General features: G+C 46.2%; 1 long non-coding RNA gene across 2 annotated transcripts; it reads left to right on the top strand.

Moving 5' to 3' along the window:
* The first annotated feature begins 28815 nt into the window (after nucleotides 1–28815).
* On the top strand, nucleotides 28816–69962 carry LOC144144577 (uncharacterized). 2 transcript variants are annotated; one of them, XR_013317277.1, is made up of 7 exons: nucleotides 28816–29002; nucleotides 30732–30799; nucleotides 38855–38902; nucleotides 45687–45734; nucleotides 49419–49457; nucleotides 63301–63342; nucleotides 69856–69962. It is a non-coding gene; the product is annotated as an uncharacterized LOC144144577 (long non-coding RNA). The 2 variants fall into 2 exon arrangements; XR_013317278.1 differs by lacking the exon at nucleotides 38855–38902.
* The last annotated feature ends 2127 nt before the right edge of the window (nucleotides 69963–72089 follow it).

The raw sequence follows: 72089 nt of genomic DNA, 5'->3' as shown, positions 1-72089 counted from the left end.
TTGTTCCTCTTGCGTCGCGCTCCACGCAAGGTAAAGACGCCAAAGGTTTGCTTAAATCATTTTAAATTTCCCGCGTTCCACTGCTCCAAACCGGGTGTCTCGATGCCAGCTCTGCCGTGCGGCGAAGACGGCGTGAATCGAGGCACCCTACTTCAACGTTTATAGAGCGGCGTTTCCCTAGTCCACGTGCGTTCCAAGCAGAACCTGGAACCTATCTAGTGGAACCTTTTGTAACTGTTGCCACTTGATTTCATCAAATGCCACCAGAAGCTATATGGTGCGGGCGACAGCAGGCTACGGCGGAGTGATATTTTTTTTCTTCAGTTGATGAAGTATTTGTTCTCGCCAAAATCAAACATGTACGATTTTTTATAAAGAAACGCTGCAAATATCACTTCTGTATTCATTTGTTTTCCTGTATATGCATAATTTTTTGTTGTTCTTCAACAATATTGACAAGTATGAACATTACACCGGACTTTGACGGGCACATTTAGTTGTGACTATATAAGACTATTGCGCAGGCATTGTTTTACTTTGGCCGGGTGGTTGAATCGAGTCAGAGACAGACAGACGGACAGACAGACAGACAGACAGACAGACAGACAGACCAAAATTTCTGGGTTTAAGTAGCCCAAGAAAGACTACAGTCTTTAATATCTCGCGAAACAGCTAGCAAGACTCCGCCACTTCAGCGCTCTGTTCTGTCGCATCGATACACTATTAAATGTGACGCATTTACAAAAATTTCAGTGTCACGCACGTGTGCAGGAATCCGAGTTTCAGTTAATGCGATCATGGGGACAGAACATGAGTCTATTGCGCTTGATAGCGAATTGTGTTTGTTTAAAATGCTTCTTATGTTAGTGAAAAGTACAGAAACACGGGGCGTTGTCGATCGGACACTGCCACTTGCGTTTACCTATAGCGACGTTCGTGGCAAAGTGTCGTCAGTAAGTCCCGAGCTTCCGCTAATTGAAGGAAGTTGTTGACGCTATGGCTAGCTGCATTATAAATGTAGATCTTGCGGTTGAGATGCAGTTTAGTGTAGCGCAATAGAAAATCGGGGGATCTGGGGTAGTTCTTGCCAAATTCGATTAGCTTTTTACGAGCGATATGAGTGCTGTATGAATAGTGATCGGAGATAGACATGTCACTTTCTTTGAAGTATTTTCGCTTCGAAAGAATAAGCTTTTTTGTTTTGAAGCTTGCAAGTTTGACTATTATAGGGCGACCCTTGTTTGGGGAGTAAGTACCGAGATGGTGGGCCCGTTCGATGGCGTTACTTGGGAGGGACATATCTGCACCGGCTAGCAAGGTATTTAACTTGGATTCAGTTTCTTTCCAGTGTTCTTTGGCCTCAAGGATACCGTTAAATATTAAGTTGCTACAGCGAGAGCGACCTTCCAGTTCGTCTACACGCAACTGTAAAACGTTATTTTCCGTGGCTAGTTCTTCAATAGATTTCTCGGTGGTAGATAGTCGATTACTGAAGGTATCGAGATCCTCTAACTCAGTGGTTCTCAAATGGGGGTCCGCGGACCCTAGGGGGTCCGCGAAGCCATTTCTAGGATGCGCAAAACCCTCACCCGCTCTTTTTTTTTACATTTTTTTTAGTTTAGTCCGGCCGTGACTCATTTGGAGATATGCAACTCTGTTTAAGCGCGACTGTGCCACGTATTGATGAACTGTCCAAAATGAAGTGATGTGGCACGTTTGTTTGATGTTTTTGGTAGCAATAAAAGGCACCTGTTTCACGCTCCAGTTGTGTTAATTTACCTACGTACCCCCCCCCCTTCCTCCCCTCCGCTGCAAGGGGTCCCCCATCACTTTCACCAGTCCACAAGGGGTCCCCGACACATCCATGGCTGAGAACCACTGCTCTAACTTGTTGCCAATTTGACCCAACCGGCTTTGAATAGTTGTCATTGCTGTTTCGATTCCTTTTTGGCCGGTCCTAATAGTTTTGACTTCTGTTACTAATTCTGCTTGACACTTGAAACTTTGGGATGAGCCTAAATGAATATCTTTCAGCCATTAAAACACAATTTTCGTCGGTTCAGCAGGGTTTTCTGACAAAGACTCAACTTCTACAATGCTTCAGAGTGAGTAGTAGTCCCGGGGTTCTCTTCTATGTCACCTGAACACAGCAGCAGTGAGGCCATAGAAAAACACTCAGCAACCGTCTCGCACAGCAACCGTGGGCACGGGAACAGCAATAAGGAATGATTCATCATTCTTTCTAGCATGCAATGAATACTTGTTACAAACCTTCGTGTTGAAAGCAACACGGGTAAATGCGACGCCATTGGCGCTGCTGCTCCCGTGCCCACTGAAGCCTGCCGTGGAAGGCGGCTCGTTTATGTTGGCCGGGAAAGACGCTGTCGCTGAAAATCGGGCTGGAAACCGAAGGTCGAGTTCTATCCACGTGTCGGGCTCGATGAAAGTAGCGTTGTCAGGCTTTCCTAGGAACTGCACGCAGGCGCAGTGGCTGTTTCCAACCAGGGTTTCCGGTAGTGCGTACGCAAGCGGAGCAGCAGGATACAATGGGCAGCCATGATAGGAGCAATGCAAGCAAAGCCTGCATATTGAAAACAACACGGGTGAATGCGACGCCGTTGGGGCTGCTACCGTGCCCACTCACTTCTTATATACATATATAGGGCCAAAGGAAGTCCTGCGCTTGAAACACCAGTAAAATGTATTTGTTATATTATGAGAAAATGTCGGACACTTACACGCTTACTTACGTATCGACAAAGAAGTTGTCTTCTTCAAAGTAAGATTCCCATCACACTGCACTCGAGTCTTAGATAGCGCCTTTCAAGTTTTTTTCTCACGCGCAAGACTTGAATGGTGGAGCTGTTGTAGCTGAGCATTGTCGAGCACACAGTCACTATTCAGTATCATTGTTTATTTGCATGGCAGACACATAGTTAAGTTTCAGTGTCATATTTTATTTGCATAGTAGCGGTGCTAGTAGTCGCCATCATATGCATCGACCAGGTCGTCGTGTTCTTTGCGGCGAGTGGTGGATGCAAATTCATCCTCAGCATTGTAGACTTCCACCAAGCTCTTCGTCATTGACTCGAGGAAGCGGTGGCGTCGTCTCGGGAAGGATTGACGCACTCGTAGCCACGTCTCCTATACCCCGGTATGGCTTCTAGAGAATGCGGTAGTCGCGGTGACCTCTCACATGCGGGGTGTCTTTTCAACTTTAGATTTAGCGTGGAGTTCGTTTTTGCATGCGCGGCAGTGCTAAACGACAGCACTAGAGTATTTTTTTTTATTTTCCTTGTTAAAGTGACTGCATGAGCCAGGGACTCGGAGGTCGCCGCGAGGCATGCGCTAACGAGCGCTCGGCATTTTCTTTATTTTTTTCCAACGGCTAACTTACGGCTAGTAACAACATTTTTGCTGTTAAAAAGCAGCGGAGCTGTTGTTCGGACGTCTCTGCGTTCCCTGATATTTCAAGCATTTCCCCAGAGCTCTTTTACCAACACAATTAACTCGCCCTCACTAGACAGAGTTCCCTGCTAGCACGCTGGTGGCTTTAAATCCTAGAAACCGCCTGCCCAGATCTTCAGGTTTCACCACCCTCTGTAGTATCGCCAATCTGACCATCGCGTCAGTCAGGGGCTTTACAGCCGGTTGGGACCGAGGACAAAGAGTTCGTTCATAGAATCATGGTAGGGGCGTGGCCCAGCATCATACTGCAGGGTGAAAAAAACTTGTTATGGTCCATAACTGCTTTTCGTGTCCCAAGAAGATTTCCCAGTCTAGTGGCTCCTTCCATAGTGCTGCCTCTTACGCATCCGGAACGATGTCTCCATTCCAAAAAAGGTATCCCTCAAAATGTGCGGAGAAAAATACGTGGGTACAAATACCAGTTCGATTCTCCGGGCAATAAGCAGCAAGGAACGTACCATACCTTACAAAGGTATCATGCTTGATGTGTATATAACAAGTGCATATACGCTAGAGTGGCTTGCAGTGCTTGCAAGTAGTTTTGCCGAAATGAAGGTTCGGATTTCTTACGTATCCTAATTATTAAAGACAGAACCAGTTTTTCGTCGAATTCTGCTCAATTCGGGGAATTAGAAACAACGCAAAGCAAAAGTAAATCTGTTTGTAAGGAATTCCCATTTCTTCTTGAAATAAAATAAATTAATAGGTCTGCAGTTGGTGCGAGCGCATGAACCCACAGAAATAATAAGAAATCCCCGTAAAAAAGAAGTCCAGCAAGCATTTTGAAGTAGTGATGGGTCTTTTGCTAGGCCGGAGGTATATCAGTCCTGTTTACGCAAATTTAAGTCGCCTTCCGGCGCGAGTGTTTCCCCGTCGCTCGCGTTAATTTTTGAGCCGATACGCTATAAATCGAACGTCCAGGAATCTCTCTCTCTCTCTCCCTCTATATATATATATATATATATATATATATATATATATATATATATATATATATATATATATATATATATATATATATATATATATATATATATATATAAAAGAAATAAAGTTTGGCAGTCAAGAAAACCTCGGAAAGCAAAGCGGAGGATATGGTAGGTCATTGAAAGAGATAAAGAATTTGGAAAGAAAGAAAGTGGAGAAAAAATGCCCGCCAGGTGGGATCCGAACCCACGACCTCCAGAATACCGGTCTGGTGCGATAACCACTACGCTACCAGCGGGGCTATTTTCCCCCTCCACTTTCTGGGGTATTTATGTCAATGTATTTTTTTCCTGTGCTTGGGGGTGCTGGAAAAGTAGCCCTGCCGATAGCGTAATGGTTATCGCACCAGACCGGTATTCTGGAGGTCGTGGGTTCGGATCCCACCTGGCGGGCATTTCTTCTCCACTTTCTTTCTTTCCAAATTCTTTATCTGTTTCAATGACCTACGATATCCTCCCCTTTGCTTTCCGAGGTTTTCTTGACTGCCAAACTTTATTTCTGTCTTACTTTCAACCAGCCCCTCATTTCCTATTCTGATTCGCTACATGCATTGCGAGGGCCTCTGTTCTGCAGTATTGGTGCCAAAGGGAGCTTAAGACAGTTCAACGCTGGTCGAGCACTCTCGACATGTCGTAGACACTCGAGTCACGGCCCGGGGGTTAAAAAGAAGGTCCCCTTCACCCCGAGAAGTCGGAGTGGCGCTGGCTACCACCCCCAGGCACAGGAAAATTGGAAAAATAGCCCTGCCGGTAGCGTAGTGGTTATCGCGCCAGACCGGTATTCTGGAGGTCGTGGGTTCGGATCCCACCTGGCGGGCATTTTTTCTGCACTTTCTTTCTTTCCAAATTCTTTATCTGATTCAATGACCTACTATATCCTCCCCTTTGCTTTCCGAGGTTTTCTTGACTGCCAAACTGTATTGCTGTCTTATTTTCAAATTTTCAACGAGCCCCTCATTTCCTATTCTGATTCGCTATATATATATATATAAATCTATATATATATATATATATATATATATATATATATATATATATATATATATATATATATATATATATATATATATATATGTATATATATACATATATAGTATAAGTAAAGAGTCGGATACACAGCGAGAACAATAACAATGTTTACTTACGTAGCGGCAACGGGACTTGCCTTCATCAGAGTAAAGTTACATGATTTTGCTGTCGCAAACATTTTGAACACATTTCTGATATAGGTTTGCATAAAACTGTGAGAAAGAGCGGAAAATGTTTCGGAAATGGGGAGTGTGCATACAGTCAGGCGACGCCTATGTTACAACATCAACAAACAAACAAGAAAAATAAAAAGGGGGGGGGGAGCGAGAGAGAGAAAAAGGGGTCGTATTAACAATGCAGCGTTCAAGGTTGCACCATGACGGGTCAACGTATGCCGCGCGGGCTGCAAGTTCAGACAATGGGGGAAACTGGACAACTGCGGTTTGAAAAGAAAGGGAAGAGTATACACTGAGGTATTCAGTGACTGCTGAGACTGGTTCGGGGGGAAGCGAAGATGGGTGTGCCCCCCGCTGGTCAAGAGAATAGATAGGGGGCACAAAAGAGCATTTCACAGAAGCTAGCAATTTAACAGGAAATAGGTAGGGTCACAAAAGGTTAAACATGAATAGATCACAAAGAGATCACAAACATGAATAGATCACAAACATTTTGAACACATTTCTTATATAGGTTTGCATAAAACCGTGAGAAAGAGCGGAAAATGTTTCGGAAATGCCAACCCCTACTGGCAAACCTGCAGCGGCCACAACACCCCGAGGGAACGCTCGCGGCTACACTAAGAAGCTCCCTGACCGGCGCCGCACCAACAGCATGCCACGCCCAACCTCCGCATCTTCAGCGACCACCGAGCCCACGAAAACCAACAGCAGCGCGTCCGCCGGACCTTCCGGGGTCCAAAATCCAGCCCTCCGTGCCACATGCCCTTACAACCTTCGAAAGAATCGGCCTAGCAGCAACTGACTACAACACAAAAAAACAGGTAACGCGGCCTCCTTCCCCGTTTCAAGACAGTTTTTAAAACTAAGAAAAATCACCGAAAAGCGCATACGTTCCGAATTGCACGTTTCCGCTCTTGCACAGTACTTGACTTCCGCGGTCGCTCCCAGGGGTCTTAGGATTAGAATAAAACCTGCTACTACCGAACTCTCCCCGTCCAACATGAATAAGTGGAAACAGGTACTCGATAAAGCATCCTTACAATTAACTGAAATAATCCTCAATCACTACGAAACTACGGCCCATTCTCTCCGAAAGAAAGAGGAACTACTTAGTCAAATTGCACGTTTCCGCTCTTGCACAGTACTTGACTTCCGCGGTCGCTCCCAGGGGTCTTAGGATTAGAATAAAACCTGCTACTACCGAACTCTCCCCGTCCAACATGAATAAGTGGAAACAGGTACTCGATAAAGCATCCTTACAATTAACTGAAATAATCCTCAATCACTACGAAACTACGGCCCATTCTCTCCGAAAGAAAGAGGAACTACTTAGTCAGGAACTAAGCAAAAGAGAGTTGAACCTTTTAAGCAACTACGAATCTAAGACGGCCTCCGCCATATCCCGAACAAAAGACCGAAAGTTTAACCGAGATAAGATTTCTAACACTGGCCACATGCGTAAGAACCTAACAAGCTCCGGCACTAGTAACTGCCACAACTCTGACAATACGGCCGATAATGTCACTACGACTGTAATAAATGCTTCGACTACTGCACCCCAAACAATTCAGTTAAATCCCTGTACTAATATTTTTCCCTCGCCTGCCGTCACAAAAGAAAACCTTACCGGGAATGTAATGAACCTTTCAAGTATAACCCTTTCCCCAGCTCAGATGAACGTCTTGTCAAAGGGCCTAAACTTTTGCCCGGCTACTGGTGGTTTTGATGAATTTCAACTTTTTAAGGACTTAGATAACTTCGCCAGAAACATGAGACTACGAGAATACTTCTACGATCACCCCGCGACGGAAGAAGCCCGCAGAACCCTACCTAGCTATAAGCACTGGACCCCTCCCACACAGCGTGATAGTTGCCTCGACATGTACATCAAAGCTGTCCAACGCGATGTGGGAAAAGCTTACCAAACACAAATTTCGTTCCACCACAACATGACTACCAACGAAAAGAAAGCCTTAGAGGAACTCGCAAGCTGTCCCGACATAATTATTAAACCTGCCGACAAGGGAGGCGCAATCGTAATCCTTGACAAAACCGACTATGTTAACGAGGCCAATAAGCAACTATCAGTATCGACGTTCTATAAAGCACTACCTAATGATCCCACTCAAGATTATAAGCAAATTGTCAAAGATAAACTTGCTGAGCTTGTTAAAAATAAAACAATAAATGAAACCACGGCTCGTTCCCTGATCCCCTTAAGCCCAGTAGCCGGTAAATTCTATCTTCTCCCAAAGATTCACAAGGTGAACAACCCAGGGCGCCCCATTGTTTCTGGCATTGGCACTGTTACCGAAAACCTCTCGCGCTATGTGGATAATCTCATTTGTGACATTCCGCCCAGCTTTCCCTCCTTCATTAAGGATACCAATGACTTTCTCTCAGACATCTCAAAAATTGAAATTCCTGATAACTGCCTTCTAGTCACCCTTGATGTTGCGTCACTGTATACTAACATCCCCCATGAAGATGGCCGTATGAGCAGTCATCGTGCGACAAACCTATCGATTCTTCTGCTCTCCAAACATTCCTTAGGCTTATTCTTGAACTTAACAATTTTGAGTTCGACAGAGTTCATTACGTGCAAGTCAGCGGAACGTCAATGGGAACTCGAATCGGACCTAACTACGCTAATATCTTTATGGCTCACCTCGAATCAAACTTTCTTGACACCCAAAATTTAAAGCCAATGTACTATAAAAGGTACATTGATGACATATTCATGATCTGGCAACACGGTGAGGCGGAGCTCCTCACCTTCATTGAGGCATTTAACCTAGCCCATCCTAGTATTTCCCTTGCTCATTCCTATTCGGAACACAGTGTAAACTTTCTGGACGTCACCGTTACTACCTTCCAAGGTCGGCTTCAAACTAAACTGTATAGAAAACCGACAGACACGCGGCAGTATTTGCACTTCCGAAGCAGCCATGTCAGACACTGCAAGACAGCAATACCTTACAGCCAAGCCCACCGATTTAGGAGAATTTGCTCAAACCAAGCCGACTTTGACTCAAACTGTCGAGAACTCAAGACCGCCCTCGTGAATAAAAAATACCCGGAAAAAGTTATCGACGAAGCTATTGTGCGAGCCAACCAATTAGACCGTAACGAAATCTGTAAGAAAAAAGCCCCCAACGGGAACCCGAAAACTAACTTAGTTTTAACCCACTCATCCTCCGCTCCAAGAGTGTCAACCGTGCTCAAAAAACATCATAATATCCTAATGCAAAGTGACCGCTTAAAAAGCATATTCCCCGAACCACCACGCGTTGTCTACCGGCGTAATAAGAATTTAGGTGACTTTCTTACTAACTCTCGTATCAACCGACCGGCAACTACTGGCTGCATGCCCTGCAAAAAACCCCGATGTAAAGTATGCCCACACATGACCACTACACAGCGCGCCACCAGCACGGCTTCAGACTACTACGTAAATATAAAAGGTAACTTTAACTGTGACTCCGCTAATGTCGTATATCTTCTAGAGTGCACTGTTTGTAGGCAACAATATATCGGCCAAACTGAAACGCCCTTCCGAATACGGTTCAATAATCACCGCTCTCATGCAAAAAGCTGCCCTTATTTGCCCCTGTCAAGACATGTGAACAGTCCCGGGCATGCATTTGAACATCTTAAAGCAACGATTTTAGAATCCGCCTTCAAAACGCACCACGACCGCGAGGTTCGGGAATCTTATCTCATTTATAAGTTTGGGTCAGCCACGCTTGGAATTGATGAAAGTTACGGAAAACTAACGTGCTTATCCCTCGATTAAAATTAGCGGCTTCATAATTTTTATAACTATGTTCATTATTCCTACCCTCGAGTTTGCCATCAGAATTCGCAGAAACTCTCCTAATACAGCAGCTTTATTAGCCTAATGCGGCTCAACAATGCCATTTCTCCTGGCGAGGGAGGCCTCGTTCCCACCATCACTTAAGAATGTTTAAACTCTTTGTGATCTATTCATGTTTAACCTTTTGTGACCCTACCTATTTCCTGTTCAATTGCAAGCTTCTGTGAAATGCTCTTTTGTGCCCCCTATCTATTCTCTTGACCCGCGGGGGGCACACCCATCTTCGCTTCCCCCCGAACCAGTCTCAGCAGTCACTGAATACCTCAGTGTAAACTCTTCCCTTTCTTTTCAAACCGCGGTTGTCCAGTTTCCCCCATTGTCTGAACTTGCAGCCCGCGCGGCATACGTTGACCCGTCATGGTGCAACCTTGAACGCTGCATTGTTAACACGACCCCTTTTTCTCTCTCTCGCTCCCCCCCCCCCTTTTATTTTTCTTGTTTGTTTGTTGATGTTGTAACATAGGCGTAGCCTGACTGTATGCACGCTCCCCATTTCCGAAACATTTTCCGCTCTTTCTCACAGTTTTATGCAAACCTATATAAGAAATGTGTTCAAAATGTTTGTGATCTATTCATGTTTGTGATCTCTTTGTGATCTATTCATGTTTAACCTTTTGTGACCCTACCTATTTCCTGTTAAATTGCTAGCTTCTGTGAAATGCTCTTTTGTGCCCCCTATCTATTCTCTTGACCAGCGGGGGGCACACCCATCTTCGCTTCCCCCCGAACCAGTCTCAGCAGTCACTGAATACCTCAGTGTATACTCTTCCCTTTCTTTTCAAACCGCAGTTGTTCAGTTTCCCCCATTGTCTGAACTTGCAGCCCGCGCGGCATACGTTGACCCGTCATGGTGCAACCTTGAACGCTGCATTGTTAATACGACCCCTTTTTCTCTCTCTCGCTCCCCCCCCCCTTTTTATTTTTCTTGTTTGTTTGTTGATGTTGTAACATAGGCGTAGCCTGACTGTATGCACACTCCCCATTTCCGAAACATTTTCCGCTCTTTCTCACAGTTTTATGCAAACCTATATAAGAAATGTGTTCAAAATGTTTGCGACAGCAAAATCATGTAACTTTACTCTGATGAAGGCAAGTCCCGTTGCCGCTACGTAAGTAAACATTGTTTGTTATTGTTCTTGCTGTGTATCCGACTCTTTACTTATACTATTTCTGCGCGCTTTGTGAGTTTATCTTTTTCTAGATTTATATACATATATATATATATATATATATATATATATATATATATATATATATATATATATATATATATATATATATATATATATATATATATATACATATAGTAAGGAAATGAGGGGCTCGTTGAGGAAATATAGAAACAAAGATCAGCAGTCTACAACGCCAAAGGAGGCACAGGGGTGTGGTTAGGCTCTTTTCTTTTTCACTCGGGTAATGAAATAAACATTTTTTTAAATATACAGAAGAAAGAAAGAAAGAAAAACACGCGCCCAGAGTGGGGACCGAACCCACGCCTTTCGATTACATGTCGAATGCCTTACCAATTCGACAATCTGGGCGACTGTGTTCTCCTTCACTTTCTGGGCTATTTATATTTACTAGAAGTGTATCTGACGCTTGAGGGTGGTAGCCAGCGCCACTCTGACTACACGGGGAGAAGGGGACCTTCTTTTCAACCCCCGGGGCGTGACTCAAACGTCTACAGCCTGTCATGAGTGGGTAACTGGCGGGAAGCCCTCTTATGCTACCTAGGCATCAAGGCTGCCAGAACCGAGACCCTCGCTAGGCTTTCGCAGAATAATATAGTAAGGAAATGAGGGGCTCGTTGAGGAAATATAGAAAGAAAGGTCAGCAGTCTACAACGCCAAAGGCCATGTAATCGAAAGGCGTGGGTTCGGTCTCCACTCTGGGCGCGTGTTTTTCTTTCTTTCTTTCTTCTGTATATTTAAAAAAATGTTTACTTCATTACCCGAGTGAAAAAGAAAAGAGCCTAACCACACCCCTATGCCTCCTTTGGCGTTGTAGACTGCTGACCTTTCTTTCTATATTTCCTCAACGAGCCACTCATTTCCTTACTATATTATTCTGCGAAAGCCTAGCGAGAGTCTCGGTTCTGGCAGCCTTGATGCCTAGGTAGCATAAGAGGGCTTCCCGCCAGTTACCCACTCATGACATGCTGTAGACGTTTGAGTCACGCCCCGGGGGTTGAAAAGAAGGTCCCCTTCACCCCGTGTAGTCAGAGTGGCGCTGGCTACCACCCTCAAGCGTCAGATACACTTCTAGTAAATATAAATAGCCCAGAAAGTGAAGGAGAACACAGTCGCCCAGATAACCGAATTGGTAAGGCATTCGACATGTAATCGAAAGGCGTGGGTTCGGTCCCCACTCTGGGCGCGTTTTTCTTTCTTTCTTTCTTCTGTATATTTAAAAAAATGTTTACTTCATTCCCCAAGTGAAAAAGAAAAGAGCCTAACCACACCCCTATGCCTCCTTTGGCGTTGTAGACTGCTGACCTTTCTTTCTATATATATATATATATATATATATATATATATATATATATATATATGTATATATATATAGATATATATATATATATATATATATATATAATATATAAATAAATAAATAAATATATATATATATATATATATATATATATATATATATATATATATATATATATAAGGTAAGTAAGGTAAGGTAACGATTTTGATTCGCTACGGAACCCCTGTTCTGCCAGTCTTGGTGCCATTGGGAGCTTAAGAGGGTTCAACGCTGGTCGACCACTCTCGACATGTCGTAGACACTCGAGTCATGGCACTTGGGTTAAAAAAAGAAGTCCCCTTCACCCAGTAGTACGAGTGGTCCTGGCTTCCACCCCCAAGCGCAGGGGAGAAAAATACCTTAGCATAAATAGCCTCAGTAAGTGGAGGGGAAAATACCCTAGCCGGTAGCGCAGTGCCCATCGCACCATACGCGTACGCTGGAGGTCATGGGTTGGAATCCCACCTGGCGGGCATTTTTGTCTACTTTCTCTCTGGCTTTCCAAATTCTTTATTTCTGTCAATGACCTACCACATTCTCCCCTTTGCTTTCCGAGGTTTTCTTGACTGCCAACCCTTATTTCTGCGTACTATATATATATATATATATATATATATATATATATATATATATATATCGGGAGCAGTTGAACTTTTGAAGACGGTAGAGAACACAAGAAAAGAAAACTTTGAACAAGATAAAAGCCCGATTGTTGCCAACGTTGCAGCAAAGAGACTTGCTTTCCCTAAGCAAGTCTCTTTGCTGATACGTTGGCAACAATCGGGCTTTTACCTTGTTCAAAGTTTTCGTTATATATATATATATTTTCGTTATATATATATATATTTATATATATATATATATAAATATATTTTTATATATATATATATATATATATATATATATTTATATATATATATATTTGCATATATACAGTAGACTCTCCTTAAACGGAACTTCAAGGAACCGAAAAAATTAGTTCCGTTTAACAGGAGTTCCGTTTACTGAGAGAGATGTTCTAAGGTGCAAATTTATGTGTGTACACACTTCTAAGCGCATTTCACGGAACTCTAACCACTAGAAAGTGACTGTAGCTGATAGTTTTCAGAAAGCAAGAAAACTACAAGAAGCGTAGGCACAGCATTCACAAAGTTGATTTAGCAACAATGCGTCGCTGTGCACTACAAAATGCGTCAATTATTTTTGTTTGAGTCCTTTCAACTGCATCTTCACGGAGGCTAGAGGCCTCAACTTCGCGAGTGCTTACGAGCCACCGAATTTAGAAGACGGCAACGTGGTAATGAAGGACGAATAGCACAACGATGGCGCGAACGAGGCGACAGGAGGTGAGCTCTTTAGCCTCGGCGTGTAGAATCGAGACCGAACGACTCGAACAAGAACTGCGATGTTGCATTCGTTGCGCTAACACGGCTAACCACTTACGAGACGAGGGTTACGAGGCCAACAAGGCTAAAAAAGCATGGAGGAAAAAAAAAACAAGAACGAAACAGCCGGAACCGTAAAAAGCTGATTCTCGTGCCAGTGGATTTCACAAGAAGTTCCATTTCTGGTTCCGTTTACACGGTGATGCGGAAATTTTAGTTCCGTTTACCGGGAGTTTTTTTACGTTATCTGAATACAAAACCAACCAAATTCCAAACAACTGTTCCGTTTAAGCGGCAATTCCGTTTCAGCGAATTCCGTTTATCGAGATTCTACTGTATATATATATATATATATATATATATATATATATATATATATATATATATATATATATATATATATAGCAGAACAGAGAGATACGGGACGAGGGACTCGGTAAAGATACATATCAAGGTTGCAGTCGTCATTGCCAGTGCTATTCGGCTTTTTTCGAAATATATAATAGGGCCGAATGACGTGTGCTTGTCACGTTTCTGTGATTCATTGATAAATAAGCGAAAATATAAGTCGAGAAAAAATCCGCCGTTTTCCGGGAGCGGGACTCGAACCCACATCTCCGCATAACCGGTGCGGTGCGTTAACCAATTACGCTATCCCCACAGCGGCTTCTCTCTCGACTTTAAAGCGGGGGTTTATATTTACAAGAGCTCTGAGGCCGGTCAACTAGCGCCGCCCCTCGACTACCGCGGGAGACGTAGAACGTCTTCTTTCCCAGCGGCCGCCACGTAGAACGTGGTCGGAGGTCGGGGTTAGCAATTGGCATATCCGAACTGCTGGAGCCAGTGCCTCGTAATGCATGTAGCAGAACAGAGAGATACGGGACGAGGGACTCGGTAAAGATACATATCAAGGTTGCAGTCGTCATTGCCAGTGCTATTCGGCTTTTTTCGAAATATATAATAGGGCCGAATGACGTGTGCTTGTCACGTTTCTTTGATTCATTGATAAATAAGCGAAAATATAAGTCGAGAAAAAATCCGCCGTTTTCCGGGAGCGGGACTCGAACCCACATCTCCGCATAACCGGTGCGGTGCGTTAACCAATTACGCTATCCCCACAGCGGCTTCTCTCTCGACTTTAAAGCGGGGGTTTATATTTACAAGAGCTCTGAGGCCGGTCAACTAGCGCCGCCCCTCGACTACCGCGGGAGACGTAGAACGTCTTCTTTCCCAGCGGCCGCCACGTAGAACGTGGTCGGGGTCGGGGTTAGCATTGCTAACCCCGACCCCGACCACGTTCTACGTGGCGGCCGCTGGGAAAGAAGACGTTCTACGTCTCCCGCGGTAGTCGAGGGGCGGCGCTAGTTGACCGGCCTCAGAGCTCTTGTAAATATAAACCCCCGCTTTAAAGTCGAGAGAGAAGCCGCTGTGGGGATAGCGTAATTGGTTAACGCACCGCACCGGTTATGCGGAGATGTGGGTTCGAGTCCCGCTCCCGGAAAACGGCGGATTTTTTCTCGACTTATATTTTCGCTTATTTATCAATGAATCAAAGAAACGTGACAAGCACACGTCATTCGGCCCTATTATATATTTCGAAAAAAGCCGAATAGCACTGGCAATGACGACTGCAACCTTGATATGTATCTTTACCGAGTCCCTCGTCCCGTATCTCTCTGTTCTGCTACATGCATTACGAGGCACTGGCTCCAGCAGTTCGGATATGCCAATTGCTAACCCCGACCTCCGACCACGTTCTACGTGGCGGCCGCTGGGAAAGAAGACGTTCTACGTCTCCCGCGGTAGTCGAGGGGCGGCGCTAGTTGACCGGCCTCAGAGCTCTTGTAAATATAAACCCCCGCTTTAAAGTCGAGAGAGAAGCCGCTGTGGGGATAGCGTAATTGGTTAACGCACCGCACCGGTTATGCGGAGATGTGGGTTCGAGTCCCGCTCCCGGAAAACGGCGGATTTTTTCTCGACTTATATTTTCGCTTATTTATCAATGAATCAAAGAAACGTGACAAGCACACGTCATTCGGCCCTATTATATATTTCGAAAAAAGCCGAATAGCACTGGCAATGACGACTGCAACCTTGATATGTATCTTTACCGAGTCCCTCGTCCCGTATCTCTCTGTTCTGCTACATGCATTACGAGGCACTGGCTCCAGCAGTTCGGATATGCCAATTGCTAACCCCGACCTCCGACCACGTTCTACGTGGCGGCCGCTGGGAAAGAAGACGTTCTACGTCTCCCGCGGTAGTCGAGGGGCGGCGCTAGTTGACCGGCCTCAGAGCTCTTGTAAATATAAACCCCCGCTTTAAAGTCGAGAGAGAAGCCGCTGTGGGGATAGCGTAATTGGTTAACGCACCGCACCGGTTATGCGGAGATGTGGGTTCGAGTCCCGCTCCCGGAAAACGGCGGATTTTTTCTCGACTTATATTTTCGCTTATTTATCAATGAATCAAAGAAACGTGACAAGCACACGTCATTCGGCCCTATTATATATTTCGAAAAAAGCCGAATAGCACTGGCAATGACGACTGCAACCTTGATATGTATCTTTACCGAGTCCCTCGTCCCGTATCTCTCTGTTCTGCTACATGCATTACGAGGCACTGGCTCCAGCAGTTCGGATATGCCAATTGCTAACCCCGACCTCCGACCACGTTCTACGTGGCGGCCGCTGGGAAAGAAGACGTTCTACGTCTCCCGCGGTAGTCGAGGGGCGGCGCTAGTTGACCGGCCTCAGAGCTCTTGTAAATATAAACCCCCGCTTTAAAGTCGAGAGAGAAGCCGCTGTGGGGATAGCGTAATTGGTTAACGCACCGCACCGGTTATGCGGAGATGTGGGTTCGAGTCCCGCTCCCGGAAAACGGCGGATTTTTTCTCGACTTATATTTTCGCTTATTTATCAATGAATCAAAGAAACGTGACAAGCACACGTCATTCGGCGCTATTATATATTTCGAAAAAAGCCGAATAGCACTGGCAATGACGACTGCAACCTTGATATGTATCTTTACCGAGTCCCTCGTCCCGTATCTCTCTGTTCTGCTACATGCATTACGAGGCACTGGCTCCAGCAGTTCGGATATGCCAATTGCTAACCCCGACCTCCGACCACGTTCTACGTGGCGGCCGCTGGGAAAGAAGACGTTCTACGTCTCCCGCGGTAGTCGAGGGGCGGCGCTAGTTGACCGGCCTCAGAGCTCTTGTAAATATAAACCCCCGCTTTAAAGTCGAGAGAGAAGCCGCTGTGGGGATAGCGTAATTGGTTAACGCACCGCACCGGTTATGCGGAGATGTGGGTTCGAGTCCCGCTCCCGGAAAACGGCGGATTTTTTCTCGACTTATATTTTCGCTTATTTATCAATGAATCAAAGAAACGTGACAAGCACACGTCATTCGGCCCTATTATATATTTCGAAAAAAGCCGAATAGCACTGGCAATGACGACTGCAACCTTGATATATATATATATATATATATATATATATATATATAAATCTTGCCCAGAAATTTGCGATTGCAGTTCTGCTGCTTGTGTGGAAGTTTTACTAACATATGGCTGTGATGGTTTATCCCTTGATGCGGTGCTCATATGTAAACTCCTTACAAGTGGGAAATAACAAGGCTCTCACGCAACCGCGTAAGATGACGGACTGTGGCAGCTGTGAGTGCTAAACCACCACAAACGTGAGGGAGGAATCGACTGATCCGTTTTTTTTACTGGCGGCCTGTCTTGAGCAGGGTTCTGCAAATGTGGGACAACTTTTCAGTAATGAACAGCGGCAATAAGTTGGGGTTTTAGTCGGGCAGCCACTCGTTGCCCGACACGACAAAGGACTCCGCGGTCTCATGCCCCGAGTAACTATACGGCATCGTGTTTGTGATACAATAGTGCAATTGGCCAACGCAAATTTTACTGAGGGACAGGCAACAGCAGACATTTGCTTTCAATATCTCGCCTTCTGCGGGCTCTGACATTAGCACTTGACTCGGTTAAAACCGGCTGCAAGTTAGCCATCGCACTTTCGGGACATGACATGTCTGCCCGATTTTATCAAGTTGGGACGATGGGGTTGGGATTGGTGCCTTAAAGCGGCCATGCAGATAAAATACAAGTTTGTTTTATTCGAATGATTTCGTGTATTATAGTTCCCCCAGCGCTCTTCCGGGAGCAAATAATGTTTTATTCACTGCGAAATAAATTAATTTAAGTTAAAATTGTGATCCTCCTGCCAAGTCGTGTGTTTTCACGAATTCCGCAAAGGCATCATAAGAATGGGTTTAAAAAGTTTGGCGTGAAGCGGAGACTTGTTTGCGTTAGTCAACCTAGATAGCGCCACCATACCGCGGCGGGCCGTTTTTTGCTTTTTCTTTGTTTTTTACCGTATTTGTACCAGGCTTCTTTTTGTTCAGCGAGAAAATAATAGTTTCGGAAAACATAGTGCTCGCTCGACAAAAATATGGTCACTTAAGACACCGTCGCTTTCGTCAATCGGTCAGTGTAGTTTGAGAAAACCCCAAAGAGCCACAGTGCTGTGCAGCTAAAACAAGCATAGTGCTCTGCAGTACCAACTACAGTGCGCACCGGTGCTTCTATGTTTACCTATGCTTTGGTAACTTGAAGTGTTTATCCCACCTTACTACTGCTATAAAAAGAGTGCGCCCTAAATTTAAGGTCGAATAGCTCGTTCGGCAAGCTTTTGGAGCTCTGCCTAATTTGCGTTTGCTTTTGCCGGCTGCAAACAATCGCAGAGCTGGCGAGAATGACATCATATGTTGCGTTGCGGGAAATGAGCTAGTGGGTGGCATAGCCATACCCCTTTTTCCTAATTATACAACTTATTTGTGTTATGATTACGTTAAGAACGGTGTAAATATGATTCTAACGAGGAATGTTTAGAATGAACTAAAATTGTGTTTTGTCTGCATACTCTTTAAGCCAACATCATTTCCATTAGAGGCTTGCTTAGCAGACTGACAAACGCCGGCGCCGAAGGAGTACTGCGGTTTTACGTGCAACTAGGATGACAATCGCTATACAAAGCGGCAACCAACGCTTAGTGCGGTAGTAGCCTACCAGCTCCACTGAATGACACACGAAACTGCTCGAAATGTTAATTATAGACGCCTGCTCCTAAATTTTAGTCAGTTGTACTGCCGGTGCAGTACTGTGTGTTCGGCTGCGTCGGTTGTCCCCTTTGCTTCCGGTTCTGGCTTCTCCTTTTTGAGCATTTTATTGTTACAATCGCAATTTGTAGTATACTTGCCGAAGCCGTCAAATTTCCTTGACATAAAAGCGATGCTTTTCCATGTGTACTTTTGTGTACCATGTGATCGTGTACTTTTTCTATAGAAAAGGGCAAGCATTCGAATTTGTGTGAATTGGCATAATAATCGCCTGTATATCCAATTTCTCGCGATCATCTTCGCGATCAACACACGGCGGCAAACCAGTTCGAGAGGCCTGATACCATTAGGTTTCCATTGTAGCATTCTGTTTTTAAAGATTTTTCATCATGTTCCGCACACCTCCCGAAATAACATGCGTATTTCCACTGGCTGCATTTCGCAGATGCACTCTTAACAAAGGCTCACCAGACACATGCAAACTTTCCGGCCTCATGCCAAGTGCCGAAAAATAATTACAGTGTAACAAAGGCAGAAAAAAAACTCACAAATAGCAGTGGTAGCAGCGACAGCATGAGCCAAATCATATGCATAGTTTTTTATACTGAAGACCTGTAACAAGAGTGACGGTGAAGTTCGAAATCACCAGTGTGATATTGTGTGCTATAAAGATATCACGATGATAGTAGCCCACGGTCGCTACTGAATGACCGCCGCTACGGAAAGACGCCATTAATCTCCCGAAAATTAAGCCCAGTTCCACCCAATGTGAAATCTGCTGAAACAAATGAGCTGTGATTCTCTTGTGCCGGGAGCGCCGTCGCAGCACAAATTGCACGGTTCACGCAAACAAATCGCAGCTAAACGTGAGCGGCGGGAGGCTTTCTTCCCTCTTCTGTCCCTAGCGGGAGGGGTAGGTAGCAACCTACCAGGCAGTTCCCGGCCCCACCGAAAGAGGCCGCCAGAGGGTCTGAGAAGCTGCTCGGAACCCCTGTGTGACGCCGGACATACAGCAGACGGACGAAATGGCTCGAACTACAACAGCTCCGTTGCTAAAATCTAAGATACAGGCGGCTGCGCAGCGGCGTGGATAGTTAAGCGCTGGTGTATTAGATTTGCGCGCTGGTGTAGAAAATTTGTCCTAGGCTGTAGTCGAATTCTCGCACAATGCAGGCACCCGCTTCGAAGCAACTGTTGGGGCGACGCGGTAGTTCCTGCAGAAGGCGTGAAGGCGAGGACGCTGCCCTATGTCGTAGCAAGGTTCGGCGACTGGTGTAGATACCGTGGCATACACTGCCATGAACCTCGAGGGAAGTGGGGACACACGGGCAGTGACATTTAACTCATCTTCCTCCCGAAGTGCGGTATACGTTCTTATTCTATGAGTAAACGTGACGCTGTCCGATCTACAGCCGCGTCCAGAGCACCTAAAGGCCAATTTTATTCCTACCTACAAAACAGGACATTCCCTTATGTGTCACTGGGCCGTTCTTGGCGGCAACACTTATTTGCCAAACACTCAGACAACGTACCACATGCGTTGTCAAGATCACGCCGCGAACCATTCTACTCCCGCTCGCCATTAGGAATCCTACGACAAGGGTTGCTTTGTCAATCCGCACGAAAGAAATCCCCGCACCTACTGCCTGGTTTCCGCCACTAATGAGGAACACCTTGTTCCTGCTCAGGAAACAAAAAACGCAGTTCCGAATGCCGCAGCAGCAGGACGACGCAGAAACTAACACAAGGGAGAGCTTTCTGCGACCAACGTGCTTATTGACACGGATGTGTGCAGAACCGGAATGAGCAGACAAGCGACAGGCGTACGCTAATAGACACGATTGACGCCGTCCTCACTTTTTGTTGCGCGGGTATTGCGTCTCTACGCCATCTGTTCCGCAAATATAACATGTATGCATAAATACTCACCCTGTCTCAATGCTCTCTGAAAGCTGATGAAGAGACTGTAATCGCTCGCAATTAAAAGCTGTCTCACGCAGGAAGACTTTGCATTTTTACTTCGCATCGTACATTGGATGGATAATAAAGTACGAATAATGACGTTGGTGTAAGTGAAAGAGCGTGATCGTTGAACGACAGCAGAGTGGCACAATAATAGTAACATCTATACCGCATGCCATGACGATCAGACGACATTTGCTTCATGAAACTGACCTTGTGTAGTTTCACGCAGTAGAAAATTTTCACAAATTTGCCTCGGTGTCACGACGGCGTTGATGCTAAGTTGGTTTCAAAAAATTTCACTGACTGTAGGGTATGACGCGCGGACGCAACGCAGGCGATGAGGCGCGCCGAAGTCGAAGGCTCCCAATTAATATTGATCACCTGGGGATCTTTACCGTGCGACAAAATCTCGTAAACCCGTGCGTTTTTTCTTCTCGCCTCCATCAGAAAAGCGGCCGCCGAGGCCGGGAATCGAACCCGCGTCGTCGTGCTCAGCAGCTCAATGCCTTATCCACTGTGCGACCGCAGTGAGACGGTTTCAAAAACAAAACTCCAGGGTACGTTTCTGTAGCGGCCGGTACGAAAGAAATCCGCTGGAGCTGGTAGAGGAAAGGTAGGGCTAATCTACAACTCAATCACCCAAGAGCATGCGTAGTACATCTCTTTGGACATGTGTAACGCACCTCTGCCAATGGGAAGTTTGGGTGCCGATGTGTAGCTACACATGCCGGACACCGAAGCTGACCTTTTGCTCAACGCACCATTTATGCTTTCGAATTATAATAATCAATTAGGCGCCGGAAGGTAAGTTTATAAAGCCCGACTTTATGTATCAACTTTTTAAGCAATCTTAAATTCCATTTTTCATCTCCGACGTTTTTGCTGGGCTAGCGTCAGCTAAGGGCGTGTGGAAGCTTGTTCGAACGCATCTGGATAATATGTACGGTGGTTCCTTCAAGAATTGAACCTGAATGTTATTGCGTAGACCAATACATTAAGAATATGGAAATATAATAGGCTTAAAAATTCCCGGATGAGGGTATATGACCTTTACGAGAACGCCCGAAATTGTGTATTTTGAGTTGGTTGGTTCAAATAATAGTATACAGTCTTTGTTGACTTGGTGATAATGACATGTTGTGGAGCGCATGGCCGCTAGCTGGGAGGCTGCCGAAAGCTTCGTGTGTTTTGCATACCGGATTAACAAAAATATATGATGCTTTCGGCAGAGCGTGCGGCCCTTATTCTGTTTATCTTCAGCTTTAATGTCGCATTGGTGCTTGACAAGTTGCTACAATTTCTCGCGCAATAGCTACGCATCCGCGCTTACCCGTGAGGGTAGAGCAGCCCTTCATTGTATTTTCTTTCCTTTGGATAAGGCTGCGCATGCGTTCCGCATTTGGAAACCCCTTGCTGTTTTGCCATGTCAATAAAGGGACAGGTTTCCCCGCCTCTTTATTAGTTTTTGCGGTAACATTCTCCTATGACTTACGAAGGGCAAAGCATCGATGTCTGCGACCTCTCTACGGTGCTTTATTATTTTTGTTTCTAAGTTGGGACGAAATATTTTGTAGCTCAGGGTGTGACAATTTGCATGAGATACCAATCCTGCAATATCGATTTTCTTGTGTATTTTAGCAAAGCCAGAATGATGGGTTACGGTTGGTAGGGCTAATATACTAGAGTTATTCAGAAGTTTCATGTTTTTCTGAATAATATTACACGTGATGTCACTCCACTTGTAAAATTTTATGATAATAAACCACACAATTAGCAACCAGGCCTGAAAAGGGCACGGTTCTCTGAGTGCACTTTATGCCAATCCGACCCTTGCACACTAATCGGTGTTGCACAATTACCTTAATAGCCAAAATCATCAGCTGTTTTTTAAACTAAACATTGTTAAACGAAACACAGAGCTTTCCCACTCTGTGAAGATAGAAGCGAGCGAAGCTGTAGCTACGGTTGGTATTGCAGTGGTAGGGTTTGCTATAGTGAGTTTTAAGTGCGAATGCACTTCTTAAGCGACCCTGAACCTGCGTCCACCGGCGATGTCCGTGCACGTGGAGATGGGCGCGCGCAGCCTGGCCGCTGACATGGCACATACCCACGTGGGGGATTGGCCAGAATCTCCTCGTCTTCCTTGGCAACGGGGGGAGATGGGCACGCGCTGCCTGGCCGCTGACATGGCACATACCCACGTGGGGGATTGGCCAAGAATCGGGCGTGAGAAGGGCTAATGCACCTGCTTAAAGGAGTACTGACACGAAATTTCAAAGCTGAGATCCGCTCTAGCAATCAGGTACAACGACAACACAAATAGGTGTCTGTGAATAAATGCATCTTTCTTTCTTTGTAGTCGTGTGTGTGTGTGTGATCTCTCTTTCGCGAACATTACCGAACCACGCAAATTCAACTCGTGCATTCGCACTTTCACATTCTTCCCCTCGGGGAAATGCGTAGAATTTTTTTATATTATCCTTATTGGCTCACGTTGCCGTTACAGGCGGACAAGTTGATCTTCATTTGGGAGGAATTTGCAGCTACTCAACGAAGTGAAACTTGACAGAGACTGTGGCCGCTTTACGGCAGGCGCTTTCCGTTACTTTCGCTCCCATTCGCGCTTCTGTGCGCGCGAACGCCCCTTCAGTTCCGCTCTTCATCCTCCGGGTGGACGACAGGCGTCCGTCTCATGCCGAGTTGAAAGGATACTGCTGGTTATGGTGCTCACGCTGTTATCAACAGAATGCGCAAATTGTTAGAGGTATTGGTGGTCGCGACGAGTATAAAACTTTTAAAAGGAGAGTCGGTGGTGGAGAGGAGGGGCGGAGAAGCGGAGCAATCGTAGCCTCTGGAAGAGAAACCCGGGATCCTAGCCATACACAGCTTCGCTGTAAAAACGGCCCTTGAAACCAAATGAACCAGCCTTGAGTCGGTGCCTTGTTTTCTTTGTAGGCTTAATTTTTCGTGAATAACATCACGGTTGTGAATTTTTAACCAACCGGCTTCACAGCAGACCGACTTCAACCTCTCACCCAGCCGAACTCGTCCTGAAGCGCGTGCTGTTTGTAGACAGGAAAAGGCAATACATATTACATATGCACCGTCTATTTTTTATTTGCACTGTTGGAAGGAAGACCGTGACCCGAACTGACATAGTGCTGTCCAGGGTTAAGTCAGTAGATGGTGTTAAGGCAAGTAGTAGTAGTAGTAGAAAACATTTATTGAGCTCAAATAAAATGACGGCGTCTTCTCAGACGTCGGACGGGGTGGTTCCCTGGTTTTGGGACCCAGATACGGCCAGCAGCTCCTGGCCCCTGGTCGCCAGCGCGAGCTGGATCGGCAGGGCGAGGCTGGACCGTAAGGTCTCCCATCGCTCATGGGGTGGGGTAGTGGAGGGTGGAGGGGGGGTGGGGTGGATAGGGGACTTGAGTGAATTGCACTCCGTCAGGATGTGTGCGATAGTGCCTATGCTATTTCTGAAAAATGGACAAGTGTCCTCTTCGGTTTCTGGGTAGAATTATTTCATCAGGACTGGGTGTGTAAGTGAACCCGCCTGAATGCGCCTGATGATTGTGTGTTGTTCCTTGCTCAGGGTGCGGTGCGGCTCGGGGAAGGTGCGCCGATCCTCCCTATACTCGGAGGTAATCTCTCTGTACGTGAGCACCGGGTTGGTGGTGTCGGTGTCCTGCCCTGCCCGGAGGGTCATCGCTCGGGCATGATAATCGGCCATGACGTTGCCGGCTACCTGTGTGTGGGCAGGCACCCATATGAGCTCTACGGCTTGCTCCGGCGCCCTGTTCTTCGTTAATATCGCGTCTGCCTCTGAGGAGATTACCCCTTTCCTGTAGCCGCCGTATGCTCTTTTGGAGTCGGTGACCACCACACTGGCACCCGGTTGGACGAGCGCCAGGGCTATGGCCACTTCCTCTGCTGTCGCTGACTCTCTGGTGTTGACTGCAGCGCTGTTTATCAACCGTTCCCCGTCGGTTACCACCGCTGCTGTTTTGCTGCTGCCCTTGACGAGGGACGCATCCACGTATAGGACTCCCTTAATCCGCTGCATTTTGGAATTAACCGCCTGAGCTCTGGCTTCTCTCCTACCATCATTTTTCCCCGGCGTCATGTTCCGCGGTAAGGGCTTGGTGGTGATTGTCGTCATCCATTCAGTTGGGATGAACCTCTTGATTGTTGCTCTTTCCTTGCGCCACCCTACCTTATCCAGCACCGCGCGGCCATGATTTGTCTGACTCAGGCGGAGTCGCTGGTTAGACAGGTGGTCTTCTATGAGTTCGTCGAGTGTGTTGTGTGCCCCCATGGCTTGAAGGCGCTGGGTCGACGAATAGATGGGTAGGCCGAGGGCTTGTTTGGTGGCCTTTCTGATGATGGTATCGAGTGTGTTTTTTTGCGTCTTGTTGAGATTAAGATACGGGACCGAATATGTTATCCTGGATGTAATGAATGCCTGCACGAGTCTGAGGGCGTCGTCTTCCTTCAGTCCTCTGTTTCGAGTTTAAACCCTTCTCAGCATGGCTAGGATCTTCTCCGCGCTGGTCTTGTTCTTGTCGATGGCGGCGTGTGCTTTGCCATTGTCTTGTATTAGGAGACCGAGGACTCTACGTGTGTCTGTCGGCTTGAATTTGGTGCCGTCAATTTGGATGTGGATGTCTGGTGGGGGCTGCTTGCGGGGCTTCCCTGGTTGGATTAAAGAGGAGACAGGCAGTAGGATTCGGTGTCACGGCTGAGCGGCACGAGTGTGCGACCTTTAAAGACAGTGCCATTGACACGATGATGATGATGATGATGATGATGGGGATGTTGATTTAATTTCCTCCCGCCGCCGGAATATGCGTCTGCCACAAGCGGTTATAGGCATAAACCGAGTAGCGAGGGCAGTCTAGGTGGCAGTCCGGCGATTTTCTGCATGGAACAGCCGCTCGCTAATGTTCAAGCGTTGGAGGCTGATGTGCCCGTACTCCAGATAGCGAGTATGTGTCGGAACAGTGCTAGCCAAGCGAATCCTGAAAGTTGTGCGAGGACTTGAAGAAAAGAGTGGGCTCCTCAGCCCTGAGAGTTTGCGGTACACAGGTCTGTCTCCACACCTTTTGCGCTTATCGAGTCACAGCGCACTTCGCAGTGCGCCCTGAATGTTCGAATAGTACTAGAAAGTTCGTCAGTGTAGTGTCTCCGTATATAGAAGCAATGATTGCTTCTAGGGTGCTTAGCCACTGGTGGCTCCAACGACGAATACCCGCCCTAAAAGGTAGCTGAATCTTTGCGGCTCGAAAGGCTTCAGAGTTCTTTTACTCCCGGCCGCGAGATAATGATTGGGTGGGCGATACAGCCGCAGTCCTAACATTTTGTTGTACTTCTCCAAGTCGGTACCTGTCACGTCACATTCGCTGGCTTTGTACCTTTTCTCTTCCATCGGTGCCTGAACCTTAGTTGTAGCTTGTAAGAGCCGAGCGTCGTAATGGTGGCACGAAGCACAGATGATCATTACGAGTATTCACGTGACGATACTACACGTTTTTAAGCGTTCCAGGCCGATGGCGCATGCCTTGAGGAGTTGGAAATACGGCCTTCCAAAATTTGCTCTCAATCTTAAATCTTCTTGTGAGGCTGATGGTCTTCAGGAGTAGGCGGTGACTGTATTGGCGGTTTACTGGTTACCGCGTCTGTACTCTGCTGTTGAAAAATGTTTTCCATACGGCAATGGTGTTCACAAAGTTCAACCGCATGGAACGTCCGGGCTGACGACGATTTCTCGGAGACCACCTCTGCCCCCAAGTACCAATTTCATCATGGGCACGCTTCATGCACGCAGAGGTTTCTGGGCATACGCTATCAAGCCGACTTCCGTGGAACGCTTGAAATGCTGGCCGGTAGGATTTCAAGAAGTTCCGTCAGGGCTTTAACCTTCATGAAGTTTACAACGATGTTGTACTCCATCGCTTGTGCTGGCTGCTCAATTTGTGTTTCTTCGAGAGCTCCCGCTATTTCAATTCGACAGGGGCCGCTGGCGTGTCCCGAAGATCCGCTATCTATTGCAAGTTCTTACGGCCCCTGTAGCAGGCTCGTGTTGCGTTGGCTGGTAGAGAAATGCACTTGGGGTGTCGGTACAAATTACGTCCGCTTGTCAGTGAAGTGGTAGGATGATAATTAAGTTCGGAGATTCGTTAGTTTAGCGTAATTCGTTTTACCTCGGGTAGCAGAGATTTCTTTCGGCAAGTGGTTTAATGAGTAAGGAGTGCTTTTGCGCAGTGAAAGCTCTGTGTAATTCACCATGCTCTACTTCCTCCTCAAGTGTGTCTTCCACTACGTCTATTATGTTCGAAATAATTTTTCTTAGGTTTATCCGTTTACGTTGGAGATTTTCGAAGCACACTTCGAGTTTGCAGGCAGCGGGTAACGGAGTAGTGATTTCATGAATATCGGTAAGAGTAGCTATAAATTCTGAAGAGGCCTTGTTTCGCAACAAACGCAGAGCTTCCAGCTCACCAGCTTGCTCTTCAGTACCGGCACTCGTTCTGCCAAGCTTGGTGACCGGGCGGTATATGGCTTGTCTGCATCGGTAGGGGAGTTGCGATTGCTTTTTGCCAGCGGACCGGAGATGGCCCCGCCCTGCGCCAGTAGAGTCTCGTTAGTCATCCGTTCCTCAAGGCCGACGGTAGGAACGCCAGTTTTGACGTCGGTGCCTTCGAGGGAGTCGTTGGTTGGTGTGCCGTCACTATCAGCCATGGTTCCAGGTGGCTCAGGGTGAGTCAGCGGTGAACGGTTCTGGCTCGCACATGTCTGCAGCCACTGGCACCCCTGCTCTCTCCCCGTCGGTCCCTGGTCTTCTTCACGGGTTTGTGGGAACCATATGTTAAGGCAAGAGGAGACAGGCAGCAGGGTTCGGTGTCATAGCTGAGCGAAACGGAGTCCTTAACTTTAATGACAGTGCTATTTACATGATGATGATGACTATGACAATGATGGCGATGATGATAGCACATACCCAACGGAGGGGATTCAGCAGATAATATGATTTTTTTCCGACCGCTAAAGATATAAGGTCGGACGCGGGTTGAGTATTGTCGTCCCATCATACAATCACATGAGTATGAATGCTGTATGTTTAAAAAAATAGTCGTTTTAACACCTTAGTGCTTATGAAACCTCGTCCCAGAAACGAATGACAGCAGTAAAAAAGCTAATTACATTATCCCGCAATAAATACAATCGCTGTGCAGCATTGACATAAGTGTACACGTCACCACCAATACTTCACGCCGTTATGTTGTGCATCTAGAATTATATCAGGGATTACTGGGTTTACTCTAGGAATTGCACTAGGAATTATACTGCAAATTATATACCGCATTACATACCTCATTACATAGGCTTTGCACTCAAGGGTTCGCCTTTAACGGCTAGCGGCAAAGCAAAGCTTTAGCCTTCGTTACTGGCTACAATAAAAGGATCGTCTGGTTGACATGCTAGCCAAATAGGCCGTTAGCAGAATGGTTATCTCTGAAACATATCAAGCGTCAATTGAGCGATAACTTACCCGGAAAAGTAGGGGCCTATAGAACTACATGCAATTCTACGGCAACATTTGCAGTATACGCGTGTGTTGGAATTTTGTGTGAAAAGTGCTCACGCTCCGGAGTAGCTCGAACCAATATCTCTGGGTTTCTTTCAGTTCACCGCCATATTCGAACTAGACAAACTATGATGCGCGGAGTGCCAAAGAACGGTTGTGTTTGCGTTATAAAAAGCAACCTGCCTAAATTCTTCCTCGCTGCGTGACCACATTCTTACTCGAGGCTTTCCCCATTGGGCCTGTGCAAACGAGGTGACACATACACACGCTCGGAACACTCACTGAGGCTCCATGTCCTCGATGGATGAACTTGGACAGCTGGCAGCGTTAAATTTGTTCTCCCTTGCCAAACATGATTTCCGTGATTACCGCCGTGTGCTAAAGCGACGCCAACAATTGCACGTGATTGAAAACGCAGCGGCGAGCATGCCTGGCTTCGCGTAGCCTACTCGGCGGCTCAAGCAAGGCGCTTCCGCGTCTGTTGAGCTTTCCTCCTGCGCCCACAAAGAGTCGCGGCGGCTATCGCCTTGGCGTGCCGCAACCATTTCCCCTCGTCCTCCGTTTTCTCACCGCCTCCGCCTCGAGCGTTCATTGTCAGCGTGAACACGGCGTCCCGTAATGAATGCACGATTGATGAAGGGTTCTACCGAAGTGGAGGGGAAACCGGACAGCTGTGACAAATGGCAGCTCGCTCTCTGGGGACCCACTCTGGCGACAGCTTGTCCAAATTTGCCACCGTTTGTGCACGCGCCAGGCGGCCACGCGACACTTTATAATCTGGGTGTAAAGGGCCGCCGGGCTGTTTGCTGAGAGAACGTCCTGAAGCCCGTTCGATAACGACCCTACGCTTGTTCAGGTAAGACAGTGTGTTTGGAGTGTTGGCGAATTGTTCTGCGTTCCCCTCTTCCATTGGTTTGGACAAAAGAACACCCATAATAACGATTGTATGGTGCAAACATGCTACGCACACAGATAACACCAGGGAAGTGAGTGGTAAAATGCATCCGTAACGAATATCCTAACATTGCTGCATGAAGGCGGCGGGTGTGCTTATCGACGTAACACTGTTGCAGCCTTCTGTTCTGTGTGACTACAGTTGGAGTGAATGTTCGGAGAAAATATAAATTTAAATTCTGGAAGGGGTAAAAAACTGGTCGGTATTCTTCTTTTGTAAAATACGTCTTGTAAAAATAATTACAAGAGTATGCCCGTTATATCATCATCACAACTTTAAATCTTTTTTAAACCCACGTATCGTGGAGTGGCTAGAAGTATAGCTGTGTACTACCACTGTACAAGATGGAATCACTTCATTTTTGCACAAAAAGACTGAACGTTCAATTAAAAAAAACGTTGCTGTGAGTGCAAGGGAGGAAGGAAATAAAACGTATTTATTTTTTCGAACGCCCTTAGTTCAGGGAGCGTTATTTTGTAGCTGTGTCCAATGCTTCCTCAGCCTTTGACGTCAGCGCGGGCTGCATTGCCCCGCTGGGGTCTTGCCCAGCATTGAGTTTGGTGAGAAAAACGGGAACTTTTGGTTTTGAAGTATGTAATGGGCGATTTCGCGTAGAGTCAATTCTCGTTGTCGTTACTGCGAACCCCACATTAACGAATGTCTCACATCTACGAGCATTTTAAAAATCCCGGCCACATTGCTTGTATTTTCGATGTAAAAATATTTCAGAACTACGAATTTGAGTGTAGGGCGTATTTCAGAATAACGAACGTAATTTATTTTTTCCTTTACCGTGGAGGAACATCGGTATTACGAATTCGGGTAAAGTAACAGCTATGCAACTATCGCTCGAAAGAGAAACAGCCGTTCCTGTGTATAATCTCTCAAGCAGAGTAGCTATCATCATCACCATGTTAAGTGCCATTTTCTAGAGCCACCACAAAGCTGTAGTTTAGTGCGCAGCAGCCTAGCCAGCCCAGCCTCCTTTGCCCGCTTTTTTTCTCGTTGTTTTGGGTGTCTGTCGGTGGCCGGTCGGTGGCTCGGTTGTTTGCAACGCTATTCACGTGTGCGGGCAGGTATTTCTTTGTTGTGAGTGATGTTGCTCCGAAGTTTTTACGAGATCCAACAATGAATGCAGCTAACAGCTAACGACACAGCCAAGAAAAAGAGACAGCAGTAATCGTCCTGATGCGAACGAAGAGGTCTGCGGGTTACAGAACACAGAAAAAGACGAGGTAGTTTCAAAAATTGTTGTTTTACTGAACACGAACAAAGTCCACTTTCATAACTCGTTCGCGAATATGCACCCAATGATGAATCATTGCGCCGAGTTCACTCTGCGCAATATCTCTTTTTTTCGCCAGAAAAAAAAAATAACTGTTTTCAAGTAAAGCTACCACGAAGTGAGTGCAACGTTGCGATTTTAGAGTTTCCTTGTCTGCACACGCGTACACTTTAAAGGTACGTTCTTTTCACTCCTAGGTAAAAGCACTGGCACATTGCCGCAAGTTTTTATTACAACGATATTTCAAAATAACGAATTATTTTTTGTGGTCCCGCGTGATTCGTTATATCAAGATTTGACTGTACTACGTGGTGTAGCGGCCGCTAACTCCCGCATCTTCTACAGAAACGATGTCCCGCTATATGCCGTTGGTCGCTGTTGCTCTTCTCCTGGTCATCACAGTGAGCTCTCAAGTAAGTGAACACTTCTATTATTGAACCCACCGAAGCTTTATTCATTTGTAGATGTTTCAGATGCGACATTATCTGGCAGTGGCGAACACAGAGGAGAGCCAGGTCTTCTGCCCAAATTTACCGGCTTGCGGGTAGGAAGAAGGCGTGCATGTTACGTGGGTAGTTTATTTATTGGTGCTTTTCATTTCGTAATAGGCAGATTCAATGGGCTGGCATATCTGCTATCAAAAAGACAATCAGAAAGCCTAAAATTCACCTTGGGAAAAAAATAAACAAAGCAATCGGAAGGTAATGTACGAGTGAGCCCACGGCATGTAATCATCTTTGCATTAAAAAATTGCTTTGTTTGTACTACGCTCTTTCATGTCTTGTTTTTTTCCTTCGCCTCAGTTCTTTCTATACCCTTCTATTTTATTCGCCGATGAAAGAAAATGGCGCTCACGTCACTTGCACGTGGTGTAACATGTTTGTTCACAAGCCTTTGTCTATGGTCGAAACTTAATAAAACGCGCCATTTTTAACCTATTCAGTAATTGTCGGATAAATTCTTAAGCCACTTTGCTATACGCCGAGTCTCTTTAAAATTCTGCTAGCTGCTGTTGCATACGAGGGCCTTGCCCGGAATGTGTTAGTCAGAGGGTAATATAAGCAGTTTGTTATCGAAGTAGGAAGGACATGGGCCCGTTTATTAATTACCTTCGTAGGACCGTGTCGCTAAATCGAAGTGGGCTTTACCCTCCTACACAAGTGTTTTGCTGAGAAGGCACTTGTTTCGTGGAAACGCAAGCAGTCTGAATTCGAAGTAGGAAGGCCTGAGCGCATTTTATAAGGGCTTCCGTAAGGCCCCGTGTATTGTTGCTACTACGGGGTATATATGCAGCTCATTGAAAGCCGTATTCACAACATTACACAAAGACATTACCTAGAAGAAAAGGGGTAAATAATTACGGGAACATATTAGGCGTACATTCTTTTTTTATGATAAACCCACCCCTTATGAAGCAGCGAACTCTTAAGGTATCACCCTTTGTTGGAGAATTCCGAACATACATGCATACGAAATGGCAAATTTTGCCATGGAGCCAGGTATCATCACCATCATTACCCTCTTCGCCTTCACTGTCATAATTATTGAGAACAGCAGCTTATCTATGTCGGCTGCACATTGAAGGCGTCCATCATTGACTTCCATCTTCTCCTGTGCACCGCTTTCCGAATAGATTCTTTGCCATCAAATTTTTTGTCCTCCATGAATATACTGCTGTTTCTGTGCTTTAGTTCCTTATATAAATATACACTTGCTTACCGTGGTGTGGCAAAGGCGGACATTCTCAGCAGTACATGTCCACACAACTACCACAATTCCGCTTAATTAGGCCAACTCGTACTTCATTGCCATGTGAAGGGAACATTTCTTGTTGGTATTGTCATGATTTATTTCGACGTAATAATATTTATCTTTAAGCCTACGACCAAGAACTGTGAATGGGGTTCCATCTTGTACCGAATCACTGAACATGACAATGCCTTCCACAGAACTCGACTGGCTGAAATATTCACCAATTACTTGCATCTCCGGATTCTATAAGTCAAGCCTCCTTTATATCCCCTCTTGACGTGTTCTGAAGAAATTTGCGGAGATTTAGTCACCTTCCTATGACGGTCTTCCCTTAAGAAAACGTGTCACTCTTTTTATGAAGTGTAGTGCACACACATGCCTTTCATACCGCGTCCAGAATCCCTACGTACGTCTCATTTTTACATCCTGTTTTCTCCATTTTGCCGTTAACGCCGAGGATTCTACTAATTGGAAGCTTTTTTCTCTATCTCTAGAAGCCTCATAATAGGATCGAGTTTATGAGGCAGCTCTCTCTATTACAAGGAAAAATGCATGTTGGTGATTCATTGGTGAGAACCCTTTCCTAAAACAAGCCGATTCCCTCGGTTTGGTTCTTGGTTCTTAAAATCTTGGTTCTCATCTTCTTTACAACCAAGAGTAGGCGGATAGGTCCCTTGGGAACCCGCCTTCTCGTGGATTTTCCGCCCAGTGCTGCTTTCAAACTCCGAAGGCCTTCTGTAAATAATTCTTGCAGCTTTCCAAGTACATCACCGCCATCCCTTAGAGCATCGGCGGTTCTTCTATCGTCCACTGTGGCTTTCCGTCTTTTCATTTTGTCACGCGCATTTACATCATTTTTCCTACGGTGCGTGCCACGCAAGCCAAGGTAGACAGGTCAGTACTATTTCCTATTCTAACGGTGGTGGAGTTTAAATACCCACACAACCTTCAGCTACACTCATTTTGTCCTCCATGTTGTTTGTAACGGCCCCAGTTTTACATCTCAGTGCACATAATTTATCTCTGTCTAAATCCAGCTTCTTCTTCATTTGCCTTATGCTTCAGTATTTACTTATGCTTGGTTTTCATATTTCGGATGTGGTAAACATTATTGCCCCAGCTTCTGCTTCTGCTAATCAATTTCTTCAATTCGGAGAGTTCGAATAGGTATTTCGTTATATTACTCTTCGTAATATCTGCGTTCCTCAATCAGCACTTTTGTTTTCTGACATAATATGGCAGTTTGTTGCGAGAATCCTTTTCATAGTTTGCAACTTTTTTGCTCGGGCCCTATTCCTATTATAGCTGCTGCTGAATCTGCAGGTGGTAATCCCAGGTAGTCATACAATCCGTCAGCGCATTCGTAGCCCTCAGTTAAAAACAAGAGGGGTAATAAAAATAAAGTGCCGTTGAACTCCTACGCAACCACAGTAGTTGTTGAGCTTTGAAATGACGAAAGCTGACGACTTGGTGGCAGTAACTCACTGGTCTATTCGACCCATGGACTGGCGTCAGTACAAAATACAACCCCATTGTTGTGGTATTGGTATCTATTATGTGGGACTTGCGTCGCATAACCGAGAAAGACGCTTGAGGCGAGCGTTAAGGACGGGTACGAACAGTTATCTAGGCAACACGACTAAAGTGATAGACGCTACGGTTACATGCACACCTCGATGCTAATGTGTATCAGAAAAACCAGCAAAACAAACGAGTCCAACTTCAGTTAAAAAATAAACTGGTAATAAAAACGTCTCACGTGCTGTGGCGCACTTGATACGGAGCCGATCCGATTTCATCGATGCAGTGGCTGTTGGTATCACGTCACGGCAACCCCACGTCGCACAGTCGATTCCGGCGATTCTAATGCATGGGCGAAGAGAAGGCAGTAGACATCATGGCGCTGCAACCTGGCTCGGGAACACCACGTTGCTCAGTCGATATCGGCGGCGTTTGGTAGCTCGGCACGAGGAATACGACGTCGCCCAGTCGATGACGCGGATTTATTGCGCGGTCGTCGACGGCCAGCTTGTAGGCACGGCTGGCATTGCAGCCTGGCTGGTTTTCCAGGCGCCCTCAACGACGGTCTCGACAGACTACGGCTACCGCACCCCTAGGGCATCCCTCATAAGCCATGCTCCTCCGAATCCATTCGCCTTCGTCCTCACCCGTCACGATCCCCCCTTATTTCTCTTTCTTCTGCCACACACCCACTAATGGCGATTTTCAATGGTCTGCCATCTCCTCCTCTTCATAAACTTCCTCATCGTGGAAGCCTTGCCACACACACACACACACTACTGTTGACTTGTACCTCATCATAAGGCTCCCCACTTTAAGAAAGTTGTTGGGGATGCGCAACACACTTAAAAAAAGACCCGATGAGGAAAGTCATTGGCACGCACAAACGAACGGTCACAAGCACTTGTACAGGGGGATTAAAAGAAATGCGAACAACGGAGCGCACAGCCTCTGACGCATGCCGCACCGTCTGGCTGCACCGTCAGTAAACTGCGCGCATGCGTAGTTGTTTCGTAGTGTTTGAGAGTGTGGCCTACATTTATGGGGAACGGTTGATCAAGAAGCGATGCCGGCCATTTATTTTGAGGGGCCTTTTCACGCTGTGTCGCCACTGAGCAGGATGATCGTTGAATGGCGTCTGCTATCTGCAATCAGATTGCTGCGGGCTTGGCTAGCGAATGTCGAAGATAACAGTATGCGCAGTGGCGACAGATCATAAAAAGATGCCTCAAAATAAATGAACCGCGTCCATTTCTGATCAAGCGTTTCCCTTTGAACAAACGAACGGTCACAAGCACTTGTACGTTAATCCTGGAAAACAATGCCCTTTATGGGCAGTCCAGCGTGTGATCTCTTCCTCTAGGTTGGTTCACCAAAAAGATTTACCCGTCGCATTTGTTTAAATGGCGGCAGAAGCGTCCAGTGTACATTCACCGATTTTTTCCTTCACTTACTATTCCGCAGACAAAGGGTTTTCACATAGAAAAGCCTATGCAGAGAAAGTTCACCATTGACTTTTATGCGTCCTTAAGGTTTGGCAATCACCATAAATCTGGCTTTGCGTGCCTTCGCTCAGCGCTTTCCAATTAATGCCAAAGAAGAAGGACCTGTACGCCTTTCCCGTCTGCAATGCCTACCAGGTATACACGTCCGGTTTTACGTGCGCTGACGGACAAAGCGCAGCTTTGATGGTATTTCATTTTGCAAAAATGAGGTCGAAGTTACCAGGAAAAATAATTTGTGTTTGAGCCGCAGGAATGTGCGGCGGCAGAGCTTTCCGTTCGAAACTAACGGCTTTTTACGAGTTAGGTGGACGCGACTCGATTTTTTCGCGTGCTCACGCTTAGGAAGTGAAAATATCTGTGTCTTTAGTTTACGCCTTTTCCTATCGTGTACAAAAAGTTGGGGCTTCCTCTGTAAATGGCTCGACTGCAGCTCGGATTGTTCCCGCATGCATCCTCTAGTTTCTGTGGCAGCAGTTTAAAGCGATGTATCATTCTCATGCGTGATGGCTGCGTCCGTAGGTGTAGCTGCTTTCCCCTTGAGCTTTGATGATAATGGGCAGTCGAGAAGCAGCGACCTGGTTTCCTGCAGCTTAGCTTCAATACTTTCAAGTGTTGTCTACCTCAACTCAGGCAGAAGTCTTGGTTCCTCGGAATGAGATTCTTCTGTCCCTACATGCCTCTCGTTAAGCATCTCTGTGCTATGCTGTTCAAGTGCATTCCTGAAACCTCCATGAGATAGATGCACCCGAAAGTCTGGTGTAGAAAAATGAGGCTGACGTCCTGAGTCGGAAGTGTCCTCTACCTTATTATGCCACGCTGTTGTGTCCATACCCAAAGCTATATAGTTCAACAGATGTTCTCTTTTTCAGGTCCTCTAGAACTTTATCTTTTCCTGTGCTTCCTTTTCAGGTTCATACTCTGCTTCCCGTTCGGCTTTAAATTTCGCACACTAGATTCCCACCCACCTCCGCAGTTCTGCTCTCTTCAATCCACATTTAATTGCTTCGGCAACAAGCCTTTCCAAATCTTCGATTCCAATATCGAAATCTCAAACTTGCGAAGTTTCTTTTGCTCGTTAAAGTCTTAGTCTCCAAGGTGTTAGTAGAGTCGTGTCTGCCTTCCCAATGTCACTAGCTTCACAATGTCCATGCCTCGAGTCTGCGCCGTTAATCTGGACTTGTAGCTGTTTCCCTCTTTCAGATGGCAGCGAAGAGGTCCTGCCGTGGACGCCAGTTGTGCTGATATTGGGGGGTAGTCCTCGGGACTCGCATCACAGAACCGAGACAGGGGCTTGAGGCGGGCGTAAGGGACGGATGCGAATTTATCTATACCACGCAACTAAAGGAATGCACGTTAGGGTTACAAGCACAATTATCTAGACAACGCGACTAAAAAGATGGACGTTGGGGTTAAAAGCACAATTCGATACTAAAGTCGATCAAAAAATCCGAAAAAATAACGAGTCCAAGTTCAGTTCAAAAATAAACTGGTAATAAAAACGCCTCACGTGCTGTGGCGCACTGGAAATGGAGACGATCCAATTTCCTCGATGCAGCGGCTGTTGGAATCTCGTCACGGCGAACCCACGTCGCACAGTCGATTCCGGCGATTCTAATGCACGCCCGAAGAGAACGCCGTAGAAATGCTGGCGCTGCAGCCTGGCTCGAGAACACCACGTTGCACCGTAGATATCGGCGGCGTGTGGTAGCTCAGCACCAGGAATACCGCGTCGCCCAGTCGATGCCGCCGATTCATTGCACGGTCGTCGACGGCCAGCTTGTAGGCACGACTGGCACTTCAGCCTGGCTGGTTGTCCTGGCGTCCCCAACGACGGCCTCGACAGACCACGGCTACCGCACCTCTCGGGCAGCCCTCATAAGCCATGCTCCTCCGAATACATTCTCCTTTGTCCTCACCCGTCCGAATCCCCCCTTATTTCTCTTTCTTCTGCCAAACACCCACTAATGCCGATTTTTTATGGTCTATCATCTCATCTTCTTCATTAACTTCCTCTTCGTGAAAGCCTCGCCCCCTCGCCCCCGCTCCCAGACTACTGGTGTCTTCTTCTCATCACACACATACGAAGAAGTATCACAACCGGCTGCCGGCTTAGAAATTCAGCGCGCAAGTGCAATATCACTAATAAGAAGACAGGAGGCACGATTGCCGTACCCACTGATCTATAAAGAGATAGCGTTGCGTTGTAGCTGTGCCGAATGCCGCACTGTGCTGAGCACTCTGATATAACAGCAATGTACTCATGAAATGTGATGTCTGCGGGCTCACAATATTCAACTAGTTGGTATCGCATACTAACCATTTTTCCTTTGTTAGGGGTGTAATTTAAGAACATGGGGCGCTATTTTTGATGCGCCTCTCGGTGAAAGTCTGATTATGGGGTTTAACGCGTGACGCTACACAGGCGACGAGGTGCGCTGTAATAGAGGGTTCTGGGTTAATTTTCACCAGCTGTGGATGTGGATCTTTAACGTGCGCCGAAATCTCGAACAAAAGGGCGTTTCTGCTTTTGGCCTCCACCAGAAACGCGGCTGCCGAGGCCCCGTAATGAACGCGGTGAATTTCTTACATTAGGTTCTATGTATTTCTGTGAATCCCACCTGTCAACCGAACAAAACGCGATTATTGACGGTCGAGACATCTATTGCGGGACTAGTAAAGACGCGAAATTTACATCCAAATCCACATTCGCCTATATTTGTTGTTTCTGTCGAAAAGCTAAAACTGCGTTTCTGATATTTCTATGGCTTTCATCTTCCAGCAAAAACTACTTAGTCGATAAATTCACCTTCCAGAACAAGCAGCTCGCTTACTAACTTAGAAATAGAGCGACTGCACTAGCTAGGCGGAAGTACCTGAATGGAGTCTCGGTAGAGAGCAAATTTGTCATCACCTGCGATTTTTCTGAGAAAGCGGTAGAGGTTTTATAGCCATATTACATCTATCGCTACTACTGCTGCTACAACATACCCCCACCAAAACACACACGGTAGCACGCACACAAGCAACAAGTGCATATGTGCCCACGCTCGTACGTCTGTTACTTTGTTTATTGCTTTTTAGTTTGCGCCGGTACAAAGCGAGGCAGATACTGTGCACCAGAAATGAGATCACGAGAAGCAGATCGATGACACACGCGGGCACTTACTGCCGAGTAAATTACGACTTCCGCTGGAGCCAGAAAATTTCAAAGTTTTGCGATAAAACAGCAATATACCGCGGAAGTCTACAAAAACGATGTGAACTAAAACAATTGTTCCTTTTTAGTGATGTTCATCGGAAGATATGAGCCGCGTTTACTTGCTGTGGTCAATAGTACGGCGTTCGGCTAATTGGATCTCTATCAAGCGGCTCACCACATTTCTTAAGGCTGATCACTATGACTTAATTAAGCGCTTCCTCAGTGAAATGGGTATTAATACTATTTTTGCACAAGTATAAATTGGAAACTACCACATATTTGATATTTTTTTTTGCTTTAAGAGGCATACGAATGAAGGAACGATTTTTGGGAGCCTTGATGTATTTGGGAGAAAGGGCTATTAATGTGTTATGCCGCGACATTGTGTATAACAAGGTGTAACTCACGTCATACCCATTGCTTCTTATTACGTTAACTTTTATGCCTATAAAGCATGGTAATCACTGGCATTGTACCGGATTTATTTACAGATTGCTAGAGCCCAACTACTGAATGAATCACCGCTTGCACGATCAGGGGTAAGAAAACGAGCTGTGGTGTTTTTATTCAAAAAGCAACAATAATCGAAAACGCGTATTTTTTGGTTCAAGTAAAACAGTTGAAAGGCTTGAATATTCCGTTAGCACGCGTATGCGATCCTTTGAGAACGTTTGTTATTTGAAGCCTGCAGAGTGCAAATATATTACATGGCGCTGTTCTCTCAAATATAAACGGAACCTTGAGATACCATGAGCACTTACCTTTACCTTTCTGCTGGTATTTATAAGTAGCTGTATATGTAGTTGAAATACTAAGACCGCATAGGCAAATCGGTCCCTGAAGCGGACGAACTGGAAAGGGTCCGCCGCCACATGCACACTACATTTCAAGATTTGATGGCGGGAATGACATTGGCTGGTGTGAAAGACATGGCTGCGGCAGCAGGGCCCGTAGTTAGTGGAACGCGCGTGGCGTCGTCTCCTCTATGCACCCCCGTCGCCAAAAAGCACGCCGGAAGCGGCTGACCTCGCGTTTGCCGATTGCGAGCCCTGCACGTGGCGGCCGGGCCAAATGTCTTGACGCCATACACGTAGTTGCTTCAGCCGGATGTAGTGATGGCCTCTCGTCAGGCTCCAGAGCTACATCCTTCGCTGCCGACAGCCAGCGGACTGCAAAGTGACCCACCACAGTAGGCAGCCGTACGGGGAGGTAGACCGCATCGCTTAGGCCCGACGTGGCCCCAGGTATATCACTACGGCAGCGGATCTCCTAGGCAACCGGGACCTCCACCCGAAGCAACGCAGCAGCAGGTGAGGTGAAATGCTACCGGTGTGGAAGATGGAGCCATATGGCTCGGGCCTCTGCAACTCGTTCGCTGTGCAGAGGCCGGAGAAACGGCCACGCGTAGGTGTTTTTTCAGCAAACAGCTACACATCGTCACTCCAAGAACTGTCGACAGCTGGTGGCATAGAACCGTTGCTAAAGATCCTGATTAGGAAGAATGTCTTTTATGCGTTGTTCGACACAAGTACTGGTGTTAGCATTGCGATTGCACTGTGGCTTAAGTGCTGCGAACCTATCGGGGGTTACAATCAGAGAGGAGAAGCGCACGCTTGGCCTGGCAAAAGGGTGGTCGGAGACGGCGCAAGCACTGCGGTGACCCATACAGTGGGGCGGTGGTTCGAGGAAACCGCGTTTTCTATTTGTGCCAGAGTTATGCCATGACGTGGTGCTGGGACGCGACTTTCTGGCAGTTGCCAACTTTTCCCTGCGCATGGGCTTACGGGGCTGGACACTGGGAATCGGCCCACACCAAGTTGTGAAATTTCACAAACCATCATACGCCCGGTACATTGCTGCAGAGCCCATGCCCCTGGTCACTTCTCTTTGTCAATACAGTGAAATTGATCGTGGAGATTACCAGGACCTGGCGGTACACCTGGCAGCACTGTTCGACGCAGAGCAAGAGGGTCCTCAACCACAAGAATCTCACAAGGCAGCTGACGGCGATATGGCAAATGAGGCACAACTGCAGAATTTCCTAAATGAGTTTGGGCATCTATTCGCTGCGTAACTAAGGTGCACGCCAGTAACGGTGCACAAGATGGAGACTGGGTGACATTCCCCTTTAAGCTGCATGTTACGCCCGTCCAATGGCCGCAAAAGAAAGGTCTTTGATCTAGGTGTGGATGGATGGTTGAGCCAAGATATCCCCGAACCATGCATGGGGCCGTACGTCAGCGTACTTATTCTGGTGGGCAAGAAAACGGCTGGCTACCGGTTAGCTGTTAACTACAAGGCACTAAATGCAAGAACCGAAGCGCCAGTGCACCTTATGCCTTGTATCGACTGGGTGCTTACACAGCTAAGTCAAGCAAAGTTGTTTACGAGTCTGGACCTTTCCTGGGGATTCGTTCAAATTCCCATTGCCCTTGAAGATCGGCCTAAGAAAGGGTTGTGGATGAAATTGTGCCTCACTGCTTTATGGCATTCCTGGGTGGTGTACTGGTATGCTCCCGCACATTTGAGGAGCACCTGGGGCACACTTCAGAGGTGCTAGGCAAGGTTGAAGAAGCCAACCCTACGGTCAATCCAGCTAAGGTGTCCCTCTGTAAGCAGTAGCTGAAGTTTCTGAGTCACGTTATTTCTCCAGGGAACTGCGCACAGATCCAGACAAAATGCACGCTGTTGCACACTTCCCAGAGCCCATGTTTGTCAAGGAACTAAAGAGGTTCCTCGGAATAGCGGGTTACTACAGGAACAGTATACCCCACTTCTCAGACAATGCAAGGCATCTCACAATCCTCCTAAAAAGGTACACGCTGTAACTGGAGTTTTAACAAGCGCAGTTGTTTCAGGAGTTGAAGGAAACCCTATCCCGAGATGTATCGTCGCTTTGCCAGATCTGCACCTCCCTATCATCATTGAGACTGATTCCAGTGGAACAGGAGTTGCAGCAGACCTGCTTCAGGAGGTAAATGACCAACTCACGCAAGTACCTTTGATTAGCAGAACTCTCACCACGGCGGAGAGGAACTACACTGGTCAGAAGTGGGAATGTTTGGCCGTAGTGCGGACAGTTACTGAATTCCGGCCTTACTTGGAGTTCTCTTTTGAGGTTCACTGTGACCATGCATCCTTGCCATGGATTTTCAGCCGGAGCAAACATCATGCATAGTACGCAGGTGGGTCCCGAGACTACAAGGTCTTAATCGCATGTTCAGGCACCGCAGAGCCCGTGCCAACATCCCGGTAGACGGCCTTAGTCGGGTCCCGATCTGCACTCCCGACCCACCGCCGCCTAATACAGCCGAGAACTGGTTTTCCATTTTAACACCAGAGCCAACACCGACCATTATCTTGAATGGGCTGCCCTGCTCAAGTCGACTGACACCTCTATGCTTTCCAAGCCGGAAAAACGTGTGGCACAACAGCAGACAGACCCATTGTTGATGCTCTTGCAAGGGTGTCTTCAGACGGGGTGCTTTCCCGATGACACAAATCAAGCGTAATGTAATAAAGATTTAGCTCAGGGCAGCTCCATATGACCCGATGAACTTTTCTTCTACACAGCAGTTCTTAAGCGAGTTGTCTGGTTGCCACAGGACTTCAGAGCGGTGGTTTTTCACATTTAACACGACCACCCATTTAGTGTCAGTCCAGATTTGTTCAAAACACTGAGGCGGACCGGAGCCGTTTCATATGGTTAGACCGCCGCTCTGACACATCTCGCTACATCAAAGCTTGCCAGTAGTGTCATAGGTTTCAAGACACACCTCCAGAAGGCAAAGGGCCTCATGTACAGCACTTGGGCGATCCAACCCATGCAGCAACTGAGCGTGGAGCTCATTGGGCCACTGCCTTTAATGCCTCGCAACACAAGTACATCTTGGTAGGGCTGGACGCATTCACAATATTTGTCGAGGTACGTGCTTTGTGAATTAAACCTCCATAGCTATCGTTCACAAAATGGCCCTAGTCTTCTGCCATCACAGCACGCCCAGTGCCACCTCCAGTGCAGTGGCAAGCCATCTGTCAGCAAACTCTGGAAGGTCGTCCTCGAGCATTGGGGCATTGATGAGAGACACACCGTGCCCTAAAGACCGGCAGGCTGGGCTCAAGGCCACAGTCAAGCGAGCCATCGTCAATTACTGTGCATTTGACCGCGACTGGGACAAAAGAGTGCCATAAGTAGATTTTGCTATGCGCACGACAGAGAGCGTGGTAACATGCTTCACTCCTCGTTTGCTCTGCAATGGACGGGAATTGCGAACACCTTTGGCTGAGAAAATGAACAGTGAGCAGGCTTCGCCATCAGCTTTTAATGCACTCGCAGCGGAGCTGGAGATACACCTCCGAGATGCCCTCGAAATGGCGAAACAACATCAACATCACTATAGGCAGCTCCAGCAGTGACAGTAGAACAGGACACATAGACCGTTTGCCTTCAAGGCAGGAGATCTCAGGCTTCGCACTGCTCCCCCTTTTGAGCAACAGCACTTGAATTGTCTGAAAGCTGGCTATTCTTTCAGCATATGTATCAAACGCACAGAAAATATCTCGCTTAATTAACAGCAACAGATTGCAACATGTACTGCTTAAAACTAGATGCCTAGTGGTCGTAGCGTAAATCAAGAAAAGGCAAGGCCTTGAGGTGTAGAATAAACGTGTAATAAAGATGCAATTTAGATCCCCTACACATAACGACTACGACGATTAAAACGCGAAGCTTTGCTGCATGCGTAAATAATAATACCGTAAGGGAACTTCATGATGATGGTTGGATTTTTATCGAGAAAGGTTAATTTTGGAAAACAGCGGTAAATAAATGGCAATGTATGAGGGGTGAGCATGTAAGCACTAAAATCGCTCAATACGAAGGATAGCAAAATCATTTAAAGACAATGGTGTAGGGTGGCGTATAGGGCTAGTTTGGATTACGCATGAGAGCTAAGGAGGTTGAAAAACATAACATCTCACAAGTGCATAAAAACACGTTTAACAGAAACTATAGCATCGTCACCCAAAAAGAAGGGTGTGGGAAGTATAATGTGTTGTCTGTAGAGTTGGGGAAAGTGTTCCTTTTGTGTTGTTTGAAGTGCCTTGCATTGACTGATTATGTGAACTACGGATAGGGCCTGTCCACACCTGCTGCACAGGGGTCTCGAACATCCCGGGAGCAGATACGAGTGTGCTGAATGTGGTCCGTATCCGTAGCCTAGCCAAGGCGGCTGTTCTGTATCTGTTGCGTGTGTCGGTGGTGTATGGTCCTAAATGCGGTTTTGTTACGTGTAACTAGTTGTCTGTCTGCGTACTCCAGTCTGTTTGCCATGTTCGTCAAAGCGGTTGTCTAATGTGTGGCTTGACGTCAGTGTGGTGTACGGTTGTTATGTCGACAGCATTTTGGAGTGACGCAGTAGCGTCCATTTCATCTGCCGCCTCATTACCAGCGATCCCAGAATGACCTGGTACCCAACAAAGAATCACATAAAGTTTTTGGACATATACAGGCATAATGACATTGAACACAAGATTGATAACATGGTTTTGGAAGACTCCGAAAACTTTTAGAAGGGGTCTCTTTGAGGTAATTATTGCAGACCGCTAGGAGAGGGGTCCTCGAGACAGTCATACAATATATTGGTGGGCGGTGGCAGGACAGATGACACGAACTAGGGTTGATGGCGAACGTTGTATTTACAAAACGTTGGTGATGGACCTATTTGAAAGTGGCCTTGATCGCTCTAGTCAGGTAGCGTGCTGGTCACACCTTCGTCGCCGTTGTTAGTAGATGAGCATTTACAACGCGACAGTTGGCTTCTCGTTTTCTTCCCGTGGCAATATGAACTAAATCTTCTCTTACGGCTTTACATAGGGAGAATTGGGGTCGGTAAGCTCCTGGATAAATCAACGATAATTTACAGGTGGTACAAATTTTATATTGTTGGAAGCTGCCTCGAGGTGGGTTGCTGAATTTCGGGGGATTTATAAGCTCGAGGGTTTTGTGCATGCCTAGGCGGTAGTGCATAACTATCGCATATACGCCTGCATGCGTTCCTGAGCCGATCTGAAGGAAAAGTCCTCCCTTTTCAGATACACAATTTATCTCGCGTAATAAAACTAAACGTGCAGGGCAAGGAGGCCACCAGAGATCTTCCGTACGAAGCAGCTGCCCACACAATAAAAGTGCATAATTGTCCCATTTTAAAATTCATGAGGATACATTGGGGTAGGTGGGCTTTCATACTGTTGCATAAAACTTCTTAAAGTAGTCTCGTTAAATTGGAGTCCCATAAATTCGCTTGTGTATGGAGGTGATGCCAACTGTCCATATAAGACTGCTTAGATTACTCCTAGTGAAATGCTCTCCATCAATTCACTTCTGTATGAAGGTGAAGCCGACTCTTTAGAGACTCGCTGAATACAACAGGGACTAAAAAGAATGTATACGCCTTACTGGAAAAGTTTGAAAATTTTGTCCATTTTTTTAAAAGATTGGTAACATAGAAATACAGGTACAATTGGATTTTCGTGTTGTGTAAAGGGCCGCTCCATGGCCAAGTCGCCTAAGTGGTCAGCGCGATTCCGTTGCGGCGTCTGCTTGCCCGCTTTGCATGAGACTTCACCGCAACAATAGAAACCGTGACATTGGTTTATTTGATAGCAATAGCCTTTGGTACTCGATCTACGCTATCCCGGTCGTGCAGGGTGTTGTATTCACCAAGAACGATAGTAAGTATTGAAAAATGTTTGTGTCGCTTTACCCAACTTCAGTGGCGACGTAATGTGGGAAAACAGATTTACCAGACATTTAACTCCATGTTACAAATTAAGAGATACGGTGAAGCAAGACTGGAAAAATACTAAATCTCCCAAAAACAAATTTTTAGATGTGGCTGATGATGACATAAATGTGGAACGGATGATGACATAAATAATTCCCTGTGACATCACAAGGGCTGGGCAAGAGAGTGCCTGGTGGAAGGCAGCTTGGTTTATTCTCCTGATTATCTGTCCCAATTGTTTAGAGTTGCCATTACAACGGACATCACTGCTGCAGAGGCAAATCCTTCTTTTGAATGAACCAAACTTGTATTTATTTGGTCACGGTCCCTTTGAACTACAAGATAAATTTTTTCGCAGTTGGTTATAATGATTGTTTTTGATTCCGTTCGCGAACCGGTTCGGTGTGTAATATAATCGAACTGGAACTGAACCGGAACGAAATTATTTAACCCGAACCCGAACCATAACCGAACCGGTATTTCTTTTGGTTCGACATACTGATGGTAACCGGTGACATTGTACGGGGTTCACTTCCAGATGGGGAGCGGTAAAGTTATCGACGATTCAGCGCTTGCACGACCAATGGTAAGACTGAAAGCTGTGGTGGTTTTTGTTCGAACTGCAACAATATTTTTAAAACACAAAAAACACACATATGTCTTAGTACAAGTAAAATAACTTCAAAGGCTTCAACATTACCTCAACACGCCTATGCAATCTGTTGAGAACGTCTGTTGTTTGAAGCGTACTCAGCGGAGATAATTTCCTCAATGCTGGTCATTCAAATTTAAACGGAGCCTTGAAACATGAAATTTAAAGACACCGGCTCGGTAAATATCAGTATCCATATACGCAGTAGAAAAAATTCATGGCATCTTAGAGCTGGCGACGCTGTGACATATTTTCAGCCGAGAAAATGAGTCCCCTGGAAACAACAAGCAAAAGGCAATGTTTGAATTGAACACCAAAACAATACACAAAGAAAAATGCTTGACCACTGAAAACCTCTCAATTGTGCAAGGGTTGCGTGATGGTTTTTGCCGTTATTGCATGCCCCGTAGCAACAAAAATGCTGAGCTAATTCCACAGAGCTGCAACTGGTTTACATAAAAAATACACTCGGTTTATATTAAACATACGGCCGCGTGTAGTGAAACCAGAATTCTTGTATAATCTGGGATACCTGATGCTCCTAGTGACCACCAATAAAATAAAAAAACGTTGAAGGCCGACCACTTTATTCTTCTATTAGCTTAACTTAATCTTCTCGCTGCTTCAGCAAACCAGCGCGAAGCAAAAGCCGACTTGGAGAGTTCGATTTAGTCGATTTTTGACGGTCTAAACATGCCAAGAAAGTAAAAAAAATCCTGTGTGCGTGTGAGAAGTTCATAGCAACTGATGAGACAGATGGAAACAAATTAAAGATGCCCTGAAATAAGCAGTACGAGAAAGCCACTTGTGCTGAAAGGTACGTGTTGCATGAATAGAATTATGGGTCAAGTTTTGGCACCCGAAAGTGAAGACAAATTTCGAAATTATCGCTAAACTGTGTGTAAGAGCATTTTAATTGTCTCAGAGCTACTATGCCTGGGCTGCTGTTCTATAGCTTTTCTATCGAACGGTCAGACAATTACGTCGCTTATCGAACAGCAACAGATGGCCACCTGTAGTTGTTATAACTAGAAACTTTACGGTCGTAGCGTAATCAAACAAAAGACAAGGTCTTGAGGTGTCATTTTAAAATGGATCACATGTATATACACAGACTCTATTTCTTGGCTCATACCGTTCCATACAGTAGTAGCAAAGGATGTGCAGCCAATTATACTTTATGGTGGAACAGCTCCTGTCATGCAGAATTCCCAGCACTTTCAGTTGTCCGGGGTCCTGGCGCTGCATGACCTTTGCGCAGAGAGAAATGATTTAAGCTCTTCAATGCGAAAAAGAAAAATGGTGCTGACTATCAAAAAGAAATGTTATTACTGTGTTTGAAACGTCCCCTTGCGCTGGATGTCAATCGAAAGAGTTCCTACGACGTCCTGTGAAACGGAATGATGAGGCTCAGCAGCGAGAATCAATCTCAAGCAGATGCATTGCGCATTTTTTGTACAAAAGAGAAGACTAGGAAACAACTCGTCTTACAACAGCTGACTTTTCATGACGACGGTAGGCTCATCTGTGAAGGTGTAACGCAGTCCCTTTGCGCAATCATATTCTTGTTCCCTTCGAGATGCTTGAAAGTTCATAAATGGGAATTCGGGAAAAAACGCGCAAATATTGCTTCTGTTTATAAAAGTACCGACAAACACGCCGTGTAATACGAACTTTTTTTAACTGAGTTAAAGCATCAATATTCAAACATTATTATATTGCTAATTTGCCCCCCCCCCCCCCCCGTTTTATCAGGCGAAGTTTGTGAACCAGCCTATGTCACTGCTTACCAGACGCACAGGACACCAGTATTAGGGAGAGAAAGCGAGTCCTGAGCTTAGCGCCCGCACGCATTGCAAATGTAAAGCACGAGAATACTCAGATCCGGCATTTCCCTTCAAAACAGTAAACTGATAGTGCAATGGTGTTATACCTGAGTGCCATTGCCGAGGCGTTTGCGGATAGAATGTACAGTAGTCTGGGGCCTATTTGAGAATAGCCACCTTAAAAAAAAGCGGGCGTCGTGCTTAATCAGTGGCGTGCAGGACGTATTGCGCTTTTGAAAACCTGCTTGCATGACCTGGGTTCGGTATAAATCTTTTTCTAAACTTGACGCTCAAAGGCAGCAGCTCAATTAGTTTAATACATTGTTACCAAATGCAGAAAAAACAAAGTAAAGAAACTAAAAATAGGAAGTTTATACTAAATTCAATTGGTGTTAAAGCTTGGCACTTTTAATGTCAGGCAGTCCCTGTCCCTCAAAACTATATATGTTCTAAAAATGTACAAACGTGCGCGCAGTTGGTCAATCTCGTGTTCAGCGAACGTAAAAGTTACTCTTATTCAGTGCAAAGCAGCGTGCACAGTTGGCAAAGCAAAACATAAAGTAAAATTCACACCTAAACCTTGTGGTTTTGAATCTGTAAAAATGTGTCTGTGAGTAGTATGACCGGCCGGAGTGGCTCAGCGGATAAAGTGCAGCGTTGCGAAGCCCAGGGACATGGTTTCCACAGTGGCCGTGTCGACCGTTTTGTACCGGAGGCTGGAAAACTTACCATCTCTTCTTAAGAAAACTTCAGGGGAGCGCGAAAGCTAAAAGTGCGTCTATTCTTCGCTGAAACTTCGCCCAATTGACCGTCAAACCTTCCAAGTTCCAAATCGAAATAAAGAACAAACCCATGTGACGATTTTTCGCGCAGTAAGTAAACGTGTCTACGTACGATCTAACCGTATACCGATACAGTGTTTACGAGATGAACGTATACCATTGCGCTTCTTCGCCAAGATCAATGTGTGTATTGCCTTATCTAGAACCGTTCCTTTTTCGTGAGTTTTAAGTCACCGTTTGACCCAATGGAAGCTCCGTTTCAGGCCGGTGTGGTATGTACAAAGATTCATTCAAAGCTTTTCAGTCTACCGTCCGGTCTATGTGGAAATGCATTAGATTTTTGACAGGACGCCATCGGTCCCACCAAGAAAGCCTTCGCTTTAAAACGAAGACGCCCGTGGGCAGACATTTCTGCACGCGTTGTAGACCACAACGGGATCTAGATTAATTTCTGGCGCAAATAATTAATTTCACCACTGCTATTCTCACAGCGAAAGTAGCTTGGCTGCATTAGACGCCAAAAATTTGAAATACGCATTTTGATCGAGCACGTTTTAGAGGACACCATCACCGCAAAGTTAGTGGCTCGAATTCTGATGGTTTTCTCTGTTTGTGAACGGCACTGTTGCAATTCGTGACCCTTAGTGAACCTCTTGCGGGACTTGTGTGTAGTTTCTGAATAACGCTATTTCTTACGTTTTGCATCTTCAGCATCAAACTAATGCTATTCGTCATTCATGATTTTTTTTTTGGCTTCGACGTCGCTACATGGCAGCTTGGAAACACATGGACCCAATGGTTGTCTACTTCAACTTTGGCAAGCATTAATTCAGGATTAAAATAGCGGTAACGCCCCGGGCCCGTGTGACAGCTTTTTTTTTAAGGATTAACAGCAGCGAAGGAACAACCAAACCAAGACATTGCTTCGTAGTCTTGACATGTTATTTTATTTACTCGTACAATTTCCGTGCTTTTGAAAGTAACGCTTTTCATTTCTTTTTTTATTACAGGGTGTAAATGCCCGCAGCGCTAACAAGCCTGTCCCTCTGGTAAGAAAATTGTTTTCATTTCTGTTCATATATAAGGTATATAAATCCCCAATTTAGGCTCTCTTTTTGAGGCGTTAGACAAGACCGCATGTTGATATGATACGCAGTAGAAGCCGTTTTATGACTGCACATTTGCACAAATACCAAAAATATTCTATATGCAGCACAAACGAAAGGGATGTTCTAAACCTCTAGGCTTCAAAAGATTACTAATTAACATGGTGCCTACATTTTACCTGATCATATCCATGAGGAGCAGCATGAGCGTCATTATCAACATACCTATTTTTAAGGAGAGTCTGTTCGCAACTCGTTCCGTCGCATCACATAGGGGGCCTATTTAAAAAGGCTGTTCCAACGTAAGCTAACATTAACTAAACAAAACTACACCCAACCTACCCTCACATAAACTTAATATAAAAATAATTTATACATAATCCAGCCTAACTTCCCTGAACCTAGGCGGGATTTATTTTTCGTTTCGTTTTATTCAAACCAGCCTAATGCGACAGAACCACCTGCAAAAGGACTCTCCCATTTTTATGAACACTCCTACCTAACTCCAACATGCTTCCCCCTGCTAATACGTGCTATTTCGCACTCTCCGCCACTTGTGCATCGCTTTTTTACATAAAATACGGCAGGATGTGGAATTTCACGGCAGCGCTAATGTTGGTTGAAAGGATAATAAAGAAATAATATAGTGTCATCTTTGTTTCTTGTTCGCTGTGTTTTAGTTCGAAGGGGCCAGTGTCACATTAACATTGCAATAGCAATTACTTCGCTAGCAATTTAAACAGCTGAAACTAAAGAGAGTTGGTAAGGTTGTTTCTAAAAATTCCACCAAAGCAGATATTGTCTGCTAGGGTAGAACTTTGCCGTAGATAAAGAGTGGCGTTAGCTGTGTTCGAACGCGGTGAGGTAACATTGGTCTATCGCTCAGCGTGCGATACCCTCTGTACATGGGCGCCGGAGTCATGGCTCTAAACAGGAACCATATTTCGTCTAACCACGATCATATCTTAAATGTTGGAGCAGGTTGGCCACTGATTCCTTCAGTTTTCATTGTGGTTAGCACCTCAGTAGGGGGAATGAAAAGAACTTGCTGTTTGTTACATTTAATATTGTGCTTACAGTGCCGTCCGACGTAACTGCAAGCGGAGAGTTAAAGTGATGCCCAGCTGCGTTTTCTGCGATAACCCAACCATACGTGAGGTTACCTTACCTAATGAGCAGAAACCAATAATTTAAAACAGCGAAACTCGGCTAAACCGGCAAACGGATAATTAAAACACAAACAACAAGACATAGTGACCCATTCCTCTCTGTAAAGGTGCACGATGGACGTGACAAATAATTTAGGTGAAAGGTAAGAGAAAATTTTATTTGTCTGGATCCTTGACAACGGTTATCCCCGAAGAAGACATGTACACCCGGCGTGGAAAATCAAAGCCAATTTTTCTGCTTTCTGGTGGCTCGGAACGCGGTTTGTTTTTCTAAGCGAAGCATCACACTTTGAAGGATCATCCCCATACGCATAGCGGGAGCTTAGCCACCAGGCAGTCGAGAAATTGTCCTCCATTTTCTTAATCACGTCCCGGAAACTTTTGACGCGGGATGTACATACGCGCACACACTCTTGTTTTGACCGCCTACTGCTCTTGAAAATGGTGGATATTTGTAATAAATCTGCTCAAGATGAATTTCCAAGTGATTAGACGTGTAAGCTCGCTGTGTAATTCGTGTCTTGATTTATAAATAGCACCTTATATTAGGTAATCAATTCAATATGCATGTCCAAGCAATCAGGTGTGTAAGCTACTGGCACACGTCATCTTTTTAACGGTGTGAAACGTTTATGGAGACCGCGTGCCTGTAGGACAGCGAATGGGACTTTCGTTTTGAAACGCCAAGCGCTATGGAACGCATCGTGCTTCAAAGGATCTGGGAGCCTCAGGAGATTTTGTTCGCAACCAAGAAAAATACACGCGGTCTTCGCCATTGAAACTACGCTCAAAGGTAAAATAGCACAGCCAAAACTGGGACTCCAGTTACCACCATTTGAATCAGGGTGTTAAGACGTAACCACTAGACCATTATGCCAGACATTCCGTTTGGTGCCAACCCAGCCCTAAAAATTGGTATGCCGTCGGACGGCACTCTAGCCATCCACCCCTTTAACGCTGAGTTGAAGCGCCGGCCAAAGGCACTCTAGACACTACGCATATTTAAACGTTTTAGAGATTCACTTCCCAGTGAAGATAGGAAAATAAACACTGAAAAGAATACGGGAAAAAGAGATGGCTGCTTCCAGAGAAAACACGCCGACTAGGAAAGCTCACCATGCCAAACAAGCTGGCACAGAAATATAGACATTTCTGAGCTTCCCTTTCCTTTATTAGATCCTGGTGAATGTCACACAACACAATATGCAGAAAGAGGTCCCAAAGTGAACACTGTAGTGGGACCTCTTGTTAGTAAATGCGAAAAGTGATATAAAAAGGTACAGAAAATGCAGTCGCGCGTGCAGTAGATAACGTGAAAAATACGACAAACAAGGCCAATAAAATAATATACGTCTGTGTTTCGAAGAAATATTTTCGAAGATAGAATACATAATTATACAGTGCAACAGATTTAAAGGTTGGTCATGAAGAACATAGGCGTAATAATGAATTTTCTAAGTAATCACAGCAAAAAACAGACCACATGAATTAGCGGGATAAAAATGTCCTTAGTGAGTGTTTGAATGAAGAAATAGGCGATAGATCTTTAAGTTCAAGAGGGAGGCTGTTCCAGTTCGTTATAGCAGCGAATTCTACCGTTTGTTTTCCATAGTATGTGCGCACTGTGCACGCAGTGCACGCAGTAATGAGAAAAGGCGCTGTAAGTAAAACAATGACGTGAAAGGAAAGTGGTAAACCGACACGCCAAATTGGGTCATTCCAGCGAAGCCTTCGTTGTTGCTTCAACGGGAAAAAGTGGAAAGAAAGTCACCAAGTGATTCAATTGCGGTGTTTCCATGAAACCAGACCAGGCCAAAAAAAACCAGACCAAAACATATGCACTTAAAGCCAAGAAAGTCTGCAGCGCAACCGAAGTACCTGACACTTTGCATTGCATAAAACGGCAGCAGCTAATGCTTCACTTGGGGGCTGATTAAGCGTAATACAAGTGGACAAGAAGCTCTATAATAACGCTGTGAAGGTGCGCAAAACAGCAAAACGGTTTGGCTGCCATTAAAATTATGACGAGAAAATGCTTGCCAGTGGTCGATGGTGTGAGGAACGCCGCTATAATCAACCGTATAGTTTCCGTACAGTGGAAAATGCAGTGTAAGCCAGGCGGCGTCGTATCTTTCTCTGCACAAAAAACTCTTGATGCTGGTGCTGACTTCTCGCATGCGTCTGTGTGCCAGTCGAAAATCCGCCGTCGCTCAATACTGCTTCGTGAACGTTGTCTTGGTAACTTGAGCGCATTACTGGAGGCAGAATCCAGGTCATCCTCAGGGTTAAAAGAGTCGTCTGAGGAAGCTGAACCCCCAAGGGAGATTTCAAGGTTGAAGTCTTGAGACCTTTACGTTTCACTGAGCGCGTGAAGTTCTCCAGATAGTTGTGAGGTGCAGTGAATCGCACACTAAATCGCAGCGCGCACATCGGAAAAGGGGAACAGCAACGCTGTTGGAGGTAAGGCTGCTGCCGCACGTGCAGTACGAGTCACTTGGAGACGTAAAGGTACCTACGGGACCACCAGGAGACTTCTGGCGCTGACGAGCGTCGAGGGGTAGGAGATTTGAGGTGTTCTATTCAGGGGCCTGGGCGAGTGGTGACGGGCGCGACGGCAAATCAACAGAACGTTCAGCAGCAAATCTGGGTGAGGGCGTGACTAGGCTTTCGCCTTTACGTACCGAAAGTTTTAAGCCTCCCCATAATTTCTTCTTCAGCACAATAAGCCTCCTGCGCTGGAATTTTGGCGACATGCAGCGCCCCTAGTGCGCGACGCCTCTCGGTAGTACAAAAGCAGATGACCCTCGCCGCCCTCCATGTGTTTTCAATTACAAGCCAGAGTGAAAGTTGGTGGTACAGTTTAATCGCTTTGTGGCACGTTTAAATGACTGCATACTGTATGAAATTGCCCTTAAACGCCGCCAACAGATAGCCGCGGCTTGAATGGGCGCTACGTTGAGCTCGAAGTTAAGGTTAATAAAGTAGTTGCAGAGGCTAAACAAAATATTATCCGCTGAAACAAACCGATTTATCGGCTTTCTTTTGAGCGAGCTGTCACGGTCGTCGCGGCGTGGGACAGTATCACCAGGTCGGGTGGTCCAACTTCCTGATAACCATTACCGTTCTTTCTTCTTGCGTGCGGTCGATAAAGGAATGTTCACGAGTAGCATAAACACGGAACGCTGCTTATAACTGCAAAAGGTTGCTTCAGCGGGAGCATGCAAGCGAACGCATGAATTGCGTAGTCGACTCCGCTTACACTGCTGGCCTGGCACCGCCATGAAAACGAGTGTAAATTTTGTTTTGTATTTTCTCAAACTAAATGATTCTTGCGTTACATTTTACGCCGCACGATTTACGAATGGCAGGGTACATGTATACTAGCGAGTAGGTGAAGCAATAGCGTCAAATAAAAAAATTAAGCGCTATTAAAGGACGCAAAACAAGCCCCAAATCACACGCCGGCTGCTCGCAAAGAAGTATACTTCTATATTTGCATAACATAACAGCCGCCCCGATCAATCATCACTGACTGTTCGTTATCGTCTAGTGCAAGGGTCGTCGCTAAGACGCCAGTTTTGTCCTCAAATGGAGTTAGGCAGCGAGACGAGAACAGAGAATTGGTCACTTCCAGTGGAATTGTCCCTCATCTTCACACTTCACTAGGTCATTGTCAAATATTATTGGCAATTCGCTGATTTTTTCTCTTTGAATTCAAAGCCCCGCTCCCCCTCCCATACGATTTGCCGTTCAGCCCTCCGCCATGTCGGCTGCATGTAACTCGGCCGTACACTTCAAAGCGTTGCTGACCCTCATTCGAGCCTATTAAGTGCGAACTGAGAATATAGGATGCAAGAGCGCAATTACGTAAAGTGAGAGCAAGCAAGGAAAGCGAGCGGCCTCTCGGTTCGCCCGACCGCCTTGTTTTACTGGCACTAATTTCGGAATCGCGAAACAGATTTCACGCTTCTGACGCTCGCTGCATTTTGCCACTGAGACACGCAACAAAACGGCAAGCTAACGCTGCACCATGTATACGTAGCGGCGATGCAAACGAGCACTGTTTAATAAAAGTGCACGCATAGTGCGCAGGTACGCAAAAGAGCGGCGCACCGCAGCAGGCGAGCCAGCGATCCGCCGGGCTCGCTGGCTTTTTAAAGCACGATCATCGCCGATTGCGTCCCTCTTATTTTGTGATCGACTGTTGTTGAAAAGTCCCTGTCACCTAGAGTATTAGTTTAAACTAGAAGTTTCACTTCAAATGGTCAGTGAACCCGCGATTGGGAGAGCGCCGTCACCGTCCCGGCACTTTCGTTCGTGCTGTAAACGTATTTAGCGCTGCAAAGCTTTTCCCTCTAATGACAAGTTGATCGCCGGAAGAGGCCGGATTCGTCGGGGATGGGCTGGTGAACATGTCGCAAAATAATCGGGAGCATCACGCTCATTTTGCCCCTATCAACACGGGATCTTATGGGACCCGCGCAGCTTTGTACTACCCGGAAGTACTGCCCGGAGGCCGCTTGCGCAGCGCCCCCTGGGCAGCGCAGGAGTCCTATACCGTCTTTCCAGGCGGCTGAGTCCCTGAGGTGTTACGTGAGATAATGGTAAAAAGCTGTATATTTGACTGACCTTACCTGTACCCTTGGAATACAGTAACACTGAGTGCGGCTTCAAGAGAATTATGATTAAGTTCAATTTAGTCAAACGGTGCCCGCTGATAGCACCGGGAAAACCAGGTCTGTTGCTTCGACTTATCTCTACTGAAGAAATGAATGCCTAATGTAGAAGTATTAGAGAACGCTAGTTATTGAAAAGGCAAAAATACGGCGGCGACACTTGAATGAATGCTCCTACACTACCTTATTTGGTCACTGTAAGAAATTGCTGCAGGTGGACTTCACCACAACGCTCCAGAACAACAAATCAAAGTGACCAAATCTGCGAATTTGGCGAATGGCGAGCCCCAGAAGGCAATTAGAGTAGAAAATAGAATAGAACCTGCGGTGGGACAACGTCGCAAGGCGTGCGCCAGATTAAGGACTGAAAGTCGATTGATTGATTGATTGATTGATTGATTGATTGATTGATTGATTGATTGATTGATTGATTGATTGATTGATTGATTGATTGATTGATTGATTGATTGATTGATTGATTGATTGATTGATTGATTGATTGTGAGGCTTAACGCGCCGACACTAACTGGCGATGATGCGCGCCGTAGTGGAGCTTTCCGGATTAATTTTGACCATCTGGATATTATGAACTTGTTCCTAAATCTCCAACACACGGGCGTTGTCGCTTTTCGCCTCCATCAGGAAAGCGGCTGCCGCGGCCGTAAGGATTGAATGAAAGTTCTTTTTTTTCCCCGATTCCGGACCTCTAGTCATGCCTGTCGGGACATGTTCGTCTCATGAATGATGTCCACCTTGCGCCACAGTGTTCGTGAGGTGGTGATAATGTGTGCGAAGCCGGTTAGCTTGCTGCAGCAAATAGGTACGGAGATTGGAACGCTGTAGTGCTGCGATACGCCATGGAACACGCAGGTGGATTCTCGCTGTGAGCAGAATTTGCTTCTGTTTTGCAGCAAGGTTGGTCTGGTTTCGACATGTTCTGTTTCGACTGGTTCTAGACGTGTTTATCTTTAAAGCGCAAGGGGGCTTGAAAGTTTTGCGAGGTTGCAATTGCACGTTCGGCGCTTTGACGTACACAATAAGTGAATAACCACTCATTGGAACTGCGCAATTGCTTCTCCGTAGCTAAAAAAGTACTGACTCTTTCTTCGCATATTATAATTTGCGTTGTTGATAACAAAGAATATACATACTATGGGATCAAAGAGAACCGTAGAAATAACGGGGGCTGTGAATGCTGACCAAGTTAACCCGCGAAGAATTTGATTTTTTTCTGGCTCAGTTATGAGCTCCTCAGGAGAACGGGCAGCCAGCGTACCCTTGCGACGCCGAGGCACATGAAGCGGCCTATTCCACGTTTCAGTCGAGCGATGGCAGCACCATGCCACTATTTTCCGCTGCGTTCATCGGGCATCACCGTCAACGCTGCAGGACATACATCGTTAATAGTTTAACAGGGATTTGCAGTACATACTAGAGTACCAAGATACACATGGGAACACAGGCAAGGAAGACAGTCTAGGTACCTAATTTCTGGCGTGGTGACAGCATCAAATTTGATACATTGCAATGATGCCCTGAGGAACACGAATGGAATGCGAAACACAGGAAATGATGTTTGTGTACTCATTTTCCCTTGTTTTTTTTCCCTCCCCAACATCAAGAGCGTATCTTCAACACCAATAGCCACAGGAAGGAAGCTGAGTTGCTACGAGGAGATGCAGGCTGGGAAACACACAAAACAATTCTCCGAGTATAATGAAAGCTCGTATTTCGAACTCGGTTAGATCGAACTTACATTTTCTTCGAACTGACGCCCTTGTACCGGCACAGCTGTGTGTATTTCAATGGGGAAAAACTCCCGATAATTCCAACTTGTCAGTATGCACAACGGTTAATCCCAACTAGGATCATCTGCTTCTCATCGCTCCTCGCAGAAAAAGTCGGCCCAGACTGATTACTGTACGTTGCAAATCCAAAGCAACCCAAACTTCCCAAAGATGCAAACCAACGAAACAAACACGCCCCCCCCCCCCCCCCAAGAAAAAAAAAACCGCAGTCGGCGCCAGTGCTCTTGCTCGAGCCGTTGCAGTTTTCTTTGAACCGCGGTCGCTGTCTGGGCCTGGACCACTTTTAATTTTGATTGCCTCGACCGTGCCTTTTAAATAAACGTGTTTTCTAGCATAAACAGCGTCATTATTTTGACCGTCACTGGCGTATAACTGACTGATCAAATAATTTCGTTCGCTGTTCGAGCTCTACGTACATTATTTACGAAATCACATGCCACAAGTGTGTAGTAGAGCCTAATTCGCGATAACGAGTCCAGAGGCGGCTTTTTCGTGCTCCGCCTGCGCAGTGTGGCGCGATGTCCATTCATTCTAACGCCCAACCGCTAATTCGAACTCCGCTTAATTCGATTTCATAGCCCCCTTATAGTTCGAATTAGCGAACTTTTACTGTATTTCGATACTCCCAAGTGCGAGATTGGTGCGAAGCTTTTGAGTATTTTTATTTTGGGGAATATTGGGGCAAATAATTTCAAAAAGACAGGCATGAACACGTGCACTGTAATAGAAACGAAACACCAGTGGGAGAATTTAAGGAAATTTGTAGGCCACGCGTGCAGCCATCAGATAGAATTCTTTGGAAAGGCCATCTGAAGTGAAATCCGCCCGCTCAAAATAAATTTATGCTGACAGGCGTATGCAGGAGATATCTCAAATTCACTAGTGTGTTAGTGTTGTTAGTGTTAGTTTCGTAAATGCAGTTCAACATGTCCATGTTCACACAGCCCCCGCACCGTCTGTTGGGAGCTTTTGTTTATGTTCCGTTCGGAGTGCCTCGAATTTACTGCTTTAATTTAGTAATTTCCTTTTACCCCACTTTTAATAAACACCGCTTCCATCCAGTTGTTATTTTTTGTATTTCCAATGGTCGGAACCAATTCAATGTGCAATCTTAATTTAACCTACTGGTACTCGTGGTAATGTACTTACATTTTGCCTGAAATATGCCTGAGGTTTCATTTGAGCGGAATAATGTGGACGTGTATAAGTCATGCCTGCAGTTTCAGTAGTTTGGAATGTTCGTGCCCATATGTGCGCTGTGTTCGACCATCCCTTAACCCGTATTTTTTCCCTGTTAAATAGAGTTACGGGTATACAGGTCAACATTTCCGCATTTAGGTAACCAGAAAAAGCTATCGTATTTATTAAAAAAAACATCCTACACCTAAGCACTCCTTATAACGTGTCATTGAGACGCATTATTGTCGTTTAGTGTGTAGATGATTTATATAGTTGAACTCAGTGTTGCTTCTGTTTTCCGCTGCCACCTTTCTCCCTCCTCTCGCAGTGGAATATTTTTCTTTTCTCTCTATGAACCGCTGTACTCCCGCTTGCCTTCTCGTCAGAAACGGGCGGTGCATGTTTCCCCGCCGCCGCCAGTCGTTCTTCTTTTGGCGTTCTCGGTACTCGCAGAAAGAACGTTGCATATTTTCACCAGTTCGATGTTAACGTTTAGCTTCTTTGGGATGGTCTTGTAGTTGGCCGGCCGTAAACAGGCGCAACAAGCTACGCTATAATGTCTCGCCTGATGATATATAAGCCAGCAATACTACGCGCCTGAGGCCTGGTCTGTTTTTTTACAGTGCACGTCCGCGAATTTCATGTAAAGAGACCCAAACTGTTCATAATACAAAAAAAAAAACACTTAGACAACGAATAGGTAAAACTTCTTAGAACGAGATCAAACGCGTAGGCATTAACCCATCTATTGCGGCATGTTCTTACGCGACAGTGAACTGTGACGGAGCCAGTTTGCAGAAATAGCAATCGGTCAATCCTAGTTGCAATGTTAGCGGAGAACGTCCCGCCGTTTCAATTACAAGAATGGTCAACCACGTGGGTTCAGAATCTGTACCTCTTATTTGGAAATAATTAGTCCTTCAACGTAAATGCGATACAGCGTAGACACACCCTGTAAAAGAGCTGTGCATGAAACGTGGTGTTTCAAGCTATCCTAAGTTTCTGCGAAGTAATGCCTCACAAGATCTTTTACAGATATTTTTCGATCAGGATTTCTATTTCTTAGTAAGGATGTTTGTTTTAAAGCCCAACACCGTCATACCATTTTTTTACCACAGAAGTGTGAAGTCTTCCGCAAACTATGTGTTGTTGTGTCAGTGATGTACAGGTGCTGTCAGAAGTAATTGGAGCACGGGAGCTGTGGCCGAACCGCATAGGAGCGCCGTGTAGCTACTCCGGCGGTAAACGAAAGGAGCAGAACACGCATGCGCGCTTGCCGACGGTGAAAGCCCCTCTATACGTCTTAACCCACTTCTTTTAACGCGGCTTCCAGCGTTGTTCGCCGCATACTGGCCCCAGCGATGGCGCTGAAAGCAGAGGCGGTATCTGGAAGCGTCGCTCAGACACTTTCAGCGCAAGCAAGCTGCTGCAGAAGTGTCGCAATCGCAGCGATCTGAAGCGCCAATGTTTCGTTTCAAATATTTTTGGTGGGTCTGCTATCAGCGCCATCGCCGAGACCAGTATGCTGCGAACAACGCTCCAAGCCGCGTTAAAAGAAGTGGGTTGAGAAGTATAGAGGCATAGAGTTTCTTAGTAAGTATACTAGAGAGCAAACTGCGCCTGGTAAGCCATGTCGTCGTGGGTGTTCATGAGAAGATCCGCCTTTTTGGCTTGGGCTTGGCATGAGAATCGGATTCTTAAGCGGTTTTTGGGATTTGCTTTCTTCAATATGCATTAACACGTTTACGAGCTACAAGGAAGCCGAAATCCTGCCTGTTCGGTGGTAGCCGTGTTCTGTGAAACAGCAGGCAGTGCGTGATCGCACCTGACGTTGCTCATGCCGCAGTCGAAGGACGTATGACTGAGTGGGTAATATGCCGCCGCGAAATTTGTAGCCGCCGAAAAGAAGAAACAAAACGTACTTCGACGAAGACAAGATACGACCACAGGGATACGACAGATACGGGCGCTTGTATGCGTCCTATCTTGTCATCGTACACGACTCTTTAACTCCACGTTTTCTTTTTTCTTGTTGAACTAGTTGGCAGTCGGTGCTCTGGTTCACCACGAAGGCAACGTTTTAATAGGCATGCTCCAAAAAACTTTCCAAATTCTTCAAGCAACTTAATATTTGCAATAATGGTAAAATAATAAAATCAGAGTCTCTAATGAGTTCCACCCCCCCCCCCCCCCCCCACCCCCCAATATTAACCTTGTTCGTAACTGCAACCTTGGACTGCGGAATAGCAGGCACAACCGTTCCGGCACAAATACGCTTTACTTCCTTTTTCCTTAGTTTAAAACAGCCTGTTTTTATTTTCCACATACATAATTGCACACTATTCTTGGCGTTTTTGTGGCACTTTGTTTAAATTTGCGGTCACTGAAACGTTTCAATCCAAGCTAATGATGAAACTAAGGCGAGCGCGATGTATAATGGCGGCCCTTGACGACACAGACGGCCCTGACGTGGGCCGCATCGACGCTGGCGCCAGATTCCTCTCTAGTGTATATTGTAAGAGACTCTATGTATGAAGGGGCTATCGGGGTCGGCGGGCACGCATGCGTGTTCTGCTCCTGCAGTATACAGCCGGTGCAGCTACACAGCGCCCCTATGCGGTTCGGCCAAACTCCCGTGCTCCAATTACTTCTGACGGCGGCTGTAGAGTCGCAAAAGAAAAAGATTGGCACAAGCCACTCATAAGGCAGCAGAAAATCTCGTCATGCGGCGCTATTGTTCCTCAGAGCACCTCCAGCGATAATGCAAAGCACATCCTATTTTCGTAAGAAAGGCTCGCCGACGAAAGCACTCGAACAAGCACCTTACGTATGAAATATTACACGCCGCGGTGGCTCAGGGGCTAAGTCATTGCGCTGCTGAGGACGAGGACACCGGTTCGATTTCCCGGCCGCGGCGGCCGCTTTTCTGATGGAGACGAAAAGCAAAACCGCCCGTGTGTACCAGATTTCGGCGCACGTGAAAAATCCCCAGTTGGTCAAAATTAATCCGGAGCCCTCCACTACGGCGCGCCTCATCGCCTAGCTGCGTTGCGTTGGCGCGCTCAACCCTGCAATCAATCAATCAATCAATCAATCAATCAATCAACATTTGAAATGTTAGCTTGCCCGTGACTAATCAGTAAAATCATGCGCGAAGGCTGGCGCGTACAGAGTTACAGAGTTCATTTCTTTTTTTTAGTGGTCGGGGGAGGGGGGGAGGCAGCGGTATTTCATTTATCGCAGGGCTAACAGCAGGATGGGCTACTTTCTGCCGGTCACCCCTGATTTGGAAAATACAATGTGCTTGCCACTCGGTATAGGCGCGCTCGGGAACAATAGCGCCGCGTTTCGCTATTTTTCTGCTCGGGTCGTGAGTCACTTATGCCAATCTTCTTCCGTTGCGACTGTACCTCAAAAAGTGATCTGTTGATTGTAGGGTTTAACGCGCCGACGGAACGCAGCTGATGAGTCTCGCCGTAGTGGAGGGATCCGGATTAATTTTGACCACCTGGGGATCTTTACCGTGCGCCGAAATCTCTTGCACACGGGCGTTTTTGCTTTTCACCTCCATCGGAAAAGCGGCCGCCGCGGCCGGGAATCGAACCCGCGACCTCGTGCTCAGCAGCGCAACTCCTTAGCCACTGAGCCACCGTGGCGGGTTAGAAAGGGATCTGTTAAACAAGGGACCTAAGTTTGGTCCTTACGCGAGGACAAGGGAATGCGCAAACGAAAAAACAAGAGGCTTATGATCGTTCGAACACTGTGTCAAATTGATCACACAGGCTTGACTGGTATCGGTATGAAATAAGGGACGAAGCATAGCCTCTCTGTAATCACTGTTTCACTGGCATACGCCATAGGGAATATAGCGAGACGCACCATTCCCCCACCCCATAACGGAAATATTCAGGATAAGAGAAAAAAGGGGGATGAACAGGTGATGTCACTGTGTCTGGCTATCAATAAATAACTACTGCCAACTATTCTTCAGTGGGGAGCCGTACACGCACTTATGAGGTTTTACGGCAGCTCTAATTTAGACGATCAGCCATTTTGCAATGCCCCACACGAAAAACAAAAGTGTTGGTGTCGCCAGGCTTTGCATTCAAGGAATGTAAGTAGATTTAGGTGTCACCATGAATTTCTCGCAGAATGGGGCATGTAAGGCGTTTGCTGTACAACTTGTTGAGAATACTGAGTTAATGTGGAGTGAAATCGGGGTATGGGGTCGTTTTCAAATTGAAATCTTGTACTCTTTTATTTTGTCACTTTTTTATCTTCTTGTGTTTACCGCATGTTTTCGTTGGTGTACACCCCCCTCTCACCCATTTACGATCCTGCGTATGTTACTGCTTTTTTATTATAGGTTATCACCGTGCCTGACTGATTTCAAGACAACTGTGCGCAGTGTCATTTTCTCAAAAGTCTGCAATTTTTGACCTAGGGGTCACAGGGCAGGCATGGAAATGACAATTATTTAGTGATTTTAGCACGTGAAGTGCGAAACCATTACTATGCAAGGGGAAGCATTTCCGCAATTACGTGGCGGAAAATTGACTCCTTAGAACAGCCTTTACTATGCTACACATCGTTTGTGGGTATCACAGGGACTGTGCAAAGTAATACGTCAAACAGCCTCCGGCCGTCGAGCGAACGTATGAGCTGTTTAATCTGACAGGTACGGAGGAGGAAATTTTAATTGACTTTTATGCGTTATTATTTATCCTCGTTTAGTCATTTTGCATACGAAAGCTTGGTACAGCGTCCAGTTGAATTTAACAACATCAGACAATTTTATCCCTGCCATGGGGATATAAGCACTGTAGCATAAAATAGTATTTAATTTTTAGGCTTGCTATATTTACCTTGCTGTCAGCAACCGTCACTTAGCATCGCAACGCTAGAACAATTATCACGTTGTTTATTTTACAAATGCTCATCCTTTTTGTCGCAGGGCAAGGTTGTTGTCGGCGGAAAATTTGCGGCTTCGAATCAGGTCTGTTGTATTTCTTATTTGGAAGCGAGAAAGAAAAAAAACGCTATCCTTGGCAAATCCTCATTTCCTCCGCAAAATTGGCCAGACTCGCGGTGCGATAAATTGTTTGAAACGTTTCTACCACACTCACAACTTACATGTGACCAAAACAATAAATAAAATTAGCCTCCCCAGCATGGAACTGGCGCCGGCCGTTTGTAGTTGTAAGACAAAATCAGATTATAAATAGGCTCTTACGGTGGCTAGGAAGTACAATGCCAATATCTGATTCTCAACAATGTTAAGGTTACTGTTTGGGAGAACTAGCGATTTCAGGACGCCGGTTTGATCCGGGCAGTGGTGTCGGGTTTTCTGATTAAGGCGAAAATTTAAAACTCACGTGCGTCTAAACTTAGACGCATTTTAAAGGGATCCTGCAACACTTTCTCAATCTTTTTTTTTTTTTTTTGAAATCTTAAATGCTTGCAAAACGTAGTCACCCAACACACCGAGTACTTATATTACCGGGTCTCAAACTACCTCAGCCAAATAATTACTACGCTATGCCCATCAAATAACTTGTAAACTCGCGCAAAATATTTTTTTTTCTTCTTTCCCGGTGTTGACGTTCTTTGGCGGCTCGAATTACGTCACTAAGGCCATGTAGCGGCTGTTGGCCGGTTTTCCTTCAGTTGCAGCAATGAATGCTTTTCGATAGCAACTTAAAAAAAAAAGCCCCCAAAACAAAGCAGAAATGGAAGGCGTATCTGATGGCGACGAGCAAATCACGCAGTGCCGCTCCATACCGGCGATTACTATAGCTTTCGCAGTGGTTCCAGATGCGAAGAAAAAAGTGAAAGCGCTTATCGAAAGTGTTACAGGGTGCGTTCAAAGGTCCCAGTTGGTGAGAATTAATCGGGAGCTCTCCTCCACGGTTCGCCTCAAAGCCCCGGTGGAGCATCAGCGCGTTAAACCCCACATTACTTTATTAGGGGGAGAACATTTAGCTACACGCAAGAAATTTTGATAACTGCGTCATTACTAACAACCGGTCGTCGTACTTGCTATGGGTACGCAGCAAGAAAAAAAGCAAAATCCGCACAAACAGCGGTAGCTTGAAGTCGCGGAAGATAAAATTTCGGTTAAAGCGTGTCGTTCTCAACTTCGTGAAGTATCCGTGAATTCGGCATCTTGCTACCGGAACCTTTTTTATAAAATGGCTATTAATTTCGTCACGTCCTTCAGGCTGACCGGAAGATTGTGTGTGCTTCCGTCATTTTTACGTTTTATGATGTTTTCGGGCACCGTTTTTAGTTTTAAATAGTTTCCCTGGTTCTCGCTAATGAAGGCAAATATTTATCGGCCCTCACAGAACAAACTGGAAAATTGAGAACGAAAATAAAAAATTCCCCGCATTTCCCCGAGGGGAAGAATGTGAAAGTGCGAATGCACGAGTTGAATTTGCGCGGTTCGGTAATGTTCGCGAAAGAGAGATCACACACACACACACAACTACAAAGAAAGGAAGATGCATTTATTCACTAACACCTATTTGTGTTGTCGTTGTACTTGATTGCTAGAGCGGATCTCAGCTTTGAAATTTCGTGTCAGTACTCCTTTAAGCAGGTGCATTAGCCCTTCTCACGCCCGATTCTTGGCCAATCCCCCACGTGGGTATGTGGCATGTCAGCGGCCAGGCAGCGCGCGCCCATCTCCCCCCCGTTGCCAAGGAAGACGAGGAGATTCCTGGCCAATCCCCCATGTGGGTATGTGCCATGTCAGCGGCCAGGCTGCGCGCGCCCATCTCCACGTGCGCGGACATCGCCGGTGGACGCAGGTTCAGGGTCGCTTAAGAAGTGCATTGCACTTAAAACGTAAGCCTGATGTCATTCAATTGCACTCAACCAAAGTTACTGGTAGGCCACGCCATCCTCGTGATTGGCTGAGAAGACGTGACGCATTATAAAAAATTGGCGGGAACGTGTCCGTCGCACATTAGTAAATTTGGCCTGCTTAAAAGTAGCGTTGTTTTACGTAAGAACTCGGAAATGGCGGCTGCTGTCGCAAGAAATGGGCCAAAACTTTTACGTATCTTTGGCGCCTTGAAATACCCGTGCATTTGTAACAGGCACAGTTTCCCACGCGGCATTGTTTAAAACATTTTTTCAGCAAAAACACTAATAATTTTGGCTACTTCCACGTCAGATATAACAGAGTATAAAGTAACATCCGTTGTTAGTAGATATTGCTTTCATGCAACGGGAACAGGAGAAGGCAGTAGTTGCCCCTTCATTAGAACGAACCCAATGCCCTGCCCTTGCCCCCACTCCTTCTGTATGCTTGTCAGTAGTATTGTTATCTGTATGGCTTGTCGGTCGCATGATCGAAAACAATGAAAATTTAGAAAATCAAAAGGAGTGTTTTATTCATTATTGCGGTGGTACGTCGAATTTGAGCTAGACAAATGAGTCAATCGGTGGCGCCAGCGTTGCGTTTGCTGTTCACAGCGTATCGCAGAACCTATAAGATTGTTTTCTTGCGGTCACGGCATAAACTTCTTGTGTCATAACAGCAGACAATTGTGGGGTAGCGGTTACGGCCGGAGAGATGTTACCTATTAAATAATTTAAATTTTCATTGAAAGAGGGAGCTCAAATATGTTACGAAAACAGAAAGAAGTACGGAAAAAAGATTGTGCGAAGTTGGTTAAATTAGCAGACACCATTCCTGAACATTTGGGTCGATGCAACTTGATCGCCGTGAGGCGTTGATGCTAATATTAGCCTAAAAAATACGTATTTTGTTTTTTTTTACTTTTTTACAAAGTTTTTATTTTGTTGTTGCAAGAAAGACTATCCAAAATTTTGTTGATTCTCGCCAACGATAGGCTAGCTATTCCAGCATCAACCCCTCACCGCCTGGATTCACCACGATTACTCCGCACTTTGCATTACTTCATATAGAGGAGAACGAACACAATAAGATCAAGAAGGGTAGACAGGTTATGAATAGGCCCCAGGGAACGACGAGTTACTACCTTTTTCACCTCGCTTTCATTTTTGCAATCTAATAATAGGAACGATTTTGCTACTGGAGCTGTGTAGCATTTTATTATAACAAGCAAAAGACGAGAATCAAGGCAGAAAACACGCAGGACGAGCGCTTGACGTCCAGCGCTCGCTCGTCGTAACCTGTGCGATCATATAAGCCGAACTTCTCAGTCTTATTGGCCTCGTCGCCGGTGCCAAGAGGGAACATCTCCATTCGACTACGTTCATTTTCGTCGGAGGAATTGCTGCGCCGTCAACTACAGCTGTGGGCATGTTCTATTGGAACTGTTGCTGAAGGGCCACCACTCGCGGATATTATGCGTGAGTTTCTGGTTTTGACCTTGCCGCAAGACTGCAATGAGCCTGTCTAGCCTGACGCTCGCCACAACATCTCCAGGAAAATCCTCCCTATCTTCTGTCCAGACGACTGGCCCCATACATAGAGGATCGCCCGTTGAGAGTTTGATCACATGTCAGAGCTTGGTATCAAAAGATCGTCCTCAGGCAGATGGGCCTCACCTCTACACATGGTACCCGAGAAATGAGATGACTGTCGATCCTGCGGGGACTATCGGTGTCCCTACCAGGACCGTGCCCTACCAATATGCGCTACCCGACATTCAGCCACAGCCTTTACTTCAACATCATAATTACTCGCGCTAGTTACAAAGGAGTCCCAGTCACGCGTTAAGGATTTATCAGGCACTCATTGCGGTGGAACGTCTGGTGCCGCCTTGTATGCTCTCTACAGATCCTTTACTCTCACTTTATGTGGTACACTTTCCGCTCCAGTGCCAGCGGTGATGTGTGTTTCCCTCGACGATAGGCTAAAACCTTTTGAGCTAGCTTTCCCATGTTGAGTTTTTCCGCCAGCGCGTAAGCCATAAAATTCCAAGTCCTGGCTATAAAACCTTCACTTGAAAACTGTCGGATTCCCCGCACAGGTGGCAATTCATGTAGAGCGGAGCTATGCAGATGTGCTTGCACACTGACATCATCACCGTCGTGTTCTAAAAGCGGAGCTATCTATGGGCTCGCAATTTCCGTTTAGGCTTATTACGCCAGGCGAAGCCACCCCGCTGGGCCGACAGATGGCGCCACCTCCTTGACGGCTGTCCAGTGCGCGATATCGGCTCGTTCCCCAGGAGCACACGGCGCAGTACCACCCCCCATATATGCACCGAAAAAGTACCAGACCTCCGTGGGTCAGCTTCGAGTACGTACACCTGGTGTGAAAAGTTTCTGGGACGCAATTTCGCTAATTGAAGTCAATTTCTCTACTCCCTAATGGCTAAGCTTCTGCTACAAGTATGGTAATGATACTCCGAAGTGTGATGCTTCCCTTAGCAAGACGCATGAAGGGCTAAGACATCAGGGAGAAGAGATATTGCCTTCGACTTTCAAAATGCGTCCCCGAAACTTTCTACTCCGGGTGTGCATGCCGCGGCGAGTGGCGTTGTGAGCTGCCCCCGGCCCATGCGGGAGTTGGCTACGAGCGTTCCGTAGTCAACTCTGTTGTTTCAGCAAATTCCCCAGGCTTTGAATTGGCTTTGTGGTAGTAGATATTCTCGCCGTAGGAAACGTCACGCGGAAGGGTCGTAGTCATGTGGTCCACGTTTACATTCGTGGTTTGCACAGCCAAGGGATCCTGCTGACCAGCACGCTGTTTGTACGCCACAAGCTCTAGGCGCAGATAACGTGATGCAAGCATGAACTGAGGTGCCATCGCCACCAGGCGCTTCCTGCCCCGTCGGGGCGATAAGCCGAGGCCAGCGTTATCGTGTGTAACCTCCCCGGTGGCCCTCTCCCCATTTTTTTTTTCAGTCCCTTCCCGGCCCACCAAAGGGATGGCACACAAAGGCAGGCGTTATTTCGTGTACCTGAACGATGCCCTCCAACATACCGGGTGCGCGAGGTATTTGAGAACAGAATGTTGGCGTCAGGCACACGAGAATATCTCCAGCAAAATCAGACATATTTTTACCAAACTTTGCGAAGTACTTCTTTTATGGTTTAATTTCATATGTATTCAATGCATCCGTCATAGACAGCAATAAGTGATTCGATTCGGCTTCGCAAACAGCTGCACTCACGGATCTGGTGCTCCTTAGAGATGTTGGCTGTTGAGTTCGAAATGGTGGCCCTCAGCTAGTATTTTGTATTATGCGGTCCTTTGTTGGTTTCTCTCTCAACGACACCCCGGACATAGTAGTAAAGAGGATTTAAATCTGGAGAGTTAGGAGGCCACAAGTTGGGAGTGACGGGGTCGCAGGCGCCAGCCGGGCACTATTGGGTGACGCAGGCGGTGTGGGAAGGAGCCGAATGTTGCTGAAAGACATGATCTTTCTTTCGAAGCATTCTCTATCCATAGCTTTACAACGGTAGCAAGCACATCCACAGAACCGTCAGCATTAACGCGGAGTCCTGCAAAAAAGTGTGCCAGCATGCCATCACCCTCATTGCGGAGGACGGATAACACCACCGCCGGAGATATTAAGGGGTTCTAACGATGTCTGACCGTTGACTGTGCTTTTTCCTTTTCGCTACACCTGTCACGTCAATGCCACAACACACCACCTCCGTCCGCACTTTGTAAATGAAAGACTTCGCTCCTGTCACAAAGGTAGCAATTTCCAAGTCGCTGTGGTGCGCGGCCAGGGCGACGAGGACTGCATGACGTTTTATTTCCTGCTTCAAGTTGCACACTTCCATCTCTGAAAAAAACTGTGCAGTATGAAGCATAAGGAGTCGAAGAATAAGAAGCCGTACGCCTAAATATATATGATGAACCTGCTGGTGTCTATGGCGATAGGGAAAAGCGTCCGCAAATACCACTCGCACTATTCTGCCCATTCACACAGCCCTAGAAATATGTCACTGTCTTCACACCGGGCGTCAGGAGTCTCGGACGTATGCACACGTATTAACACACGGCGGATGGCTACGCTCGGAATCTGTTTTCTATTCTAAATGGAAAGCTGTATGACGTACGACATAGAATGCGTGGTGTGGAGATTAATCATAAACGTACAGCTATACGTCAAGCCATTTATATGGCTTGAAATAAAATTCATTTGATTGAATTTCATTGAATAGAAACGCCCTTACTGCAGGTTTTCTCGCCTCAGGGCAATTGAATGCAAGTTTTTTTCACGTCGCTGCTCTGGATTCCCAAAATATTTGTCCATTGCGCGGCCAGTTGGTTTCTTAGGCTGTTTGGTAATTTGCGGAGCCTAATATGAGTACTAAACTACAAAACGCAGCGTTTTAGACTTTTTTTTATTCGAAAGTTTGCCGTGCACCATAACGGTGCACGATTCACAGGTACACGAACAAGTTTGCTTCTCGTATAAAGTTTAGAAGGTACCGATGAAATGGACTTGAAATAGGAATGAATTGTGTTGGGACGTTTATCGTTACGAGCAGAATCAGGGTTGCTCCTTTTTTAGTAAGCATCGATGTCATCTGCTTGGTGTTTTTACAGAACCTTCGGACTCAAGGGCGCAGTGGTCCTGTATACGCCGAAGACTGAAATGAAGGCGTCTCAGCGAGTGTGAAAATAAATTTACTCGCCAGTCGGGATCAAATGCCTTATTTATCTGGTCTGGTTTGTTATCGGTGCCTTTATTATTTATTGCTCATCGCATCGAGTTGTCCATTTTGCACGACCTGGACTCCTTCTAACGATCACTTAGAACTATGCGTCGACTATTTGTTTTTCTCCTCTAACGTGACGTTCCTGGCATCGCCTTTTTAAAAGGCGATGCCGGAAACGAAAAGCGATGCCGATGCCTCCTCCTTTTAAAGTGAAAGCTTTCTTAGTGGGACCGGTCGCGTCCTGTCAAAAAAGTAATGCGCTTCCTCATAGACCGGTTGGTTTACCGAAAAGCTCTGTTGTTGTTGTTGAACACGTTCATTTCACATTTTGATGCCAATCTAAGGCTGCCGTGAAAAAAAGAGAGGTAAACGTACTGTCCTTTTATCACTGGCTTCGGTCGTGACGGGCTGTAGTTCTGGCAGTGTGTCCGAGCCGGGAACCGCTCGCAGGAGCTTCTGCGTCATCGATAAACTGGTTTAGCGACCGCCAAAGGTCGTTGGCGACCGCTTCAGTTTTAAAAGGGGGGGGGGGGGTGCAGCCCAGTTCTGAAGGAAGTTCGGCCTTATCTCATTCGGGAGTGAGGCCAGGGCCCGAGCTCTGGGAGCCGACTACAGCGTGCAGTACCACAGGAGGTGTTCCAGGTCAGCCCGGGTTCCACATGGGCTGCACCTTCCAGTGTAGGGCTGGTCTAGGCAACGGCTGCTTTCCTTGCTTCGGAATCGCTGCAAAAGGTAGGGGGTAACGGGGGTGCCAGTGGGTACCCGCCGGAGCATAACTTGCTGCCAGCGGGTAGCAGCCTTGCGTGGAAGTGGAGGGATATTAAGTGGATTGCACGCGCTGCGTAGAAAGCTGCGCCGGTGCTGGTTGACAAAAAATACCGTTATTGCGGGATCTAGCCACTGATTTTGCGTCTCCAGGCTGTCGGCTAACCGGCTGGAAAATATTTCGGGTGGTTTCGACTGCGCGAATAGGAGTAAAGCGCGCGCTAGTCGGTGGGCCCGGTCGTTTCCTGGTATTTCGGAGTATCCTGGGATCCAGTGTACACGAAAAGCTGTGATATGATCTCTGGACACATGGCGGGTGCGTGAAATAGGGCTTCTATTCTGTCATAATGATTACTTGAAAATATCGAAAAAGGAACGGTTCTAGGTAAGAGACTACATACGTCGATGATGAAGAAAAAGTAAGATAGTATAACTTTTTCTCATAAACCACGCATCGGTACACATAAAATCGTTCGTAGATGTGTTTAATCTGTGCGCAAAAAAAAAGCCGTCGCATGGGTGCGTTCTTTGTTTCCGATTTCGGTCTTTGAAGGTTTGACAATCGCTTGGACGCACTTTCAGGGATGGTTCGACGCACTTTAAGCGCAGGTTTTCAGCACGTTTGATGCACTTTAGAAGTTAAAGCTTTCGTGCTTCTCTGATCTTTCTTCAGTAAAGGCTGGTAAAGTTTTCTCTGAAGGCGTTTACAGTACCAGTTTGAAAATGTTCTGGCGCACCAAGCAGCGTGAACGCGAAGTATACATAGGCAAGACCTTCCCAGCAGGTGAAACTGGTGGACCGGCTGGTACATGTCACCCTGGTCAGCGCAAAAAAAAACCTCAGCAAACCCAGGCACATTGAGGCAAAGCCTAATTGCATAATGGAAGTTAGTAGCGTTGTTTTGATTAAAGAGATGTTTGGTTGGTTATTACTCAAACGAATAGAAAACACTGGCTTAGGTGGAATTCAAGGGAATTCAGGTGAAAGCGAAAAAAAAAAAAAATCCCGCCATCTCCACGAAGTGAATGATGATGAGAGGGGCAACGCTAAAATGCTTATCGGTAAAACCCTGAAACATTCGCCCGCACATCATATAAAGACTCGACACGCCATTGACAAGCCCGTCGACGACGTCGACGTAGGGCTTGTTTGGGAGGATGAGAATCTCCATGGGTAAGTTGGCGAATTCGGTGTGTGACATTTTAGCCACCTTGGCCGTCGCAATCTGCAGACCGTTTTGTGTCGCGTACCCCCGGTACGTGTCTTCAGCTCGCAGGCGACGAACGACAACCTCTTTTTCTTCCTCTTCTCCTTCTTGGGTAGCAACGAACGCGCTGAATGTTTTGACCTTTTCGG

Source organism: Haemaphysalis longicornis, unplaced genomic scaffold (assembly GCF_048455015.1).
Source record: "Haemaphysalis longicornis isolate Haplotype H1 unplaced genomic scaffold, Haemaphysalis longicornis Haplotype H1 scaffold_7, whole genome shotgun sequence".
NCBI classification, from domain to species: domain Eukaryota; kingdom Metazoa; phylum Arthropoda; class Arachnida; order Ixodida; family Ixodidae; genus Haemaphysalis; species Haemaphysalis longicornis.
This window is presented reverse-complemented; position numbering and strand designations above follow the sequence as displayed.